Source organism: Dunckerocampus dactyliophorus, chromosome 13 (genome assembly GCF_027744805.1).
Source record: "Dunckerocampus dactyliophorus isolate RoL2022-P2 chromosome 13, RoL_Ddac_1.1, whole genome shotgun sequence".
NCBI lineage: Eukaryota > Metazoa > Chordata > Actinopteri > Syngnathiformes > Syngnathidae > Dunckerocampus > Dunckerocampus dactyliophorus.
In genome coordinates this window covers 13,167,303-13,236,931 of record NC_072831.1, presented here as the reverse complement: position 1 = coordinate 13,236,931, position 69,629 = coordinate 13,167,303, and the positions used below count along the sequence as shown (strand labels likewise).

General features: G+C 41.0%; 7 protein-coding genes across 12 annotated transcripts in view; 2 read left to right on the top strand and 5 right to left on the bottom strand.

The window, feature by feature from the left end:
- Positions 1–5,436, bottom strand: part of LOC129192364 (alcohol dehydrogenase 1-like) — a 12,829-nt gene extending 7,393 nt beyond the window's left edge. Inside the window, exons 1-4 of one of the 2 annotated variants that reach the window (XM_054796318.1) lie at positions 5,325–5,436; positions 2,356–2,457; positions 1,961–2,102; positions 1,280–1,367 (exon numbers count right to left, since the gene is read on the bottom strand). In XM_054796318.1, the coding sequence (XP_054652293.1) occupies positions 1,280–1,367; positions 1,961–2,102; positions 2,356–2,457; positions 5,325–5,342 (350 nt within the window). In that variant the 5' untranslated portion in view covers positions 5,343–5,436. The remainder of the gene's footprint in view (positions 1–1,279; positions 1,368–1,960; positions 2,103–2,355; positions 2,458–5,324) is intronic. The other variant, XM_054796319.1, reaches the window with a different exon arrangement.
- Positions 5,437–10,761: 5,325 nt separating this feature from the next.
- olfm4.1 (olfactomedin 4, tandem duplicate 1) lies at positions 10,762–12,663 on the bottom strand. The gene is made up of 4 exons (XM_054796996.1): positions 12,541–12,663; positions 12,265–12,477; positions 11,691–11,838; positions 10,762–11,615 (listed from the first exon to the last, which is right to left on the bottom strand). Exons 1-4 carry the CDS (start codon positions 12,553–12,555, stop codon positions 10,762–10,764), a joined length of 1,230 nt encoding a protein of 409 aa, XP_054652971.1. The 5' UTR covers positions 12,556–12,663.
- Positions 12,664–14,485: 1,822 nt separating this feature from the next.
- On the bottom strand, positions 14,486–20,730 carry LOC129192706 (leucine-rich repeat-containing protein 74A). The gene is made up of 13 exons (XM_054796995.1): positions 20,625–20,730; positions 19,591–19,763; positions 19,414–19,521; positions 18,567–18,660; positions 18,433–18,482; positions 17,428–17,509; positions 17,251–17,336; positions 16,985–17,179; positions 16,795–16,890; positions 16,540–16,683; positions 16,284–16,388; positions 15,435–15,520; positions 14,486–15,098 (listed from the first exon to the last, which is right to left on the bottom strand). Exons 1-13 carry the CDS (start codon positions 20,728–20,730, stop codon positions 14,486–14,488), a joined length of 1,938 nt encoding a protein of 645 aa, XP_054652970.1.
- Positions 20,731–21,067: 337 nt separating this feature from the next.
- angel1 (angel homolog 1 (Drosophila)) lies at positions 21,068–29,049 on the top strand. Of its 2 annotated transcripts, XM_054796123.1 has the most exons (10): positions 21,068–21,170; positions 22,811–23,503; positions 23,605–23,819; positions 25,052–25,121; positions 25,196–25,638; positions 26,581–26,719; positions 26,806–26,928; positions 27,021–27,054; positions 28,312–28,475; positions 28,569–29,049. In XM_054796123.1, exons 1-10 carry the CDS (start codon positions 21,077–21,079, stop codon positions 28,730–28,732), a joined length of 2,139 nt encoding a protein of 712 aa, XP_054652098.1. In that variant the 5' UTR covers positions 21,068–21,076; the 3' UTR covers positions 28,733–29,049. The 2 variants fall into 2 exon arrangements, with proteins under 2 accessions (XP_054652098.1, XP_054652099.1); XM_054796124.1 differs by lacking the exon at positions 21,068–21,170 and having other exon boundaries at positions 23,402–23,503; positions 23,664–23,819.
- On the bottom strand, positions 28,619–39,952 carry vash1 (vasohibin 1). Its single transcript, XM_054796125.1, has 7 exons — positions 39,144–39,952; positions 35,912–36,000; positions 34,854–34,910; positions 33,631–33,705; positions 33,123–33,504; positions 30,968–31,077; positions 28,619–30,888 (listed from the first exon to the last, which is right to left on the bottom strand). The coding sequence occupies exons 1-7, from the start codon at positions 39,363–39,365 to the stop codon at positions 30,816–30,818; spliced, it is 1,008 nt and encodes a 335-aa protein (XP_054652100.1). The 5' UTR covers positions 39,366–39,952; the 3' UTR covers positions 28,619–30,815.
- Positions 39,953–40,181: 229 nt separating this feature from the next.
- fcf1 (FCF1 rRNA-processing protein) lies at positions 40,182–44,581 on the bottom strand. The gene is made up of 8 exons (XM_054796126.1): positions 44,484–44,581; positions 43,764–43,828; positions 43,590–43,661; positions 43,349–43,497; positions 42,331–42,403; positions 42,154–42,241; positions 41,977–42,071; positions 40,182–41,143 (listed from the first exon to the last, which is right to left on the bottom strand). The coding sequence occupies exons 1-8, from the start codon at positions 44,484–44,486 to the stop codon at positions 41,095–41,097; spliced, it is 594 nt and encodes a 197-aa protein (XP_054652101.1). The 5' UTR covers positions 44,487–44,581; the 3' UTR covers positions 40,182–41,094.
- On the top strand, positions 44,565–67,563 carry arel1 (apoptosis resistant E3 ubiquitin protein ligase 1). 4 transcript variants are annotated; one of them, XM_054796120.1, is made up of 23 exons: positions 44,614–44,656; positions 45,478–45,617; positions 45,738–45,916; positions 46,216–46,384; positions 46,761–46,981; positions 47,151–47,222; positions 48,525–48,751; positions 48,831–49,068; positions 49,141–49,310; positions 49,403–49,583; positions 49,954–50,198; positions 50,279–50,356; positions 51,860–52,001; positions 52,072–52,193; positions 52,267–52,342; positions 52,439–52,548; positions 54,857–55,036; positions 55,310–55,435; positions 59,341–59,470; positions 59,572–59,630; positions 61,263–61,352; positions 61,425–61,600; positions 64,148–67,563. In XM_054796120.1, the coding sequence occupies exons 3-23, from the start codon at positions 45,769–45,771 to the stop codon at positions 64,248–64,250; spliced, it is 3,063 nt and encodes a 1,020-aa protein (XP_054652095.1). In that variant the 5' UTR covers positions 44,614–44,656; positions 45,478–45,617; positions 45,738–45,768; the 3' UTR covers positions 64,251–67,563. The 4 variants fall into 4 exon arrangements, with proteins under 4 accessions (XP_054652094.1, XP_054652096.1, XP_054652095.1 ...); XM_054796119.1 differs by lacking the exon at positions 45,478–45,617 and having other exon boundaries at positions 44,565–44,656; XM_054796121.1 differs by lacking the exons at positions 45,478–45,617; positions 46,216–46,384; positions 46,761–46,981 and having other exon boundaries at positions 44,565–44,656.
- The last annotated feature ends 2,066 nt before the right edge of the window (positions 67,564–69,629 follow it).

Here is a 69,629-nt window from a genome sequence, read left to right as displayed (position 1 = left end):
TACAAGAAGGGTACAAAACTGAACAAAATCTTAAAAATATGTTTTTATTTTAAGGTTATAATGCCCAGGCTTATTTATACACTCCAATGTACATACACACCAAATGTGAAAATAATATTTATATAGTCGTCCCTCGCCACATCGCACTTCAGATTTTGCGGCTTCACTCGATCACAGGTTTTCACAATCCTGTATAGGCCTATATAAATCATTGCTGTATTGTGGTTGACTACAAACTATTAGTCAAAAATCTGCATTTTTAAGCACATTTTACATTTTTTGCCTAAATTAAGCATTTTCAATTGTCAATACTGTATGTGTGGGAATATTTCGGTTTTAAACAGAATCAACAAGGTGAGTGCATGAACACCGGCGAACCGATATGTGGCATTTGTTCGGAAGTAGTGACCAGGGAGCAGGGCAACACGACCAACTAATATGCACCCCTGAAACAGCATCCTTTTCAGTTTTATGGCTCAAAATGGTGTGCACTCACGGACAGTGTCGCTCGCTACATTGCAAAAGAAATGCAACCATTCAATATGGTTGAAAAGCCAACATTTCGGAAAATGTTAGAAATGTTTGACAGAATGTGTATTTTTTTGTGGTTTTTATTGCAGTGTTTTTTTTCTTAACAGAGACAGGGTCTATTATTTATTTTGTGTATGTTGTTTGTTTCTTTAATGTATTGTATTTGAAACCGCTTGACATTCTCATTATAATGTTAAATACTCTTGAGAAATTTTATTGCAAAAATGGCCTCAGAACTTGTGTCAAGCTAAGGTGACTGAGACTCACACAGGTACATTATACTTGACCACCATCTAGTGGTTAAAATATTGCATTACACCTCCTGAGAATTATTAATGAAAAAACTGTATAAAAATTGTTGCGATATTATCGAGTATCGATGACAATTTGTAGCACAATTATTGACCAGCAAAATTTGTTATTGTGACAGGCCTAATGGAGGTGTTATTTCATGTCTACAGTGCTCTAATAATGTTAAAAAGTGTATTTAAAAGCCCGTAAACAGATTTTCTCTGCTATAACTATGGAAATATTCAATTTAGCAATCAGGAACCCTACTTTGTGGAAGTTCAATTATCACGGTCGAGTCTGGAACCGTGATAAATATATTTAGCAGGTGTATCTAATGTGGCTGGCAAGTGAGTGCAATCTGGTATCATGTACTAAAACTCCTTTAAATTAAGTCATCTCCAGCTGAAGGATAAAAAAGCAGGTAGAAGTTTGATGCGTTCACGTAAAAGGCGCTCACCATGCCCTTTCACACTGGTTGGTCTTCGGACTCTTACAGAAGCGACACTCTCTACACTGGGAGATGATCAGGGGGATCACTTTGTCACCTAAAAGAAAGAAGTACAAGACTTTCATTAAGCTCTGTTCGGTGCAAACATACTCAAGCCTTATGTGAAGCATTCACCTCACACATTTTCCCATCCCTGTCCCCCGCTGGCTTTGACTCTACAGCATTTGTATAATTATTCTGTTATTATACTGAGCTGTATGTATTGTGTTGCACATCACACACAAATAGAACACACTAATGCAGGCATGAAAGTAGAGAAGGGGCGATGGCAACAATGACCGTGCCTTGCTCAATGGTAGTCTGGATATAGATTTGCATCTCTCCAACAACTAGTTGCAAATTCTTTTTGTCCACAGTGGGACTTAAACCGGAACCGTCTGGTACTTATGGACGCTTTTGTACGTTGGCCTGTTTACACGTGCCATCGCTTCTTAATAAAACGCTGTATTAAAACCATTATTTTGAGCCATTTTGTTTATTTCTATTGTGCTAGTTGGAGGTTATTATGAATAAATGGTGGCATTAATTATATGACATGTGTGTTGAGTGCATGTGCTTGTGTGAGCAGTCATGGTCCAGGCCCATCTCCTTTCAACGTGCTCAGGTTTGAGTGTGGCCTTTGAAACTGACCTGGTTGAAATTCGGTGACTCCGGGACCAACGCTCTCCACAACGCCTGCTCCCTCATGGCCAAGGACCATTGGGAAGAGCTCTGTATTGTCAGTCTCATACAGGTAGAAGAGGTCAGTGCGGCAGAGACCAGTCGCCACAATCTGCTCCAAAGAAAACGACTGAACAGTTGGCTAAATAGCAATAACGTTTATCTATGTGGAAAATGGTGTACAAAATTCCAGAAAATTGCATTGTAATTATTTCCACCAAGGGTGAAAGGACAAGGTGGAGAGGTCTTTTGACCGCTGTTTGTTTGTGAGCAGAATTTCTGAAAAGCACACATTTGTCCATTTTTATAATAAGCAAATGTATATCAAGAGTACATCGAGTGCAGTATATTTCTCAGTGTCTCACCTTGACGCGGACCTCGTTAGCCTGCGGTGGATCGACTTCAATCTCCTCAATCTCAAGAGGCTTTTTTGGCTCCCAGGCCACTGCTGCCTTGCACTTGATGACCTTGACAACAAAAGATGGTGTTTGAGATGGTGGTCGGGGGGCTTTAGGACATGCAACTGGAGCCCACTGAATGACGGTATTCATGACAATACCACCGAGGTGCTGAGTGAGCTGCTCATCAAACAGGCTAGCATCAGAACTGGAGTCAATGAGAGTGGAAACAGTGATTGCAGCTGCGCGGCGGAGGAATAGACCGTCCGACTTCCTCCCGTACTGATGCGCCCCCCGTTTGCTGGATACTTAAATGTGTAGTACAGCCCACAGTACAGACCACATCTTATGTTCTCTCTGAAGCATCTTTTCTTCAGGTGTTAGGTGGGTGCACCCAACCTGCACTGGTTCAGCTTCCCCGGGTGCTGGGGGAACATAGTTGATAGCTGAAGAACCCAGTGAATGTGTGAAAAGAGCTTGATTCCCCCTGTTGTTGTTCCTGCTTCCTTGCCTGAATACATCTATCTAGACGGAAGTCAGCTTAATGAGGCCTTCTAATGAGGATGTGGAGACTGAAAGACACCAATTCATTAAATCAATTCATTTCATCCATTCAAATAGGTGTCACATTGAGCATCTATGTTCCAATAGCTCAGGCAGGCCATGGTGCGGAATTCATAACATAATTGACAATTGTTCCACACCCTTTGGATAATGAGTATCAATGCTCAGGGATACCGGACCGAAGACCTTGCAAAGTTCCTTGGAAAAGGACTGGTGCGTCTCTCCCACTCCACTGTTCCCCACAGCTGAGCTCTGCCGGACAGATGGTTCATGGTTAAAGCGAAGGTGTATGGATGCAGTCAAAAGAATGGAACAGTTCGTCAAGAAGGATTGCAGTGCTCTGGATTGACTGAGTATCGTTCAGAGACGCTGACTTGTGATTCAGGTACAGCTTCATGAAAAGAAGAAAGACTTGAGGGGGCTAGAGCGTGAATGACTGGGTGCATCTGCATGGCTACCATCTGCTGCGCCAGTGCTGACGTGGGGGCGAATAATGTCACTGAAGGGCCGTCTCAAAGCAACTCCTCAGAGGGGTGTCTGCTGGGTCCATGTCCGGCCAGATCATACTACCTTTGATGGAGGCGAGTGTATTTTTTTAAAGGAAACAGTACGTAGGGGTGTGCTCCAGTGTTCCCAAGAGAGCAAGGTTGGAGTGGATGGTTGCCTTAAGGAAGGCAGAAAATGGGGATGAGAAGAGACAGGGGGAAGTAGCGTCCCAACCTGCGCAAGTTGAAGGGAGGTCGGGAACAAAAACAAGAATACAGGACGGTTTGATTAATCAGGCCGGGAACAGCTAGGCAAGGTATGGCTTCAGAAATCCAAGTCAGGAATAATGCTGTAACGTCTCGAGGGCTCAAAATGATCTGGCAATGAATGAGTGATGCCAGTTGAGAGTCATCAGGCTGATGAGAGTCAAAGCCCCACTCAACAGGGAGTGTACAAGCTGGGGAGACATCCTAAGCAGGATTTGACCTGTGGGGCAATGGCTAATTAATGACTGACGATGCCAGTGTTTGGGGTCCATAGTGGTCGCGGGCCCTAACTAACAGCTTAGGTCACATACAGTACAAATATAGTTGTGCTCACAGTTTAGGTTAGGTTTGGTTTGGTTTAATTTTATTTGAACATGCATGAAGTTACAATGGAATACATCTCATCTCACAGTTCCACATGCCCAAAAAGGAGTAGGAAGAAGCAAAGCTTATTTAATCCTACCCCCCATCCATTCCACATCTTGTGCAGTACACATTATTAACTTCCTGCATTCCATGTAATATTTTTCCATATAATAATCAGTGTAATAATAAATCAATAATACAAATAAAAACAAGCATGACAGAACAATAAGTATAATAATCAAGACTCTTCTGCCTTATATTTAGCAAACATCAGCTGCTTGTATTGTTTTTTGAATTTGCTCATCTCTGTACATTGTTTTTAGTTCCCTGCTCAATCCGTTCCATAATTTAATTCCGCAAACTGAAATGCTGTGGGGTATTCAGCGTTGTTCTCGCATATAAGTGTTTTATGCTTAATTTTCCTCTAAGGTCATATTTCTCCTCTTTTATAGAGACTGTATGATTTTTTTTGGGTAACAAGTTATTGTTCACTTTATGCATTATTTTAGCTGTTTGATCGTCAATAGTTTTTGTGAGAAATTTTGCCAAAAATGACCAAATCTGAGGGCGGCTAATGCCATGGGATGGATTGGGGCACCTTTAAAGTTGTACTTCATAATACTGTGTCCTGCATTTTTAACCAAGATTATCGAGCATTCTAGAAACAAAGAAATAAACACATAAGTGTGTCTGTCTTTGGACTATTGTACTTGCATTGCATGCCTGAAAGATGAGAGGTGGTGATAAATGTCCACTTTAGTTCAAAATAAAGTGAACGTCTGAAGATTTGAAAAACTGAGCTTTCTTGAAGTCATGGCAAACTGATTTGCACTTTAATGGCGGCCAAGATAGGTACCACCTGTTTTTTTACAGTTAGCAAACAAACTGTCAAGCAAATGCTGTAAAGGCTTCAGCATATATGACTGGTTCAAAGGTCAAAACCGAGCAGAGGCAAGGGGAAAGAAATCCAATAAACAAATGAGACAGGGGTTGTCCTTTACATAACAAGCGTATACGTAATACGAATGTACACTGCTAGTGCTGTTTGCGCTAGTGTAGCCTGATGAAGTGCTAAACCCAGCACATAATGGAGACGTATTCCAACTTTAATCACATAACTCAACAAAGTTAAAGCTAATCCACACTCGTTTTATACTGAATATTCATCCCATACATTATCATTAACTACACCGTAGGATATACCTGGGTTTACTGTATGTTCTCAGTGTCAATTTTCATGACTAAACCACTTACCTTACCAGCTGTGGCCATTTTCAGCGAAAAGTTGTTTTCAATAAGGAGAGAGGAGCTGTGAGAAACAAGGCTGCAGCTGCTGTCCAAGAGTGTGGAGGAAATCCTTGACTTTTCTTCATACAAACAGTTGGGCGTAGCTTAAAAAAAAAAAAAGTTACTACTACCAAGCCCCATTGGTTGAAACAGAAATGACATTCTTAAAATACCATGGACAAGCCTCCAAACTACTTTGCGGTTGTTCACAATATAATTGAATTTCAGGACATTTCAGGACATTTTAGGACATGTCTCAATGTCTAAGTACATCTTTGCCAGTGATGAAGTACAAGTAACGTACCGTTAGCACAGTTGGCCTACATTTAGCACAATTTCCAAGTGAATAGATCTTGTTGATCTAAAGTTATTGTCGATTCTCAAGTCTAATGGCTGTTCTCCGCAAAACATGTCAGCATCATTTCACTGTTTGAAGTCATCACATGCATATCAGTCTGTTCAACAGTGAAAATTACTGGAGAATATACTGTAATATCATGGATACTGTATATGAATCACTTGAAACATTGGATAAATTGATTATTTGACAATCAGGTGAAACTAAAACTTGCTGTGATGTGAATGAGAATCTGTGAAAAGAGACAGCCAGTTACACAACGCCAAAGGGACGATGCATTTTGGGGGCACTGACAATTTATATGGGAAAAAAAAATGGTTTGACACATAAGTGAACAGTTTTGAGAGAGAGATATGAGCTTTTTCAGAGGAACCACAGTGTTGTGCTGAACTATCCAAGTTATTTTGCTGAAAGAACCAAGAGTGTTGAGAAAGTCCAGGCTATTGCAGAAAATGAGCCAAAGAAATTGAGAAGGATCTAGGTCTGGAACCAATTAACTGCTATAAACGAGGGACAACTGTACTCATCACAACAAAATATGACAGAATATTATTATTGCGTTATTGTTCTGAATATTTCTCTTTCTTCGCTTTTGCTGTGCGTCCACATGTTCTCTTACATATGTAAGAGAAAAAAAAAGACACCACTTTCAGAGGGTTTTTTTTACATTTTGAAAACGATTCTTTGCATTCAAAATGAATGAAACCATTACCATTCTTACACCTTATATCTTAAGAGATATCCCACCTGAGGTATTTTCCACACAGCACAGTGGAGGGGACACCATGATCTGGGGTGCTTTTTCCTTCATTGGAACAATGGAGCTTCAGGTTGTGCAGGGGCGTCAAACGGCAGATAGCTTTGTGGAGATGGGGGGGCATGCCACATGACTGAAGGCCGTCGTCTGTGTGGTAATGACTGAGTTTTTCGACAGGACAGCGCTGCTTTTCACAATGCCGGCCTAACAAATGACTTCTTCTAGAGGAATAACCACACTCTTTTGGACCATCCTGTGTGTTCCCCTGGTCTAAATCCAGTTGAGAACATTTGGGGATGGATGGCAAGGGAAGTTTACAAAAAACAGACAGCGGATGGCTTCCGTGAAGCCATCTTCACATTCCCACTAGCCTCCTGGAAACACTGGCATCAAGCATGCCCAAACCAATTTTTGGGGTGATTAACAAGAATGGCACAGCTACTCATTACCGAGTCCTTTTTTTGAACATTTTATTTATATTTTAGGGGAGGTTCAGGTTTTTTTGGAACTGTGATTTTTTTTCTTTTTTTTTTCTATTTCAATTGAATGCTTGTTTGCAATAAGTTGGTTACACCCAAAAAATTTGGTCTCACTCACATTTCTTTTTGCATTTTGAAGCTCGACCCAAAACCTCATTAAGAACCAACAGTGCTAAATGTAAATTATTATGATTTTTCAATTGGTCTTAATAGATTGATCAGGAGTGTATGAGGACACTTTGACAGACAAAACGTGTGCCTCTTGTGTGTAGAAGAATATCTGAAGAACTATACAAGTACTATACTATATTGGAAATGGATCCTACTTCATGCACAATATTGAACAGAACAGTCATACAAACATACAGTATCTCATCTAGTTTGTCAAACAGGTTTATTTTTTCCTCTGATCTATTTACGGTTCCAAATGAATAAATAATCCACTGAATGTTTGTTAAAGTAGCTTTGATGAGGCTTGGAAACACGGAAAAGGGGAATTCGATATGCAGCTCCCAGGCACCATGGGATCTCTGGAATGTTTTACTCTGCCTGCCACAAACCATCTCTGAGTAACGCAAATACTGTACACGCACATTTGCTCCTCACTAAGCCATAAATTACAGTACCTTGTTGTGCATAGGCACTGGGGGTGGGGGGGATCAATCCAAATTGCAATACTATTGGATCGCGATACTTGTGTGATGAGATCGATATTTTTCAGTTCTTAGTTCTATGTTTATTTCAGGTTTTTGTTGTGTTGATATTGTTACATTTTGTATATTGTTATATTGTGTATAAAAACTCAGGGAATAAGTCCTTGGACACAGAAGGGCTTTGGGGCAAAAACCCAAACCATTTCAATGAGAGCCAATATTTTGTACTATTGACTTTATTTTGTTCAAAAAATGTAATCAAAAGGAAAAATTATTTTATTTTGTTGATATTGTTACATTGTCTTCTAGTGTTGTATTTATATCTTGTTGAAGGCGCTGCCTGCCTTGATTAGCTACTAACAAAGTTTAGCTACTAACATTAGCTATCATTGAATACATAGCCTACCATAACCCCACAATGACTCCAAATTGTCGGACGCTTCTCTGAGACTGCTTTTGTGCATGTGCACCTGCAATCGACATGTATGTACAGTATACGGGCCAGCGGTGAGCGTATACCATTCAATGCCAATTATTTTATCCGGGTGAAACAACGCAACATTTTTTACAAAGTTTCAACTTTTCAAATTTTGACAAATATAGACATTTATTTGTCTGTGTCTGTTAGTCTTCTTTTATCTGTTCTTTAAAAGGACGTTTGCTAGCCGGTGGTGTTCCTCTCATATTTTTTTGTTTTAAAATGTGTAATGTGGAGCTGAAGAGAAACAGCACCTTTTAAATTGTTCACAAATATGTAAAAAAAAGAAAGAAATGTTTAGGGCTGTCAAGGGGTTAAAAATTGTAATCAGATTAATCACAGTTTTTTTTATTAATTAATCATGATTATTTACCATTAGCAACTATATCTGAAATATGCCCATTTGTACTGTATTTAATGAACAGAAAGATAAATGACAGGACAAGATTACCGATATATATACAGTATTTGTATGTATTAAAAATTTGTTTTCAAAAGTATCAGAATTAGCAATACTGTGTCCTGTATTTACTTATCTTTATATATCATTTATTTATCGATGCGTACCAAAATATGCACCACATATAATTAATAAACACACATTAGAAGTTATTTCCCGTCAGTCCTATTTGTCTATTAGCCTTTATGTGTGTAAAAAAAAAAAAATATCTGCTTCACTTATGGCACTTCTATTACATGAAATATGCAGTACAGGAACACAACAATATACAGTAACCCAACATAACAACCTAGCTAGCATCGGGAGGAAGCAGGAATGGATTCCCACACTGTAACATTCAGCACAGTAACACCTCTGGAATGTATTTGGAAGAGATCTTATTTCCCCCCAACCTTTTGCATCTGGTGGAGCCTCAATTGTCTTTTTGCCAAAGGAATGATGTCAAATAACTTGGACTTTCTAGTCTCATGTTGCTTTGTTCTGCACTGACACCTGGTGGCACACAACGGAAACCATCATTTCCTATAAAATACATCCCCATCCTTCTCCGGATTAATTACAGATTCCCTGACAAATACTTGAGCAATCGTAGTTCCAGTTAGCCTGTGACTGACTAGCGACCAGTCCAGAATATCCCGCTGCTCTTGCCCAAATACAGTTTTGATTGTTGTTCCAGCTCACCTGTGACCCTGCACAGGATAAGCAGTGGAAAACAATTGAATGTAGGAGCAACCTGTAACAGGTGAGCCTTGTCAAGCGTGATGAGGGATTTCTACTTCATGATGTCGTTAGTCTCTCGCCTCAACTCACCAATTGTTGTGCCATCCTCTCCCATTATGCACATCATAGAACTGATCATTTGTTCCACCACAGGAGGAGACACAGATGTGGCCTACACGGCACTGTAGGAATGTGAGCACAGATACGCAATTGGCTCCTAAATGCAGAGAGACAGAGCTCAATGGATCAGCATAAACAATACTGTGTATGTTTATGTAGATCCCTGCTATTTCTGGGGTTAAGGGGGTTAAATGGAACCATGAATTCTGCAATCCTGAAGGAAAATGTCCGCCCATCTGTTTGTGACCTCAAGCTGAAACCAACTTAGGTTCTGCAGCAGTACAATGATCCAAAACACACCAGCAAGTCCACCTGTGACTTTGGAGTGGCCTAGTAAAGTCCTGACCCGAATCCCATTGAGATGCTGTAGCATTACCTTAAAAAGGCTTCATGCTGGAAAACCCTCCAATGTGGCTGAATGACAACAATTCTGCAAAGTTGAGTGGGCCAAAATTCCTCCACAGGGTTTTAAGAGACTCATTGCAAGTTATCACAAACGCTTGATTGCAGTTGTTGCTGCTAAGGGTGGCCCAACCAGTTATTAGGTTTAGGGGGCAATCACGTTTTCACACAGGACCATGTAGATGTGGATTTTTTCTCCCTTAATAATAAAACGATTCATTTCAAAACTGCATTTTGTGTTCAGTTGTGTTGCCATTGACTAATATTTAAATTTCTTTGATGATCGTAAACAAGTGTGACAAACAAGCAAAATATTAAGAAATCAGGAAGGGGCTTTGAAAAACACTTTTGGTATACTTATGAGTAAAAGAATCACAAACAAACTTTTAGAATCACACAACAAAAAGGGGCTGAGGGGTTGCTCTGGTTTCTTATTATGTTCGTCTACAGTATTATCTGAACTCCCAGTAATTGATTCACCTTGCCTCACTTGTCTCTTTTGCATCTCCCTCTGTCCTTTCTCTTTCTTTGTGTATGTGCATTTGTGGTGTCTGTAACACCCACCCCTCACCATCCTGCTCAAAGGGACACTCAAACATCATATCACGGAATTGACCAGCTCTGATCGTTCACTTTAAAGACTCTGCTTTTGTTCGTGACCAACACATCAGTACAGACGACCAAAAATAAAGAGAATAAAACCAAGCTAATGTTAGCCACGTTAAAGAAGAGACAAAATGAGCAGAGGATGAGTGGTGTTTGGGAACATATGACCATCGTTATTCAAAGTTTGGGACTTTTGTGGACGAATTCTGCCGCTTGAAACCAGGCGCACATTTGTTGATCAGGTTTTTGGTGAGAAAGTCAAAGGAGTTGCAGTAATCACCTGATGTATGATATCTTGCACAAGAAGGCACACGGGATTGTTGGATGCATGAGGTCATTTATTAGCAGAAAAGGAATGACTCTGAATTACATCACATCTTCAGATTTGGCTCAGTTTTGTTGAGAGCAAAAGGTGGTTCCGCTGTGGCCTCGGCTGTGTGGTTGAACCACAAATGGTAGTTCACGTAGTAGCCGTCATTGTACATGTAGAGCTTCTGATCAGCTGGATTGTAGTCCAGGTTGGAATACTTATCCTGGAACCGCTCAAAAAGAATACTGATCTGTTTCTCTTGTTTGGTTTTAGTGTCAAACATGAAAAATATTTCCTCATTCTGAATATCAACTGTCCTGACAGCATACAGAACACCACATACCATGAAGACGTTGTTGATGCTTGGTTTATAAAGACTAGTCTGCCATTGCTCCTCAATCCCAAAAGACTCTTCGTTTATTTTGGCAACGACCATCTTGCCATTGGACTCGTCTGTCGCGAAGGTCACCCAGAGGCCAGTTTCATCGGCGGCAAAGTCAAATATCTGATGGCTAAATTTGGCATACGAAAAAGTTTGGCTTGCTGCAGGAATCACCCTGGATTCGTATCTCGCGCTAGTAAAATTGTATTTTGTCAACCCAAGTGGAGAGTAGTTCTGATAATACAGTGTGTTGTCACGCACTATATAATTGCTACCAATACCTCTCCAATCATTTGGTATTGTGTGATGCAGGAAGGGGCGTCTTAGAACCAGATTTTTGTAATTAGTGTAAAACCTAATGTCATTGATGTATGAACCAGAGTCTGCAGAAAACCAGTACATAGACTCCCTATCACGAATAGGCTTTGAATCTTTGCCCCAACCTCCGTATATGTAGCTGGTTGTCAGATGAGCATTAAGTTGACTCACAATGGGCTTGCTGACCTTGATGATACCTGCATGCACACAGGAACCTTCAGCAAGAGAGGTGGACATCTTGTTAGATACTTTCACACGCATAGTGAATGAAAATGTGTTTTAGAGCGTACCGATGTTAGGGTTGAATAGCTCCTGGTGTCGTCTCTCGCACTCCTCTAGCTCCATTTGGATCCTGATGTACTCCCGACGCGTCAGAAGAACCAAATTCTTGTCATGTGTCTTCTCCAGCTGGTCTAGGGTCCCTATCATTACTGTAACCTGTGCAGCAAAGGAGGCACTTTTTTTCACATGTCCTAATACTTCCTAAGTGTCTTAATATCGTATGGGTGACGTGCTTCAGTTAAAATACCCCTTGGAACACATGTAAAACCCCCTCTCGTCAGCCCTCTTCAGAATGGCCAGTTTTAGGGGAATGATCTTGCGCAAATGAGCCACTTCTCGAATAAAATGAATACGCTGTGTTCACATGTCCTCTGTGGCTGTGAGGTGATGTAATGATTGTGCGGCAATCTGTGAACCCAACAACGCTGCAGCTCTGTTGCTTTCGGCTTTGACATGGTAGTGGTTCTTGGTAGTCGCTTGCGAGGAAAGACAATGGCTGATCTTCGCCCAGGCAGCTTCCAAGTCACAGTGACAAAGCTCAGCAATCTGTGTATACAAGTGCATCCACATTTGAGGACTTACCTCTCGGTGAAGAGACTCGAAGACAGCCGTGGAGCTTTTGAGCGAAAGCTGCAGCTCTTTAATCAGAGCCTCCACTTGTTTAATCTTCACCTCCAGGGCCTCCAAGGCAGCGTCATTACTGGCATCAGGTTTCTTCTCCAATATCTCGATTTCCCTTGTCAACTCGATAATCTTTTCTGCATATTGTGTCATTTTACTCTCATAGTCCTCCAGCTGAAATCCAGTAAAATCAGTCGTTACCATTTTTCTGTACATACTTCACTTCTAAGTGATTACCTTTCCCAGTTCCATCTCCAACTTGTGGGAGATCTGCTCAGCTGTCTGCTCCACCACTGCTAGATCTTTTAAAGGGAAGGTAGAACTCGGCAAGAAAGCATCACAGGTGCAGGAGTCTGCACCGCCGCTTCCCGCCATCATCTCAGCACTCAGTTCACTCCACTGGCTCAAACGCTAAAATGAAGAAATTTCGTGTCAAATTATATGTGGATCAAGATGCAAAAATGAATGAATGCAATAATTTAAGTCACACACATACCCCCAGGACCAGCGTGGAGCTCAGCAGAGCAAAGAAATAAAGTGTGTCAGTCATTCTGCAAGTCAGTCAGGTAGTTACACAGGTGGTGGATGCTGATCGGCTTTTATAGCCCTTTTCAACGTCTTGCAGGATGTCGCACCTGTCCTTCTTCACAGCATTGTTAGCTCACGTCAAAATTTAACAACGTTATCTTCAGCAAACAGGAAGTTAATCTACAGATATGCATCGGAATTCAATGTACCAATGGTGTATGGTTGTATGGGTGTATCCAACACCTGCTTGGGTTCCCATTGCATACATCTTTGAAATGTTGATGAAATTAACTCTTAATTAGTTTTTTCCAAATGTGCTGGAAGAACGAGTAGCAGTAGAAGAAGGAATGCGTAGCAGTAAAAGCTTTATTTATTTAAACTTTATTTATCCCTGAAGAGAAATTAGGTTTTCACTAGCCCCTTTCACACAGAGTTCTCGCAAAATAGCAGCATCCTGAGAAGACTGAGGAAATTTGGCATGCCCACCACAATCCTGAGTTGCTTCTACAGATGCACTATCGAAAGTGTCCTTACCGCCTCCATCACTGTTTGGTACGGTAACTGTACAACACGTGATAGGAAGGCACTCCAGCGGGTGATCAAGACCTCACAGAACATTGTTGGGGCAGCCCTCCCCTCACTGCAAGACATTTATAAATCTAGAGTCCTACGAAGAACACACAACCTCATCAAGGACAGCACACATCCACAACACTCATTATTCACACTCCTACCGTCAGGCAGACGCTACAGGAGTTTGAAGTCCAGGGCCACAAGGCTGGCAAACAGCTTTTACCCACAGGCCATCAGGCTTCTCAACGAAGCACTCTCACATGCCGCACGCAACACACGCACACACTCATAGCACTTTATTTATTTATTTATTTGTATTATTTACTTGTATTAATGTCTCTTCTGTTGTTGTTGCTTAATTTATTGGTATATATGTTTATGTTTCTTATGTTCTTATTCTTTCTTGTGTTTTCTTTATTTTCTTGGGAGAATGAACAGAATAAGATTTTCATTGCATGGTATAACTGCTGTTTTACTATGCACATGACAATAAAACTCTCTTGAATCTTGAATCTTGATATTTATTCACCTGTGCCTTTTATACAGAACACAGCAAAACTGCAACATTACCACAACTGTCTGCGTGGTCGCACAGGAACAGATTGCACAATCAGATACATCCGGGTCATAGCACCGATTTAACCAGCCTGGTTCAGCCAGCCCCACGCCCCGCCATGGGCTTGAACCCAGGACCTTCGGAATGAGTGTCAAAAGCGCTAGGCGCTATGCTATGTCATGGCTTAGCCCAGACTGCCAACTCGATGCCTTGCCCAGCTCTTAAGGTTGACATCCGTTAGACATACAGAACAATTTTCATAAAAATGAGCTCTTTGGGTGTCACATTTTATGTTGAGAAAGCCGTCAACCAAGTATGCCAACTTTGGCTGTAAACGGGCACTAAGAAAGGCAATAAGAAGAACTTTTGGACTGGGACTTGATTAGTTGTTTGACATGCATGGATTGGTACCATAAGCAGGACCGACTTAAGAGGGTTCCACTGTAATTGGAAAACTGGTTTGTCCTCATTGGGGAAATACTGGAGAAAATGATGCAAATAATGCTGACATGCGTGTGTTTATGTTCAGGTTTTTTTTTTAACAGTTGTCGGATTCTTTGAGTATTTCACCACAAGCTTCTTTGCTTTTGTTTTCCTCCCTTTTTTACTTGTAGCTTCAAGCCCCATCTGCTTATTGTCAAGAGCTGGTCTAGACCTGGTCAGGTGGGTAAAAGCAGGCTTAAGCATGCTGTGGTGCATCTCTGGGTTGGAGCGTATAGCCTTTGCAGAGATGGACTTGCCTTGCGCAGTGTGAGGGGAGGCAGTCAGCAGGTTGGGTTGGGAGCGGGAGTGCAAACTTGGAGATTTGGTGGAATGGGGAGGCCTTGTGCCTGCTAAAGTGGGCAGGTGGACATGGTCACTGCTGGGGTTGGAGATTGAATACCGACCACTATTGGACATAACAATGTGGTGCCAAGAGCTAAGAGGGGTCGCAGAGAAGTGTTGAGGCCCAGTTGAATCTCTGGGGTCACCTGGAGATATGACCATTGAGCCTTGCGGCGTCACTGCCTCCACAGCGCTTTGGAAGGTCTTCAGGATGCGGTCACTCTTATGCTTTTCTTTCTTCTGACGGGATGCAAACTTGTGTAGCTGTCGACGGTGATTCTTCATCATCTGTTTCCTTGTATCAGCCAGTCCCCTGCACAGGATCCCCAGGCACTGTTTTCACAAACATTCTCTGACTTTTTGCTTCTGAAATTTAGTTTAGGAGTATCCACACATTTAAGGATACATTTACTGTAAGTATCAAATAAGGTACAATAAAGGGTTAAAGGGTGTGGTGTATAGTATGCATCAAGGCAGCCCAGTTTCCTATGATGCATTTAACATGCGTAGATTGACAGCTATATAATAAATAAAACCAATATTTGAGGAATACCATTCATTCAGTGTACTTTTATTTAACAATAAATTCAATGAAGCAACACAAAGGGTGTGTAAGGGAATGCAAACAAACATTATGGGACATAGTCACCTGTAGTCTACCATTCCTGTCCCATCACGAGCCAGCCTCTGAATAAGCTCCTCAATCTGGAATCGATCCAAGGGAACACTTGATTGCTGGAATAGTTTCAAAGGAGATTCAGAGTAAAATCACATGTTTTTAAACCCCTATCAAGGAGGTTATTTTCATTGATTTCATTTGTTTGTTAAAATTAACCAAACAGCGTTGTAACATTTGAAACTAATTGATTTGATTACCCGATAACTGGAAAGCAATAACGACATTAGTAATGCCGAGTTTTTGAGGGGATAAGACCAACTTAAGAACAAGACGTTAAAGAGTTAAGACCGAGTCGAAAACAAGACCAAGGTTGGTCGAGACCAAGTCAATTTTACGACTTTAGGGAGTTGACACCAAGTAAAGACAAACACAGACAGTGTGAGACTGAGTGAAGAACAAGACCAAGGCAGGTCAAGCCTGAGTAAAGATCAAAACTTTGAGGGGTTGAGAGCAGTTCACGACCAAGACAGAGGCAATGTAAAACCAGGGCAAGAACGGACAGAGGCCGATCGAGGCCAAGTAAAGACCAACATTTTGAAGAGTTGAGACCATGTAAAAAACAAGACATTGAGGAGTTGAGACAAGTCAAGACCAAGACTTTGAACAGTTGAGACCAACTCAAGACCAAGGAAGTGTAAGATTGAGTCAAGAACAAGACCAAAACAGGTCAAGCCCAAGTAAAGACCAATGAGACCAATGTCGAGACCTAGACGGACGGATCTTGACTACTAACACTCCGAAGACATACCAGCTATTTTAAAAAGCTTACTGTGTGGTCACACCCGTGCCCTCTACAAAAAGGTCACTCATTGTTCAAACCTGTACTGCGTTCCTGAAATCAGCCACTGGGACTCGCATGGTGGCATCTTTGTCAATGTTTCGGAAGAAATCCCACAGACGTAGCTTGTGTTGATCCAGATAGTCCTTCAGTGAATGTAAGATTAATATGTGTGAGCCCAATCAATGAAGAGACTGGCTGTACAACCAATGACCCACTACTGGATGTGAATTCAAGTGTTTAGTGAAAGATCAGACATGTGAGATATACAAGTTTTCATTTGGAAAGACAACCAACCTGAATGACTTTCATTGGGTCTATGCGTTTTACTGGTTTCTTGGCAATAAACCCTCCCACACCTCCATATTGTACATCCAGACCAGGATGCTCCTCACACGTCACATCCAGTAGATGCAAAAAGTTCTCATTAACTAACACATTCTGTTTGGATGAAAAGGAAACAACCGATAAAGACGGGTAAAGTGAGGAAATCAGAACACAGTCAATTGTTGTATTGTTACGGTCAATGGCCATTACTGATCAGAGACTCACACATATATTGATCTCCTCCAAGGCGGTTTTATGTGTGTTCTTCACCGCATTGACCAGAGCCAGTGCTCCCTCTACTGTTAAGGAATTGTAAGCCAGCTACAGGATCCATTGAATACATGATTTTACATGGAACACATCTGCATACAAGATGGTTGTAACTATGCTAAGAATGTTCATGAAGTTTACCCACCAGCAGAACACGCAGAGTATCATTGTACTCAAGACCCTTGGAGAGCATGCTGACACCCTCGTTGGTGATGCGGTTGTTGCTGAGGTTGAGGTGCACCAGAGTGTTGTTGAATTTCAGAGCTTCGCCCATAGCCAAGGCCCCCTCATTCCCAAAACCGTTCCACGATAGGTCAAGGTGCTTTAACATCATATTCACCTAAATATGAAAAAGACGCACTGAACATGGGTAAGGCAAAAAGTACAATAAGAACGTGTGATGCAAGTCACCTTGAGGCCAGCGCAAAGAGCAACGGCTCCTTTCATTCTGAAGTGATTCCAACAAAGGTTCAGCACCTCCAGACTCTCGTTGTTTGCTGTGAACGTCATTAAATAGACATGGACCTTGTGTTTACTAATGTGCCTATTACCTTTGTTATAGCATTATGTATGTGGCTTTTCCCATACCCAAGAGGAATCCTAGATGCTCCCCTCCTCTTCCACAAAACCTATTATGGCTCAGGTGTAACTCCTTAATTCCCAAATTGATCTAAATGAACAAAATATTAGCAGTAGAAAAATTGTTTTATGAATAGATAAGGACTGATGTTGCACCCATCGGCTTGGGAATGAGGTCCTACCCCAGGTGGAGGAGTTCAAGTATCTCTGGGTCTTGTTCAACAGTGAGGGAAAGTTGGAGCGTAAGAGGCGGATCAGGGCAGTGTCTGCAGTAACGCGGTCACTGTACCTGACCGTCGTGGTGAAGAGAGAGCTGAGCCAGAAGGCAAAACTCTCAATTTATTGGTCGATCTATGTTCCTACCCTCACCTATGGTCTTGAGCTTTGGTTCGTGACCAAAAGAACGAGATTCTGGATATAAGCGGCCGCAATGAGTTTCCTCCGTAGGGTGGCTGGACTCACTCTAAGAGATCGGTCATCCACGAGGGGCTCAGAGTAGAGCTGCTGCTCCTTCACATCGAGAGGAGCCAATTGAGGTGGCTGGAGCATCTAGTCCGGATGCCTCCCGGACGCCTCCCTGGTGAGGCGTTCCGGCGTACCCAACAAGGAGAAGGCCTCTGGGAAGACCTAGGACACGCTGGAGGGATTATGTCTCACAGCTGGCCTGGGAACGCCTTGGTGGCCTCCCAGTGGAAGTGGAAGAGGTGGCCCAGGACTGGGAAGTCTGCACTTCCCTACTGAGGCTGCTGCCCTCGCGACCCGGACGCGGATAAGCGGAAGAAATGGATGGATGGAAATCTTTATTTATTTTCTTTATTTTCTCTTTTTTTATTTGTCTTATGTATTTGTATATGTTGGAATGGTTACATTTAGCACTGTTTAGGCTATTTTATAATAAAAGATTTTTTTAAATTAGTTTTAGTTTTTTGGGGGGGGTTTCAGTTAAAAATAGTGGAATTATGTAAACATACTGACTCGATGAGTTAGGACCTCTTAAGGCTTTTAATAACTTACAGTCAAAGCATCTGCAAAATACTTGGCATCATCATCTGTGAATCCATTTCCTGTTGGATGGAAAAATTTACATAATGACTGAAACATGTTTTCCACCAAAACAGCTTAAGTTTTTGACATATACTGTACATTACCTGACAGTTTGATGGATTTGAGTGAAATGCTGTCTGCCAACATTTTACCCACATACTCAGCTCCAGTAGAATGAAGACGGTTGTTGGATAAGTCCTACATTATATGCATATATACAAACACACACATATTTATGTGTATGGGTGATTCTCCTAAAAGGAGTACCAGCGAGGGTGCCATCACTTTGAGGGTGACACACAGACTAAAGTGATTTGAAGCTATAGTCATATAAAAATATACTGCAAACACACTGGATAAACAGGAGAAACAGCTGCTGTGGTTTACCAAGTATAATACTTCATTGTGCACCAAACGCATTTTGCTGCATCCAAAACATGTACTTTGACTAAACTCTGACAAGACGTTACGCCTTGTTCACGTAAACAGCGGAGTCCGCACACAATGTAATTAAAATTGAAGACTATATGCAAATGAGCTATATGCAAATGAGCTGACGTCTGCATTGACATTCAACTCAGCATTTCTGAGTTATTTCTCTGTTTTTTTTTGTCAAAATTCAAACAATAACAAAAGTGACACACATTCATAATGAGAAATATGGTGTAGTCTCAATGATATGTGTTTTCTAACGATTATTTTTTCTAATCAATATACTTTGGGGAAAAATGTTTTTTTACATCATGTTTCCACAGAAGGTGACGTGTGTTACTCTTATGCTACCGAACAATGCTTTGAAGAACACAGTGTTAAGTCACGCTTGCTGTGTCACGCTGTTGGAGAATGACCCATACATGAGTAGAGATGTGATGAATACAGACATACAGAACATGCCATCTTTTGACAGTTTGCTGGCTGTAAAATTGTATCGTTGTATGTTTTGCTTCATACCAAATATTGGATGGTGAAATTAGCCCTCAGCATCTCTGCCAGGTGCTTGGCTCCCTCTGCTTGTATGTCATTATCGGCCAGTTCAAGAGTGGTGATATGCATGTCGCTCTGAACACAAAAAAACTCATACGTTTCAAATCATACGTTTCAGTGACAAGCTCGCATTTTGCAACTCACCACTAATGCAATACTGAGTGCCTTGCACCCCAGTGGGCCGAGGCTGTGGTGGCTGAGTGTCATGATTGGAGAATCAAGGTTCCGAATGAAATATGAAACTGGCACAACACCCACCAACTTGCAGGCTTGCAGGTAGATGTCAGCGACAGATGTCTTATTTTTCCTGTTTTCTTCTAGAACAGTTTAAAGTTTACGTGTGACTAGACACAGCAAGGAAGGATTTACAGCAAAGCATAACAGAAGGCAGAAGCAGAGGGCAAAAGTAGAAGCAGTGTAATGCAGTGAAAGAACATTTGCATTGAAGGGACTGTATGGAGCGGGTTCACCGGCTGTCTAGAGGGCGCCAACATTCGATGCAAACATTACCCCGTCCACTTCTTGCTTTGAGTATGTAAAGTATGCCCCGCATACACATTCATGCACATTAGTTATGTTAGTTGTCAGCTAATGATAGCGATTTGTCTAAATTTAGCTACTCAAGTTAGTTATCATTGAATGTAAAGCCTATCGCAACAACAACATGAATGTAAATTGTTGGTCACCACTTTTAGACTACTTTTGTGTGTGTGTGTGTGGGTGTGCACGCGTCACAAACATGTACGTGAATACCAACATCAGCTCCGAACGCCAGCTATTCTATTCAGGCCGAACCAAAAATTACAACAATTTTTATGCAGTTTAAATTGTAATTTTGAAAAATAAAATTTTAAACCACTATTGGTAACATACTGTATGCTAGCCCGTGGTGGTGGTGTTATATTTTTTGGTTTAAAAAAAATGTAATTTGGAAAGAGCAGCACACAGTCCCTTTAATGCGTAGCTTAGAGCTGGAGTATTCAAAGTCTTAAGTCGCGAGTTTTAACTCGCTCACAGTAGGAAGTAAAATCTATCTTGCCTTTCACATAACTGGAGGTTTGAAAAATGTGTTTTCCTTTATTATTGTCAAGGTCCTAGTGACTCACTGAGAAAACCTCTGGTTTAGACCACACAGATGACTTTTAAAAGCTGATGCATTAATAAATGAATGCACTTACCATCCACCTCCAAGTCTGTGTCAAGCTCATCTTCCAAGCCATGTTTCAGTGTTGTAGATGGATAATTATCCTCTAAGCAGAGTGATTCAAAAGACAATGTGGACATTTTCCGTCAGCTTTTGTAGCATTAAACACTAAAGTAAAATACTTCACATTCTACTAGTGAACAATTTTCTTCACCGTGTGAGCCAGTGAAATAAATGCCTGCACTGTGCTTCCTAACAGGTACTGTAATTCTATCCTTTAGTAAGGTACAAAATAATTAATGCCTTCTGGAGTTGCGCATGTTCATTGAAAAGATATAATTGGATGAAAATGATTGCTGTAGTGGCTTGGAAACATTTTGACGTTTAATTTAGACAAAATAAAAAGCAAAACAATGTGAGCTGTGGATGTTTATGTCCCGGTATGTCACACTATAGACACTATGGGCAAGTGATCTCACTGCGCGCATGCGCACACTCAAAAACAGCAACATGATTGGCTGCCTGTTATTTTACGCTCTCTACCCGCTATCACGGTTCCTGTTTAATAGAAGACCCTCAGGTAAGAACATTTATAAGTCTGTGTGTCGAAGTTTTGTCCAGTGAGACCACGTACATAATTAACACATACTGACAGCCACGTCAACCGGAGTTGCGAGCGTTAGCAGCCATTGCACTCGGCTGCTGAAATAAAGTGGTTTTGTTGTATCACAAATAATGGCGTGACAAGTTCCCTCGCACAAACTAACGCACGGATGCCTTGTCAGTAAAAGCGATGGCGCAAACAAAACACTATGTTAGCGGTGAGGTATTCAGCAATAGCGCTTTGGAACATGCTAGCTTGTTAATTTGCACCTGTTCTCAGAGCTCTCGGCGTTTCGTGACGTCACAACGCCAGCGCGTGCGAATGTTTTGTTGTGCCTCAGTCAACATAAAGAAAAATAGGTGTGGGATTGATGAATCGTTTTAACGCATGGAAAGTTTTTATACAAAGGTATTTATTTGGTATGTTCGTTATTTGTACTAATTTTTCAGTGTTTCTGGTAATATAAATATGTATTCTTTGGATACTATTGTTATACTTCTGATCACATTGGGCAGCTGTTGTGAGCAATTATCTCTCTCTTGGACTTGCCGTAAATTTTCCCCCATGTGGCGGCCCTGCTGCTGATAAATATTATGTCATTGATTTAATTATTATAATAACCAAATATCCATCCATTCATTTACGTAAGCCTATCCCAGTTGACTTTGAGCGAGAGGTTGGGGGTACACCCTGTAATGGTCACCATCCAATTGCAGGGCACATAGAAAAAAAACCCATTCGCACTCACGTTCACACCTATGGACAATCTCCAATTAGCCCAACATGCATATTTTTGTGATGTGGGAGCACCTGGAGAAAGCCCAAGCACGGGGAGAACATGCAAACTCCACAAAGAGATGTTCCAGCTGATGTTCCAGCTGAGATTTTCCTGACTGTGGCCCTCCTAGCCAAATACCATACCAAAATGTTCCAAACGCCATCATTTTTAGGCTTATTTTTTATTCTTTCCGTCCACCTTTTTCTTTCTTTCATTCTTTCATTTCCTTGATCACGACATAAGCTATTAATCTATTATTCCACATTCTCTATTCTTTTCTCTGCCTATTAGAAAATGGTGACACCTAAACACAGGAAGTGAACAAGGTGTTTTAATGACAAAATATAAACGCATGAATTATTATGTCAACATGTTAAACACAGGGTCTGAATTAAATTTGCTGTTAAATTAAAGATTTTCCAGTGAGTATAGTTTTTCTATAAGCATGTCTCAAACAAATGAACCATACCAACCATACCATACTACACCATACAATGTACTGTACATCTAAAATTATAAGAAAATTACAGCATTTTTCTGTGTGAAAAGTTCCATAGAACATACCTGAAGCAAGTACCTCCGTCAAGACTGAACATTTCAAATTTAGTTCAGCACTATTTAACCAGATATCGCAATTGCGTGTAATTGGTCATTAATTCATGACAGTCATTATAAAGTCCTTAATTTTCCTCACAGGATTAATAAAGTACAGCATATGGATCTATTTAGATCCACACATTAGTCTGCTGTTGTGCTAACTCTGCATTTGAGTAAATAAATACCCACCTATTTGAGGAAATATAGTAAATACGGTTCTTACAAGTGTTTTGTCTTTCAGAGTCCACAAAGAAGAGTCACTCTTCTGCAGTGGTTCATGGCACGACAGCATGTGATGGTGCTGCTGTCCCTATCAGGATGTTCACCCAGTTTCAGAAACACTTGCTGGACCTGTGGCTTAACCAAAGGTGTGGGTCAAAGGGACAAATGGAGGAAAGGATAAGCCAGCAATCTTCCTCAGAGGAAGACAAGACTCCAGATGCGGAACAGCTGCTATCAGTCACGCCGAAAGACATGGTGAACGAGGCCCAGTCTGCAGTGAAGGAGACAGAGGCAACGGTGCAACAGAACAAACTGAAGGCACCCCAACTTCACGGCAGGAAGACACACACTCCACCGAAACAACAATACAGTGAAGAATCTGAAACTATGCAACATGCTGCCCCTCATTCGGAGGAGCCAATGAAGATGCACAGGTTGCAAGGGTCAAGTACAGCTGAGAGCAGCAGACCAGAAACAGAGTGCTGGGATGAATATCTTGCCCCTGCTGCTGATGTGAATCCAAACGGTGGAAGAAATTCTAACATGACGCTGGCGTCCCTTCTCTCTCATGCTCAAATTAATGATCGTGATAAGCAAACAGGATGGCACTTCCCGACAGGACCTGGTTTAATCCATGAAGTCCATCGTCCGCTCTGGCGCTTTCCGTCTGTGAGCTATTATCCTCCATTGGAGCCGACAGAGCCCTTTGAGGGTAATTTTGTGGCATCTTACTTAATTTGACCAGTTTTGAACAACGTTACTGATAGTTAGTATTACAATTAATTACAATACAATCTGTTTGTATTTTTACAGTAATGTGGAGAGTATGGCAGGAGAATAAAGCTGATTATCCCATGATCCCTTTCACAAAGCCTTCCATGGACTTCACTGTCATGTCCTACAACATATTGGCCCAGGACCTGCTGGAAGACAACATGGAGCTGTACAGACACTGCCGCCTGGAGGTACTGGACTGGGACTACCGCTGCAACATTCTTTTGGAGGAAATATGCAGATGGGCGCCAGATGTGAGTCAAATAACACCCAACCTTAATGGGGTATCCTACATTTGCAACTTTTCAGACTTATGTATGGTATATGTTAAAATGTTAAAAATACTTGTTCTACATGATGTGGAAGTGCCGTATCATGAAGTTGGTGTGTTTTTAACGTATGCCTGCTTTCATTTTTTTGCTGCTCCAAAGTCTTGAACGATCGGTTACAAGAATGTTCGTACCGTTTGTCGCTTTTTCTTGAATATGAAATGGCTGCCAGGAAATTTTTTGTTAGGATGTAAGAATTTGTAATGGAAAGATTTTTTGTTTTTGGAGGAGATAAAGACCTAACTCAAGGTCACTGCTCTTCTGGTCTCTCCACTTCACGGGCATTTCGTGAATAAAGCACAGTTCTACGCCGGATTCTCCAGTATTCATCCGGTTATATCCAATTCTTCTATGCTATTTATTGATAACCGTTAGGCTTCCTTCAACCAGTTACATGCTATCTGTATGCAGCTCTGAGCAGTGGCGGGGGTTGGGGTTGGGGTTAGGGGAGCTGGGCCCTTGACCAATTGTAACAGAGTAGGTTTGGTTGGGGGAGCAGTTCTCCTTCCATTCTGTGTGGAAGTGGTACGTTTTTGGCTTCTTACTTTCATCCCAACTCTGTTTGAAACACTTAAGTTTAGAATAAGTAAATTGAAGAGGCTAACTAGTTAGCTTGGTAGCTTGCTATGTTAGCAGCGGCCATCTCTTATGTCCCTGCAGTGATCCCTTAGCCTGTGCATTAGCATTGTGGTGACAGTAGGGGTGATATTTCATGTCTACACCGCTGTAATAATGTTAAAAAACATATTTACAAAGTCAATCTAGTTTTCTATGTTCTATAAAAAATATTCTGTATTAATATTGAATCCTACTGTGTGGAAATTCACTTACCGCAGTAGGGTAAGGATCCAATTAACCACGATAAACGAGGGACAACTGAAAAGCCTTTTCACTAAATTTAAAAAATATGAAAGTGGCTCCCCGCATAGTTTGATTTTTCAGTACGGGGCCCTTGGTGGAAAAAGTTAGGGCACGTCTGATCTACATAAAAAGATTTCCAAAAAATGATTCATAACCACAGAACCGGAAATAGAACCTAAAGTTTTTTTTGGTTTGGTTATATTTTGTGGTGGTGTAAACCAGTGAGTATTAGAAAAGTTAAATGCAGTACTCTGCTGTATAAACAAACCCACTCATGAAGTTGCTGTTTGGTGCAGATTCTTTGTCTCCAAGAGGTTCAGGAGAACCACTATGATACGCAGCTGTACCCAGCCCTAACTCAAATGGGTAAGTGTTCTTGGAGCAGACATGTTTGGGAATATTGAGATACAGACCTGAAGGATCCTATGGTGCTTTTCCAGGCTACAACTGTGCTTACAAGAAGCGCACGGGGAACAAGACAGATGGCTGTGCTACCTGCTATCGCAGCAATTGCTTCTCTGAGGTGTCTGTCACCCTGCTGGAGTTTTTCCGGCCTGAAACTGAACTTCTAGACAGGCACAATGTGGGCATAGTTTTGTTGCTTCGTCCACTTGTCTACCAGGGGTCCAAGGTTAGTGCGAAGGGCTCACTGCTCTGTGTGGCCAACACACACCTGCTCTTCAATCCGAGTAGGGGCGATGTCAAGCTGGCCCAGCTTGCTATAATGTTGGCAGAGATCGACAGCGTGGTCAAGTCATGGAAGGCCAAAGGTGAACACTGTAATGTTATCCTGTGTGGGGACTTCAACTCTGTCCCACACATGCCTCTTTACCAACTCATCACCACTGGGGAGCTCTACTTTCAGGGTATACCCGCATGGATGGTGAGACTGTACTACTTTCTAGCACTATACACATTCAATACAGTATCTGCACTGCCTAATGAGATCCAAATACAAGCGCTGTATCACAAAGATGAGAACGCTCTCTTTTAATTGGTACTGGGGTGTCCCAATATGATATTGACATCAGCAAAATGAGTATCTGATTATATCGGTTTGCATCTAAAAGCTCCGATATCTGTAATCCAATACAAGCGGTCGATTCCAGACTCCACCCCAGCACTTCTATCCAGCAGCGGCCGGGTAGAGCCTCCGCGATCACAGCAACAGCGTGTGCTAGCGTTTAGCAAAGAGTAGGAGTGATGTCGACCGTGTGGCAGTATCTTTTGTTGAGGTTCAAAAGACATTGCAGCTGAGTGCCACACTTGTCATGCATAATTTTTCCCTTGTGGCACAGAACCGGAAAATGTTTTTGAGTGTTTATTTACTGTAGTGATGGACATATAGAGTGCATATTTACACACGTGGGGAGGTTATACACACAATACATAAGACATAGGACAGGTAACAAGAGGAAGGGAGGGTTGTGCGATGTCTACAGATTTGTCACTAAATGAGAAGTGGTCTGTATACTGACAAAAGACCATTTTTAACGTCTGTCTAGGGACAACAGATGAAAAATAGCCTTTTGGCTAATTCTGGTGCATTTTCAGCCATGCTATTTAATGTACACTGTCCCTGTCAAACAAACCAGTAAGTTAAGTTACTGATTTCAGTCCTGGATGATTGGAATCAGCAGCATAAAACCCTGATCAGAGCATCCCCATAGGTGTCAGTAATGACACAAAACATTGATGAGACATGACAGCTCTTGAATTTGATTTCTTTAGATTGTGCATGTGTAACTTTTTTTAATGCTGTGTCTGGGCAGAATATACGGTATCTGCTCGCAGTCACTTTCCCCTTACCTTTCCGACATAACAGGTGTCAGGTCAGAAGAATCTTTCACACAAAACTGATTGCCACAGACTTTTTGCTCCTCTTTGGCCCAGCTCTCTGGGAATCTCAGACAACTGCCAGTATGTCACCGCCAGTGAGGTGGATGAAAGCCACAGTCCAATAGGTCAGTCTTTGAAACGGAAGCATTTGTAGTTAAGCTATTTGTGGCTTATTAATTGTTGTACTTTCCTGCTTGAATACTCACTTAAGTGTGTCCTGGAGGGAAACTTCAGTACAGCCACAACTTCCTCTTGAAACTGCGCTTCTGTTCAGTCTCATGCGTACGTCCAAGTGATTTACAAGTAATCCCAGGCGTCACTGACAACACCCCAGGTATGGTTATACACTCTAGAAATCACACCATGGCCGTAGTTCTTCCACTTTCTATTTTATTTTAATATTTGTTTCTCTGTTATTGTCTGCAGATATGTCAAGCAGGAAGCAGCCATATGTCCAAAGGTTAGTTAACCTGTAGTACATATGCCAGGGGTGTCCAAACTTTTTCCACCGAAGGCCGCATACAGAAAAAGTGAAGAATGCTGGAGGCACTTTGATAGATTTTGTGCATTCAAGATGCTAAAACCAAGCTAGTGTACATCAATATATGGGTTATTCTTCTGAAAGGGGTACCAAAAGTGTACATGGCAAGCAAATTGAAAGTTATTTTTTAACCAATTTGCATACTGAAAAAAGAACATTGTCAGCACTACAGTAACACACTTAACCTTCCGTGAAAGCATGATGTAAAACAAAAAACAGTTCCTCAAAGTGTACTGATTAGAAAAAAGTAGATCAGTAGAAATCCTGAAGGTAACATGTCTCCTGGACATTACTCCATATTTCTAATTTTGAATAAGTGTCACTTTTGTTCTTGTCTGATTTTTGCAAAAAATTGAAAAATAACACCCAAATACACTTTGTGCGTCAAGGCAGAGGTCAGCTCATTTGCATATGGTCTTCCGCAATTCAATTTTAATTATAATAATAATAAGAAGAATAATCGATTGGCTTTATATAACGCCTTCCAAGGTACCCAAAGTGCTTCACAGTGAATCCATTTTTCATTCAGTCCTCAGCCACACACCGGTGGTGATAATCTACTGTACATCTGTAGCCACAGTTGCCCTGGGGTAAAAGGAAACGTGGCTGCCAATCCATGCCTACAGTCTCTCCGACCACCACTAAACGTTCATATTCATACACAAGTGTGGGCAGCGCTGGAGACAAGGTGGGTGAAGTGTCTTGCCCAAGGACACAACAACAGTGACTGGGATGGGGGAAGCACAGATCAAACTACCAACCTTCCGGTTTCAACTCAAGGATGACCTGCTCTACCTCCCAAGCCAGTTACATTGTGTGTATCATCACAATGCCTACACGTTTTGTCGGAGTTTCGTACATGCTTTGGATGCAGCAAAATGTGTTTGGTGCACAGTGTGATGTTGTACTTTGGGAATCACAGCAGCTGAAACGTAAGTTCCACTGTTTTTGTCGTATATATTCCGTCGTCGTTGTGACACACTTTTGCAAGTCACAAAATGAAGTACGAGAGGGCTGAAATTGACATCAGATTGTGCTTAATGCAGCTCTTAATGCCGTTGCCCACGTATGTTTTGTTTTCCTGTTGCCAGTTGGAGACCTCAGCGGTTATTTGCTTTTGCAGACCACACACCGGGTAACTACACTTGACAATGATGATATGTTTGTGGGTCACAGGTTTGGACCCATCATCAGACACCAGTTAGACCTGGAATCCATCTACAACCACACCCTCCTTGACTGCAACCACTCAGAAGTCACAACCCTGCACTGTGAAGGGGGCGCCACTGTGGACTACATCTTCTATTCCCCTGAACGCACCTTAAGTTCAGATCAAGCAGGTACGTATATACAGGCAAATTCCTCATCACTGCAAAGTATTTTCAATATGCCACAATCCTGGTTACAATGTATTTTTTCTTTGCTTTGCTTAGCTGGTGGCAAGTTTGGGAGTGAAGGTCTAAAGTTGGTTGGTTGTCTCTCGCTGCTGTCTGGGGATGCTTTATGGTCCATGGAAGGCCTTCCCAACCACACATTCCCATCTGATCATCTCTGTCTTCTGGCTAAACTCCGCCTGGACCTCAACGCACCGTCATAAAAAAGACTTTGGGTAAAATTTAATTCAAATGACAGTAGCTTGTTTCAAAGGTTTTGTGTTAATTGTGCGATCTTGCTCTGCTTTATTCTGTTATTACACACAGCTTTACTTGTGGTTTAGTTAACGGATCCAGGGGGGGGAAAAAAAAAAGTCCTAATCTTGACTGATGCAGAATGATAACTAATGTGCCAGAAAGGTTGATATTTAATCACTGCACATTTGAGTTTTTTCATTTTTTGTATTTCAATGTTCAAAATTAGGCATATTTTGACATGCTTCAATATTTAATAAGTTTCCATTAAAATATATTTAGTCAAGTTTTTTTTTTTTCTTCTTTTTTTTTTTTACATAGACTTGACGTTTAAGTTATATATTGCATTTCTTTGTCTCTGCAAAGTCTTGTTTGCGGTATGTAGAGGATCAGTTAGTCATCTGGTCTGCATGCTATCACTTTTGTAGCGTTTGGCTGAATGTGAACAGAGGACACGGGTACACGTATACACCATTAAGATTATTAGAAAACACCAGTGAACAGTGATAATAGGGTCAGTACTATTAATCTAAGAAAAATAGGCCTGTGAGGCACAGCGATGTTGGCTAAAACCTGCCAGAGAATACCTTTATGAATGTGTCAGCCAGCTTGTGCCCTTCTGCCTGACCTGAATGCTGCTCGCTCCTCCATCCCATCCTCACTGTCAACTTGTTTCATGCGTGAATGGTTCGTTTCATTCAGTATTCATGCATTATGTGCCTCTTTAAGCACATTCTGGGTTATGTGAAGGAAGTAAAAAGTCTCATGACTTGTTTTTTCCATCAATCAGACACTTCGGTTGTTTAGTGGCTTGTGAGTTAAACCATGTATTATATATTGTGCTTCCATAGCAAGGGAAAGAAAAGTAGGTCAGTAGATTTTTCTTCCTAATAGGGTGCAGTATGTTTGTCTGGATCGTAAACTCTGTTAGTGTTTAACATCTGGAGTCCAGAGGAATGGGGGTTAGAGATTTATTTATCTCAATGTGATTAGTACTCTTTGTCGAGAGTAAAGGCCTATTTGTTGACTGGTTTCCAAAGAAGCAGGCATCCAGCCAGCTTTTACTGTATTGACCTGAATATTTCCCTCAAAATAAGGCGCTTGCAGCCTACATATTCAGACATACTTCTACACGACTTATCCCCAAGCAAGTCGCAGCTTTTCTTCCTGTCGCTCACACAAAGCAATGACGTGGAGACACAGAAGTTGCAAACATGGAGTTTGTGGCAATTTATTGATAACCGTGAGTTATAAAAATGCAGTGGTTTACTGATGGAAAAAAACAGTGAAGTATAAAACAGCAGAATTGTGCATGTGGAGGACTCTTTTTAAGGCAGGTGACAACTGAATTAAGTTGCTACAAATTAAAGTTATTCAAGTTGCAATTTATATACATTAAAGGAACGTACAATTTATCAGTTTGTATCCACAGTGTGCTAAATGCTGCTTTTTTATTTGCATAACTCAATTGACATCCCTCTCTATTTATAGTAAATTACATCATGATAATGCACCACTAAGGTCAATAGCCTGATAAATTGATGTCTGAAACACTTTCATACACAAGTTAAAATGACTATTCTGTGTTCAGCTGGGTGAGGATTGTGATGATTTTTTTTTTTTTTTGATAATTTTTATTATTCATTCTAAATCCAAGGCACAGGGGTAGTTTTAGGTCATCGCCCAAAATACAGTATCTGATTGGATGGGGAAACAACACATACTAACACTAAAATGACACAGACTGATATGATATGTAACATCAATTGCCAATACAGTATTTTCCTAATGCAACCTACAGTACAGTATAGCTATAGTTAGTAAAAATGATGACATGTTATACACAATACTTCATAGTTGAGAACATCTCCAGCACCAATGTTTGTGAAAAAACAAAAAAAAACAAACCCTGATGACAGTGACTGTGAGTGTGTGTGTGTGTGTGTGTGTGTGTGTGTGTGTGTATGTAGCGGTCGCTGGTTCCTTATTTATCTTGTATACAAGACAAGGCAATGAATGAAACCTCAAGACACGTCTGCAAAAAAAGATTATTCACACTCTAATCTGATACACGTTCATGTCTCCGGACGCTTTCTGTTCCAATGCCGCCTTCTCTCCAGAGGGACTGAAACACAACAAACACATTTCAAACCACGGGTATGGTTAAACTTGCATAGAGATGAGGATTCATGGATTAATCCTACCGTCTCTCAACACGGCTGATCCTGCGAATGGGGCTTCCTGGTCCTCTGAGGGGTGAGCCCATGCTATTTCTCCTGTCTTTGGTGGGAGAAGGGGGTGTTGGTTTTCCTATCTGCACAAAAAAAGCGCAGTACGCTTTTAAAATGTAGCCATGATCAAGGAGAGGTTAATGTGATTGCGCTGAGTGCAGGCTGTTGATGGATGGAGCCCGCTGTGCAAGCAGCACAGTGGATGGGATTGTGTGGGTTGAGCCGTCTCATTAGTCTTATTATATACGCAGAGCTCAGCATCAAGAACGCCATCATTTGTTTCTCATGAGTTGATGGGAGTGCATTGTTTGAGTGATAGCAGGTCAACACGGTGTTGACTTATTTGTATTGCATTTGTCTTGACTGAAGGGTTTTATGAGCTCAGCAATAAGTAAGCTTTTCAATAGCAGCGGAGTAAAAACTATGGAGGCTTTTTTGTGTGCCAGACATCAAATATTTATTAATATTAAAAAATGTATTCAAATGTGAACTCATTAAACGGTTCAGTTATGAACTACACTGAAATATCATCTTCAGTAATTATATTGCAATGCAGTATGTGTTTATATATGGAATAAAGACCATTGCTGTATCATCAAATATTTGCAAATGTGAAACGATAATTATGAATGTGATTTAAAAAAAAAAAAAAAAAAAAAAAAGTTACGAAATATGTAAATCAGTCATGAAATAAATTTGTCCTAAAGCGAGCAAGATAAGGTAATAATGTATCATGTTTCAATATTAATAGTTAGGATTTAATTTCATTAAATAATGGACAAAAAATATAATCTATTTTGGTTGCTTTTTATTTATATAAAGTTGTCCCAAAAAGCGCTCCTTCCATTACCAATTAGATAAAATTGAGAAAAACGGCAAGTTGTCTGTGTTGTAATCCACTTACATTGAATTAAAGCTATGGACCTGTCCTTAGCTGCTGAAGGTACAGTATTTCTCTTAATCCAAAAGGCTTCTTCAGTTCTGACAACTTCAAATGCAAACCGAAGAAGCCTAAAATTGCTAAAACTACTAAAATGAGGTTCATAACTGTCTAGGTTCGTAGAAACACTTCCAGGACTCAATGTGAGAAAGACTAAAAGCATATTTGAAAATGTCTGGCTTCACATTGTAAGTGGACACAAAGACAGATGACTGGCCCTGTTTCAATCTACAGTGATAGATTATTACCTCCGCCAAGGAGGTTATGTTTTTGACGGCGTTCATCTGTTTGTTTGTTATTAAGTTCTGAATAGATGTGGATGAAATTTTTCAGGAATTGTTGGAAATGGGATTTGGAAGAACTGCTTACATTTTGAGTCTGATCCGGATCACTGTCTGGATAGTGACTTTTTTTTTTTAAGGATTTTTTAACATTGCGAGATAGGACCATTTTTAGCATTTGTGGATGTAAGTCCACATAAAATGGTCAGAGGATTTGGAAAAAAAAAAATACAGGACAAATTTCCAAGAGGTTCCGCAAAATATCAAAGACTGATCCAGATAATGGAATAATTCCAGGTACTATGATCCAGAATATGACAAAATAGGGGGAGCTTTGGAATTTTCATCATAATAAGCTATAAACCTGCAACAAACACCATTTTATATGTAGCCAAGACACTGTGGAATCTGGAGTGTGCCACCTGATTTGTTGATTTGTCTTCAAAAGCTATGGAGCTAGATCTAGAAGAAAACCACTGTTATGGAATATGCCATTTTTGTGAATAACTACTGAACTAATATTGATATCATTATGAATCCAATTGCTAAGGGTACGTTTTTACGGTCAAGGAATGTAAATATGTAGATAAGATAAATGCAGGCCTAATATTTATGGTGTAAATCCCAATATGCGGGGAACCACAGCACTTGCCGGAGGTCTGCGCTCTCCGAGTGCATTTCTAGTTTCTATTCTTATCAATACTGCAATTCAGTTCCCTCACTGCCACATTCATTATGAGAGACGTTGTGCCAGCCGCAAGGTTGTAAGACCATGCTGAATTATACTTGTGGAAAAGTGGCTATAATAAGGGTCATTTGAGGAAATACAATATGTAGAAAGTTGACGCCTGGAATTATCCAGCTAGTGAGCAGAAGAAAACTAAAATAGTGTCAGATTGCATCCTACCTTGAGCCTCATGTCTCTAGTGTGTCTCTCCAGCTCTTTCCGCAGCTCCTCCTTGCTCAATCTGTCCACATCCAGAACAGAGTGCTTCCACTCTATCTGCTCCACACTGTGAGGGTCATGCGACACATACTGGCCGATCTTCACCTTTTGAAGGGTGTGCCAGTAGCCCCTGTAGGCTCCTTCGAAGTCCTGTACCAGGTCCATAAGCGTCCGATGCTCCAGGGGCTTGAACATGAGGTCCTCCCTCCGACTCATGCCCAGTGCGCCGAAACGCCCCCCGCTGTGGACTCCTAGCACAATGTGGTGGAAGTAGTTCCCTGAGAACTGAGACTTAAAGCTGAGAGGGAAGCGCTCCACGCCTGGCATGCTGTTGGTGAGGTAACTTTGGCGAGGTTGGTCAAGGAAACGGGTGCATAACACACAGATTATTATTATTATTATTATTATTATTATTATTATTAACAATTGGACAAAATCTGGAGCTAGAAGTGAGAAGATGCAAAGATACATCCCCAGGATCACTGCCTCCAGGCATTTGATTGGCAGGGCTTCACGTGTCATCTCCTTGGCGATGTCCATCAGCCTGTGCAGGAAAACGGGACAACATGACCCACGGCCCCAAATCCAAGCACCTTTCTCCTCCAAACATTTGTACAATATGTAGTTTTTTGAACGTAGTGTATACTGTATGAATAAACATGCTTTCATTAGCATGCATGCCTTAATCCAGGGGTATCCTAACTATTTCACAGGGCCGTACTGACAAATGAAAGGATGGAAGGGCCACTAGGATATTATGTCAATCAACACATGTCGATATGCTAAGAAGTCAGATACAGTATGTTAAAAAAGTGCATCCCATGTTTGTGACATGGGTGAAAAAGCATATTTAGTATGAACTTCGGTTTGCCCTTTTTTCCCTAATTTTTAATTTTATTTTTAAAAATTTTCCAAATATTTCAACTTTCTTCTTAAATAATCGTCACAAATGTTCTTTTCGGAATACGATGACTTTAATCCCACAATGCAACTTTTTCCACAACATACTTTTCCAAAATTGACAAGATTAAGACTTGTAAAAAGTGTTTTCTTTAAAATGTCAACTTTATAGTACTAAAATGAATATTACTTTTAATGGTTTTCCCTTAAGTTTCTTGTTAAATTGTGTTTTAGAATGTTCCGGCAATGGGCCATAAGAAACAGCCAGGTGCACTTTGGACACTTGAACTAATACTTTATTGAAGCACATTTTGCTTTATTGACTTTTTCGTTAGGAGTCTATCAAGCATGGCTTGGCAATATTTTGCTAGCAGAAGTGCGAGACTGCGAGGGCATGGCTTGTGAACTGCCCCCTCTTCAGCTCACCCCAACGGTTTTTGACTGCATGTAGGCTGAAGCAGCTTTTTGCTTTAATGGAAAGGATGGTAGCGTTCCGTCTTTTTCCTTCAAGCATGCCACATGCTGACCTGGCAACATATGCCCACTCCTCCTTGCAAGAGCGCTCCAGAGCTATCAGATTGCGAGAGCCTTGAGGTTAACCCACAGATTTTCAAATGGGTTTAGGTCTGGACTCTAGCTGCACCATTCAAAAACTTAATTTTCCTCTGCGGAAGCCATTATTTAGTCATGTATTAGATCTGAGCCACATGTACCGGCCACACACAGATAAACAACATGGCTGCCATAAGAATCTGTAAGACTTGAATGTAATGTACTTGATGTAATGCTTACGCCGTAAGAGGTCGGCTCTTCTTTATTTCAAAAAACTGTGTCCCGGTGTGATTGTACCTGTGGATTACAGTTAAGGCAAGATGAATCACAGAACCCTGCACACACTGGCAAGAAGACATACAATCATATTCGTGGTTGTTACTTAATTACAGTGGAACCCGTTTATGTTGACAACCCGTCTATGTTGACGAACTCGTCAAGTCCCGGTCCAGCGTGTTCTTATCATTACGAAAAAGTGCCCGCGTAAGTTGATGTCGACATATATGGTCGAGCGCTTTTATCTACATTTGAGACCCGAAGGAGTCATTTCTATGAAAAATCGTCGACGTGTTGTAGTATTGAGTTCCCCACATCCAGGATCCACATCCCGCATGTTTGCGAGTCAGCGTTCGCGACCCCGCAAATTAGCAGATTTTTTTAAATCAAACGTTATCCTTTTTATTTGTGGGGAAAATCCTCCATTTTGTGGGTATAATCTCCATAATTAGGCGGTTTACAGTGTTCCCTCGCTACTACGCCGTTCACCTTTCGAGGATTGGCTACCTCACATGTGGTGCAACCAAAAATACAATATGTAACTGTACCACACAGACTATGTGGGTATCGAAATAGACGCTTACATACTGATATACAGGCAAACAATACTGTTTTATACTAATTTATAACCCACAAGGTATGCTGGGAAGCCCATGAGCACACTTCCCCAGCAGGGCCCAGCATCATGGCCGTCTCACTTAATGGTGATTTTTGCCATTCGCGGGTGGTCTGAGCGAGAACAACTCCAGCAAATAGCAGCATTAAAACATGCGCACAATGGCTTCCTGTTTAATGCAAAGCAAGTTTCACAATAAAAGAACAATGCAACATACAATGTGCATGCAATGGCTAGTTTCCGTAACCGGATTCCACTGTATGGATGAATTTCAGTTGTGGTTACAAATTGTCATGTGATTATAGTCATTTTCTTTGCAGGTTTGACCGGTTTTTATCACATGGATCAAGAATTCCAAGCAAAGAAATGTGGAAATGTTAAATATTGTTTTGTTCCCAAAGGATACTGCAATTCCCTGATGTATTTCTGTATGGCTTCCAGGCGCTGTGGGACCGGGGTGGTAGGCTGGTATGTAGGCACACTCGGAATTGGAATCTGTGGGACATAGCATACAAACAGTGGTAGCCATGCTTGACTCATGCTTTATGAGTACGTACATATGAGACGGCAGGAAGGAAGTGAAAGCCATGAACGCCAATCCTCTTACTCGGATAACACAACATTTTAACAGTTTAACTTCAAATTATAGACATGTATTTGTTTAATCTGTTCTTTTAAACCACTGTTGGTTACATATGCTAGCAGATGGTGGTGTTATGTTATTTGGGTGTTGTTTGGAGCCGCAGAGGGACAGCATCTTTGAACAGTTTTAATAACTGAGGAAAACATACTGTATTGTAATTACATAGTATTTTATTTTGTTAGAATAGTGCGTTCTTAACCTTAATAACCAAATGCAAATACACAGTTGTCCTCAACAATGTTTTACCACATCACATGGGTGTAAAATGTGTATGCACTACATGTTCATTTCATTCAACATTTAACTATTCGGGATAGAGTTTGTATATGTTTTGCCAAAAAGGACATTTGCCCACATGAGCACTTTCATTATGTGTGTCTATGCCAGGGGTCAACAACGTGGTGCCCGCGGGCACCAGGTAGCCCCCCACGACCACATGAGGTGCCCGCAAGCCTGCTTTTCATTCAGGTTTTCAGTTAATAATGAAAGAAGAGTAGAAAGAAATGCATTCTGAAATACAAAATGTGAGTTGTGGACACCATATTCGCTTTGTTTGGGTTTAAAATAAGCTCTGAAAGTAAATGTTACAAAAATGAGTAGCTCTAGGCCATTTTCATTTTGTAAAAGTAGCTCTCACAAGGAAAAACGTCGGTGACCCCTGGTCTATGCTGTAACACTGCCTAGGCCGCCACACTCCAAAAACTGATTCAATATCAAGGTATAGTCAAAAATAAAAATAAAAAATGCTACTTTTTTCACACCAGGAACTTTCTGTGTTGGACTAATTTGCTCATTTTAAGTGACATATGCTATATTAAAATCTGAAATATACTGTACTTCTTAAAATAAACAAAACATTTCTGACAATAGAAAAAAAGCACGTCTTGTGCTTACCCGAGGTCGGTTCGTGGGGGCAGCAGCCTCAGCAAAGAAGCCCTTTCCTCTCCCTGACTACTTTGTCCAGTGGATCGCGAGGCGTTCCCAGGCCAGTTGAGAGACATAGTCTCTCTAACTTGTCCTGGGTCTTCCCCGAGGCCTCCTACTGGTCCAACGTGCCTGGGACACCTCCCCAGATGCCCAAGCCACCTCATCTGGCTTCTCTCAATGCAGAGGAGCAGCGGTTCTGCTCGCATAACAGTGCTTCTCACCTTATCTCTAAGGGAGAGCCCTCATTTCGGACACTTGTACCCGCAATCTTGTCCTTCCTGTCACTACCCAAAACTCATGACCATAGGTGAGGGTAGGAACGTAGGTCGACGGTAAATTGAGAGCTCTGCCTTTCAGCTCAGCTCCCTCTTCAACACAAAAGGAGGAAGGGATGCTGAGTCTGCGTCCCACTAGAAGCCGCAACAATTTGCCTGTCGATTTTGCGTTCCATCCTTCCTTCGCTCGTGAACAAGACCCCGAGGTACTTAAACTCCTCCACTTGGGGCAGGATTTCATCTCCGACCCAGAGATGGCACGCCACCCATTTCCATTTCTTCACACTCGGCTGCAAACCGATCCTGTGAGAGTTGAAGATCGCAGCCCGATGAAGCCAGCAAGACCAAGGGGTAAGATTAAATAAACTCTGCTTCTTCCTACTTCTATTCATACATGTTGATTTGTAAGTGTAAACGTGATGTACGTGATGTAGCTTTGTGAAGCATGTTTGAAATAAACTAAACCATGTTGATGTGAACTTTTTGTTTTGTTTGTCAAGGAAATTATTTTGTCTTTAGTGAAAAGCAACTTGCAACTTTTTGATATAAATAAGTATAATTATCGGATCACAAAGTATCGAGCTGATATGAGGAATTATGACGTCATACAAGTACAACTGATAACTAAAGAAAAAAAAAGCTCTAATGAGGCGAGATTACCCGTGCTGTGCTGTAGGTGGGTTAGCATGAGCAAATCAAGCGCGCCTTTTCTGTGACACGCTTCAAACCGCCTGTCAGAACTTCCCCTGAGACTCTGAGCTCACTTGTAAACAAACATGGCATCCATGGTGTAGGACTTGTCACTGTTTCAGAGGAAGACATTTCACCAAATGCTTTGGAAACATTCTGCAATGAGGGGTAAAAAAACATCGGGCTTCAACACATCGTACCTTATCAGCCACCTGAAACGCCAGCATCACTACAACGCCCAGAGCCCGGGACTTGTTCCTATCTCTGCCGTGTTTGAAAAGTGCAAAAACGTTTGCCAGAGACAACCCGAGGGCTGAAGTGTTCTGTGATTTTATCATGGAAATGATGGCGCTGGACGACTAGCGCTTTATCGTCGTTGAAGACACCGACTTTTGTCGGCTAGAAAACCCCTTGGCGCCACCGTTTGTACTTCTGAGCTGCCGCTATTTTTTTCGCTAATAGTAGTGATGTCATGATATTTGGTAAGGACAAATCTACAGGTAGAGTTTGTCAAATCCAACTTTGTGTCATTCTTAACCCCAGATGTGCACAAACTACAGTTAAATTTAAATGTCAACAATGACAGTCTTGAAAAACAAAAAAGTCATCGGTATTGGCTTGAAAAAGTTTTTTACCGTGTATCCCTAAAAATAAATGTAATATTCGTCAATGACAAAATCAATCGCCTAACCAAATACTTTTGCGCCCCTGAAAATGGATCTACGCTGCAGAAAACTGTCATTCCTAAATGTGTCGTCTACTAGAGTTGCACAAACTTTTGACTTGTCTTTATTACCTGCGTGAATGCATTGTGGGCTAAGCAAGCATGTTCTTGACTTGATGCGTTATTGTGTCTTTTTAATCATTTCTATTAAAGTCCCATGAAATTGCAGAAAGAAAAATTTTGTTTACTTTAAAACAAAACCGCATGGTCCTAAAAATGGTGCACGTGAAAAAAATCTCAATCTCAATTCTCAGCAAGAAAATCACGATTCACGTTTTTTGCGGAATCGTGCACCCCCAATATTTGTGGTGTCGTTTAAAGGCAAGGTCATAACACTTCCATTCCGTGTCGTTGTCCAAATAATTATTCAAAGGTTTACCTTGGGCAGGTCAGTGGCAGCACGAATGCCCTTCCCCACAGCATCCCCGTCCGGGTGGATCCGAGCCACATGGCGCCACATCCTCTCCCACGTCTCCTCATCTAATGGGAGGCCACTTCGGTTCACATAGAAAGGCACCCCTCCATCCCTCAACTCCTCATCCCCTTCATCCTCCTGCTCATCATCCCTCTCCTCCACGGAACCCATGGTGGTCCTCAGCATCCTGCCAGCTGAGTTCTAGCGCAAGAAATGTCCAGACTGACGCTTTGGACGGATCACTGGTTCTACTTGCAGGATTCTATACGATCATTCCATTCTCCAGATTATGGCACGAGTAACTCCAAAGGGTTTAAGAGGTATTATGTTTCATAATGAGGCGATCTGCTCTGACTAAAGGTGCACCAGCTATTTCAGTACTGAATATCTCTTGACTTTGCAGGGACTCCACAAATGCAATAGTTTCCATTTACTGGTCACCTTTCCAGTTACATTGATGTGGAAAAGACACGAAAAAAGGTAATTAATAAATACGTCCACGCTTCACTGCACAGCCAACAATAGGATTAAGCCATCAAAGCTTTGTAGATGACGAATTCCCCGTACAGCACAGTAGGATGTCATTCACAGCAAAGATATCCATAAAACGACCTGTTCGACAAGTCCTTTCCCCCTTTCCTGGACGTTCTCTTCATTTTCGTTTTTCAGTATCCAAAAAAGTATTCCCGCGCACCTAAACCGTTTTATTGTTTAAATGCTGCCGGTTCGAGCCAAAATGTGACGCTCTTCATCCGATAAGGCGCCCGACACTCCCTGGCGGACCCTATTGCGCATGCTCAGAGTGAGGAGGATGCGCTCAGACGTGACGAATGGGGCGTTCAAGTACACTCGTAAAATGCCGTACAACACTAGTACTGCGGGGGGACTGTTAATTTAATCCCCTGCTTATTCTGTAAATGTACCCCCTTTCAAAGATATGAACAGTCCATGATTTGTCTGGCACGTTTATTTTAACACACAGAATAGCAACAAAACATGTAACATGTTTTAAATCAATTTGTATTTTATTGAGTGTAATATTTGATACGCAAAACATTTGCTGGCAATCACAGAATTCAGACGTTTCTTGTAGTTGGCCACCCGCATTTGTTAGCATTAATTGGTAGCATAAAACGTTTTGTTTGTCTTGCATTCCAGGAATTTGTAATAGGGGTTAAAGACAAGGAAAAGGGTTGAACATGCAGCATTAATAGAAGAACACTAACACTATTTTCTAAAAGACATTTGGACATGACAAGAAACCAGGATAATTCTGTCCATTTAGTCCAAGTGCCTTTACCCTGCATGTTGCAATGTTTCTACTTTATACACATTAACAATATTCTGTATGGCGTACACCATTGGTTCTCAAACGTTTTACAAGTACCATCTCAGACATGGTTTCGCCTGGCAAGTACCTACCACTGTTTGTCAACAGTTTTTAGGTTTGAAAGTGGCATATGAAACGAATTAAACAATATTTAATTGAAAAAAAACATACAATTTCAGCAAATCTTTACTTCATAAAGTCTAGTATTACTTAACGGACAATTATTTAATACTTGTGTAAATTTCTAAAAGAATTACATTTTTATTTTAAATGATATCTGTTGTTTGAGTACCACTAGATGTAGCCTGTGCACAACCAGTGTTTTTTGACACACTTGGCCGTTAAGTATTCTAATTTTGCACTTTTCTGATGCTGTAAAAATTCAAACCAAAAATGAATACATCTGCAACAATATTAATTGACACTCCATAATAATGGTTTGTGACACTTTTATGAGAGCAACATAATTAAAGGTGATACAATGCAAGGTCAAAAATGCACCATCCTCTGCAGTTCAAACCCTTGAACAATTCTGATGTACATAAAGGAACTAAAATGTATATACAGTGACATTTGTACAAATAATCAAAACCTCGGAGCACCGTAATCATCAGGCATTCTTTCAATGTTGTACCTGTTAAAAAAAATAAATAAAAGATTAGTATAATTGTATTTTGTAAGACATGTACAGAGGAACCTTGGTTAGCGTCATTAATCTGTTTCAGAACATCCGACTCTTACCGAAATGTACGCTAAACAAAACAATTTTTCCCATGAGAAATAATGTAAATCCAATTAATCAGTTCCATAAAGCCAAAAGTGTTAACACAAAACATGTTTTTATAGTTGTACATACAGAAAACAATTCTAAATGCACATAAATGATAAATGAAAGGGATAAATGACAATTTAACATCCCTTTTACCTTGATTGAAGATGTGATTGTTGGCAAAGACGGTGATATGGAAGCGACCTACGACCCACCTCCGGGTTTTTTTTCTTGAATTCAATAGTGTTTCTCACCTCCTTTATCAAATGCTGGCATTTGCTACTTTCATTGCCTCCATGGTGGCTTATTTTACTGCCTTATCAAAAAAAAAGAAAAAAAGCTGAGACTTGTGGCGTAACTGTGTGTGTTAGCAAAAAACGACAGCGTCAACAACTGATGACATTGTAGATCGGTGATGGAACTGACTTCCAGTCCTGGTTTCCTTGTTATTAAGCTAATAGGATGCTAACAAGGATGTTTGGGGTAAAAAAACAAAAACACATTAAGAAATCATGCAGTCTATTAATAACACAACAAGATGCACACCATATTATATGCTAACAGGAAAATGTATGTGAACCAAGGCAAAATTTTGGCGTAAATTTTCGATGTAACCAGAAAAACACACGCTTACCAAGGTTCCACTGTATTACATCCAATAGAGTACACGTCTTGACTTGAAATGTTACTGAAGTTACCTGTGGTTTGAGATGTACATGATGGGCACTCCTGGGATCTTCCTTACCCTTCGCTTTAAATCTCTATCCACAGTAGCCAGGATGTAACACTTGTGCTGTAGAAATATTAGTGCATAGTTTGCATATCTGCAACTGTAGCTACTTCATATTACAGAGCTAATCGTTGGATGACAATACCTGTGTTACCCTTTGGACCAGGCAGTCATCAGCGTATGTTCCTTTGTGTGCGCAAGGTAAGCGCTCAAACCTCGGATCCTTTGCTATCCTGCAACAACAAACAAAAGAGTCACCTGATTAGAAAAGTAAGGACATTTTGGCTGATGCATTGGGAGTGTGAAATTTAGTCACTTGTACCTGAGGGCAACTCTGTACTTCATTCCCAGCTTTTCAATTTCAGCCATCACACAGTCTGTGATATAAGGGATACCTGGATCAAAAGAAATGGAAGGATTGTTGCATGTGCATTCTTGTGTATGTGACAAAGCGCCTCGGCCATCTTGTTTACGTATTTGTTTCACAGCGGAAGAAGATGCAAGTGTCTTCGTCACATACACATGAACGCACAGGCGGCGGTGCGCAGGAATATGGCAGGAGACAAATATAACGCTGAGTGTTTTGTGAGGTCTGATTTTTTTGAGAAGCAATTTTTGTGATGCAAATGTATTCATCTTTTGAAGGCATATCGTTTTGAGAAGCCAAACTCTTTACTTAATTGTCCCCAGCAATTCAGCAGTACTACGTCCTTCATCACAGAAATCTGACCAGAACTGGACTTAGGAGACCAAGTGGGGGGTAAGTCGCTGTTATTGGACTACAATGCTGATGGGGATGTCATACAACTTCATGTCAAAAAACCCAAATTATCACTTTAAATGTTCATTTATCCCTTTCATTCGTCATTTATGTGCATTTAGAATTTTGATTCTAAATCTCTTTTATGCATGTAAAACTATCGTAAAAACGTGTCTTGTATTACCATTTTTGAGACTTGAGGCATAACTCAGCAAGAATTACAGCGTCAACTGCTGATGATGTCATAGACGGCCGACTGAGCTGACTTCATTCCTGTTTCCACGTATTAGCTAGCTAATAGGCTGCCAACAAGGACGTTTTGTGATACATAAAGAACACAGTTGCATTCACACAGTGTATTAACAATACGACAATACGCGCGGCATATTGGACGCTAACCAGAAAATGCAAGCAGACCGAGACAAAATTTGGGCTTAAATTTCCTATTTGCCATCAGACCATTTTTTTATTTATGTTACCATTGAAGATTGTAGAAAAGAAATCTACCAATATGTGGGGACGCCAAAGGATAGGGATCAACTGTCCAACTTTGTAGGGAGGAGTTAAATGTGTTTCTTACATTTGGCATACAGACAGTCCATCATAGACTGAACAATGTCCAGCTTGGCCTTGATTGAGAAGTTGATAAAATTGGTATCAACCAGAATGTGGTATGGTGGACCGAGTTGAGTGTTGTACTGGAAGAACAGGCATGATGGGTACTTGGGCCTGCATAAACACATGGCATAAACAATCAGGTCAAAACAGGAAAAAAAAACCTGACCACTATTTATGGTCCATATTGGTATTTGCCAACCTACACTTCTCTCTCCTTCAGCGCTGAAGGGTCTTTCTTCTTTTTTTCATTTGCTTTGGATCGGTCTTGCTCTTTTCTGCAAATTAAACAAAACAAACAACAACAAAAACAAGTGCATTCCCATGAGAACCAAAACTGATAATATAGTAAAAGCCACTGAATACAAATCAGAACTCACATTCGATGATCTTTCATACTGATCATCCGTTTCATTGCAGCAAATTTCTTTGTTTTCTGTTTTGGCTATATGAGAAAACAATCAGAGCGATTAATCGTGGTAGGCACTTCATATCCACCCTCGAGTGTTCCATTCCACAACATGGGGTATTATGGCAAGGGTACAACATAACAATATTACATCTCCAAAGACAAATGACCAAACATGCCGTTAAAATTAACTGACATACTTTAGATTTGATTTTAAAAAAGGGGAATCAAATAGCTGAACACTTTGGTATTAGGGCTGATTAGAATATATATAAATTCAGACCAAGAAAATATGGGACAATTGGGACAACACACAAATATGGTGTTTATACGCCATAACATTGACTTGTTCACTGTTTGTGAAGCTCATTCTAAACTTTACCACCATCAACAATAGTACTATATTCTAACACAATTTATTCTTGGCAAATTACGACGCTATTATGGTAACATTTGAAATTCAACCTCGTAACCGTTATCATATTATTGTGTGTTGTTTTCTAATTGTCCTTTATTATTAAACAAATCGGCTGTGTACGCATAACTTAAAATAGGCTAGGCTACAGTTAGCTCAACGCTCTCATCTATCTATCGCCTACTATATGACAATTAAAGCATGTAACACTAGCAGACACGATTCCCAATACATTATTCAAGTCAGACAACTGTAGAAAATCTGAAACAGTCATACCATGCTGCAATATGTTGATATATCCCTCTCACTATCTAGTTATCAGCGGTTACTCTTGCCCTCGTGTGTTGTCGACACCGCGTTGACGTAATCAACAGTCGACAGTCTTCTGCGTATATTCCGGCTCTTAAGCGCATACCTACCAGTCCACGGTGATGCGAGAATTACCTGAGGTAAAGGGTTTTTTTTCCATTCACGAGATATCAAATTAAGAAGCTGTGTTATTGATGCTTTTGGTTCACACACGGGATGCGATGTGTGTTGTCTTAAGTGTGACGGAGACTGTTGATGTGTTGGCTAGCTTTGTGCTTACACCTAGCTACGTTGTTAATGTAATGCTTTTGTTAGCATCATAGCTTCTCAGTTTCTGGACTTTTTTTGCATTGCGACTATCCCTTGTTATGTTATGCCTTTCTGGCTATTCCTTAGAATATTGCAGTCGAGTATGTAAACTGACCAGTTATGTTCGGTTGTGTTTTTTTTTTTTTGCTTTGTCTCAATAAAAAGACACGTAGCTAGCATGTCACGAATGCTGGTTTTTGTCATGACATCACAAAGCACCTGTTATGTTGGAATTTGGGGTTTGGTTAGCGTTCACACACTCTGCTATAGAGGTTGTAGGTCATTTTAAGCGGAGCTTTATATATTTTTCATTGTGGTAATGCTATTCTCCCATTTGCTAGTTCGTCCCTGAAATGCTACATCAATATTTATGTTTTCTGACTTAACCAATCAACTGCTTGAGCTTCTACGACAGATTTATAGCTTTAAAGTAAGATGCAAGTCTTCACTGGACCCCACTTCGCATTGTATATTACTTGGGTTGTTTTTCAGGGTGCACTAAAAATCAGTTTACACTAACATGCGATATAATTTCTAAATGTTGATGATTTTTCGATTTTACTTTGTGAGCTGTGTCACAAGCAAATTATGGCATTTTACTCAAGGATTCGGAGCTGCACTGTCATTGACAACATCCGAAACTTCCTCCTAGCTCTCCTCGTCCCCCAGTTTGTCGCGCCACCCAGGGCAAGTTGGCTCCACTGTCCTGTCCTGTCCTGTCCGGCCAGGCTTGCTGTCTATCATTCGTCAACAAAACAGTGTGATTTCTTAAAAAACATGGCCCTGAACATGGTGTGTTTGAGAATCAAAATCTCATTTCCAAGCAAGAAAATTGTGATCATTCACGTTTTCCAAAATCGTGCAGCCCAAAGTTGTTTGTGAGTAGTCACTCTGTCTCTTTCTTTCTGTCAGGAGATTAGATTGTGAGTGTCAAGATGGTCTGATGGACCGGTGCTTCTTCCTGACCTTTCTCATCTGCTCCGCGTCGTGGATCTTCTTCTGGGAAGTGCACTGGAAGAAAGGCAAAGAAGGCCAAATTGAGGAATGGCTACAGGGACACCGTCTTTCTCAGTACAAGCATTTGTTTGAAGGTCAGTTTCAGTTGAGAAAATGGAATCATATCAAGAACAAAACAAGCTCTGTATACACTTCTGCTCAGTGGCTGATTATTAGTTCACTAGAAACATTACTGACTTTAGTTTTAAACAACAGTTAGATTGTATCTTGCAATACACGTGTCAGAAAACACTAAGCTTAAAATACAATTACAAGAAGATCAACAACCACTCATTGCTTGTCCCTCTCGAGGGCACACTTCATTTAATCTGTGAAAATGATTTCCCGGCTGTTTCCTGGCGGATTTCACCTGGGTGGTCTGTCATATAATCAGATGTGCAGACCTTGGAGGAGCTGAGTTTGAGTGTCTTGAGTCGCCTGGAAGAGGTGGTGAAGGAACAGCAGAGCTGGAGGGAAATTGCTGAGGCTCATATCCGGCTTCTTCAAGACTTTGCCTTCCAGGAGTGGCTTTGTTCCCAGAACTTGGAACACTTTTACCATACGTAAGTAGGGAGAGCTTTTTCCACTTCTGTTTGTCTGCATACAGCTGGAAACAGTTGTCCTTTTTCTTGAAATATCCTGGCATCACGCAGATTTTTTTGAACGCATAAATCCGATTGCAAGAAAAAATTTACAATATTTAAGCCCATATATTTGTCAGCAAAGTAAAGTTGTGTCCAATGCATTGTTGCATTGTAGCTGATTGAGATTCAGATTAAATGCAAAGTTGATTGGAAACAAATATATGTGTGAGTGGTTGACAGTCAGATCAGTGGTCTTGATATGCCCGGGCACCAAAGGCAGGATTGTGTGCTAATAAAGTAAGAGCAATCTGATAACGTTCACAGCCTGTTTTTATGCATCAATTTTGCTCTTTAGGCTGAAGACTTTGGGTTATATGAATCTGGATGACCTGTCACAGTTTGACAGTCAGCTGCACCTCTCCCTAGCCGCCTGGGGGTATTACTACGAAGACTACGTCAAGCTATTTACTGGCATCAAGATCCTCCAGACCTCCAGGAGGAGTCGCGACCAGGACTACGAGATCCAGCTTGTGCATAGTCTTGCTGAGAGGCGTCTGAATGAGAAGTGGTCAATTGGTGAGACCGTGAACATGTAGTGATGATAGTTCCAATCATCACAGAGCATTTTTCTATCATGAGCACAGTTGAAAAGAAACAACATCCTTTGTGCAATTTTGAAGTAATCATTCACAAGGATATTAATTAAAAAATTCTTACAATAATTCATAAAAATGTGTCTTTGCAGCGGGAGCGCTCCTATTTGGCTGTACTGTGGCGCTGTGCTTCTTGATAAGGGACCTCATGTTTTACGTGATTGGTGAGAACTGTTTGGTACATACAGTATATGTATGTATATACAGTGGTGTGCAAAAGTGATTGCCCCCTTCCTGATTTCTTTTTTTTTTTTTCATATTTGACACATTGTTTCAGATCATCAAATAAATTCAAATATTCGTCAATGACAACACAACTGAACATAAAATGCAGTTTTTAAATGAAACTTATTAAAGGAGAAAAGCAATCCAAACCTACAAGGCCCTGTGTGGAAAAATTGATTGGTTGTTGTTCGGCCATCTGTCCGTGACCTCAAGCTGAAACCAACTTGGGTTCTGCAGCAGGACAATGATCCAAAACACACCAGCAAGTCCACCTTTGAAAGGCTGAAGAAAAACAAAAAAAACACTTTGCAGTGGCCTTTTCAAAGTCCTGACCTGAATCCCATTGAGATGCTGTGGCATGACCTTAAAAAGGCGCTTCATGCTTGAAATCCATCCAATGTGGCTTCTGCAAAGACGAGTGGGTCAGAATTCCTCCACAGCGCTGTGAGAGACTCATTGCAAGGTATCGCAAATGCTTGATTGGAGTTGTTGCTGCTAAGGTTGACCCAACCTGTTTTTTTTTTCTCCCTTAATAAAAGTTTCATTTAAAAACTGCATTTTGTGTTCAGTTGTGTTGTCGTTGATTAATATTTAAATTAGTTTCATGATCTGCAACATTTAAGTGTGACAATCATTAAAAAAAATAAATCACGAAGGGGGCAAGGGCTGCACGGTGGCCGAGTGGTTAGCATGTTGGCCACACAGTCAGGAGATCGGGAAGATGGGGGTCGAATTGCGCATCTCTGTGTGTGGAGTTTGCATGTTTTGTCCGTGCATGCGTGGGTTTTCTCCGGGTACTCCGGTTTCTTCCCACATTCCAGAAACATGCATGTTAGGTTAACTGGAGACTCTAAATTGTCCATAGGTATGAATGTGAGAGTGAAAAATTTTATGTGTGTTCAATGTTGGCTGGTGAACAGTCCAGGGCGTACCCCGCCTCTTGCCCAAAGTCAGCTGGGATAGGCTCCAGCATACCCCCTTGACCCTAATGAGGATAAGCAGCACAGACAATGACTGGATGGTTGGAGGAAGGAGGCAAACACTTTTTCACACAACTGTATATACTCGTCAATATAGGAGGTTTAATTAATGAAAGTAAAATATATGAAGTTGCACAGCATAATCATATTAACTTGAGTGTTCTTCTCTACTTAAGTAGAATATTAAACATATAAAAACTTGTACATTTTTGCAAACATCTTCCAGTAATCCCTCCTTTGCCTGCTCACTTTCTTTGGTAGGTGGAATTACTGTTTCCATCATTGCATTTGTCTTCACCATCAAGTTCCTCTGTGAGCTTGCAGCCAGAGTTGTTAGCTTTCTGCAAAATGAGGATCCAGGTCGACGTGGGGACCGCAGCATCTATGACTATGTGCGGGGCAACTACCTGGACCCACGCTCCTGCAAGGTGTCCTGGGATTGGAAGGAGCCACAAGAAGTGGGGCAGACGATGAGCTTCAGTGTCCAAGTAACGACCAGGCCTTGTGGATTGGAAAGCGTGACATTCCAGTGCGGTGCTAATCGATAATTGCCTCTCGTCTTCTCAGCTCTTCTATAAAAACGGCCAGCCTTTCCCTGCACATCGGCCCGTGGGCTTAAGGGTCAACATCACCCACATTGAACTGGCTCTGGATATCCCTGTTACGCAGGAGGTCTTGCAAGAACCAGAGTCCAATGTGGTAAAAGTAGCTTTCACCGTGCGCAAGGCCGGCCGCTATGAAGTTGCTGTCAAGCTTGGTGGCCTCAATGTGGCCTACAGCCCGTACTATAAAATCTTTCAGCCAGGTTGGTTTTGATTGAGTCTAATCTGTTTTCAGTGTCTGCTTTTGGTTGATGGCTGTCTTTGCAACACTTCAGGAACAGTTGTCCCATCTAAGACCAAGATAGCCTACCATTTCTCTACGCTGGTGCTAACACACAGCCAGCAGCATACTCTGCAAATTGAGCCCAGGGACGAATATGGAAACCCCACAAGTAACTCTACATCGCTGACAGATGAGGCAAACTACAGCGTCCATGTGCACTCTGTAAGTTATAAAAGTTGAACGCTCCCAACTCTTGTCTTATAATTTTGATCCAATGTGTTTGCTGAGAGGACGTTGTCATGTTTTTGTGGCAGCTGGGCACAGTGGACGATGACAGTATGGAGGGCCAATACAGTAAGACGGTGTCCCTCAACAAGCAGCAGTGTCAGGTTCTGATGAGACTGACCCTGTGGAAGACTGGCTGTTTCAGAGCCCGCATCTCCTATCAGGATCAGCCACTCAGCAACGGGGAGTTTGACATTATTGTTCTCAATGGTGAGCAAATTGTAACGTGCTGGTGTTGAGATTGTGATTTGGGAATGGAAACTTACATACTCTATGGACTCGAATAGAAGATAGCCCTGAATATACTGTAAGATGATCCCTCTTTTACAGGACCTTTTTTTGGGTAGATCTTTTTTGAGAAAAAATAAAATTTCTCCAGGTCACTTCTGTGTGACAGGAAGAAAAGCCCTGACTCGCTCAGTTGTTTGGTTCCACTCATCTTTTTACAACTTTTTCTATGGAATATTTGGTTCAGTTTAATTAAACAATTGTCTATCTTTACTTTAGTCAATCAGTGTGATTTAGTCAACTGCTCATACCTAATATTAAAGCTGAATGACCTTTTCCCCTCGTCTCACAGAGAATGAGAAGGCCTGTGTGGAGAAAAATGTGTCCACGCCAGGCATCAGCATCTATTTCGAGGCGTACCTCTACAGCAGCGGCAACTACAGCAGCTGCTCGTGGCAACTACCGGCCTCCTCTCTGCTGGCTCCCCAGAGGAGGCCGTCCACGGCAGATGAGGAGGACGAGCACGACTCTCCTGTGGAGGGGCAATCTGAAAAGGTCAAGAAACCAAAAAAGGTCTACTGTTACATATCGCCAAAGGCAAGTATATTGACCAAATCATAGCCAATAACTTGACTGTGACAACATGTAGCTTACACAGATTTCTTTTTGTCAAACAGCAACTGTCTGTGAAGGAGTTCTACCTGAAAATTATTCCATGGCGCCTTTTCACCTTTCGAGTATGTCCTGGAACAAAGGTAACAAGCAAAGTCGGTAAACAAAAAGAGTAAAGCTGCAAGCAGCATTGAACGGGGCCTCACATCCCCATGCAACACAGGGTTTATTAAACTTCCTTGCAGGCCGCTAACTCAAAGCAGCTGGGTGGCACTGTAATTTATTAAAGAAAGGATCTCTTCAGGGTGTTGTCTTTATCATACACACCAATTGTTACAGAAGTCTGACCCTTTGCAGCCAAGTTATTCGGGTTTCAGGATTCGAGTCATGAAATGCTCCTTCCACATCATATGGCACAGACTAAAATCCTTCGTAATTTATCATTGCCCAACTGTATAGTATCTGTGATTTTGATTTCGGCTCATTTGGTCACAGTCCCTAGGAAGAGTTTGTCAAAGGACAACCCCTGGGTTTTGCCCATAATGTACTACTTCCTGTTTGTCTTCTGAACGTGGGTTCTTGAGACATTTTTGTGCGGCCTGTCATGATAGATGTCTCCACCAAATTTTGTGACGATCCAAGACACTGGTGTCGGGTGCAAATGTATTTATTACTGAGTGAATTTTTGGGGTTCATGTTCGGGACCACTGAAATAGGAAGTTTTTCACCAGGTCTGATGCATCTGTAAACGGAGTTGTCATTCACATTAAGGTCGTCAAAAATGCAAGGAAATGCGGACAATAATAAACATTGCAGTTTTAGTAGAAATAGAACATCTAGATTTAGCCTGTTGGACTGATTAACTTTGAATTTAATCAATGTTAAAGGGATAGTTTGGATTTTTTTGATATGAAGTTGTATGACATCCCCATTAGCATTGTAGTCCAATAATAGCGACTTACCCCCCACTTGGTCTCCTAAGTTCAGTTCTGGTCAGATTTCTGTGACAAAGAACGCAGTTCCACTTAGTTGCTGGGGACAATTAAGTAAAGAGTTTCGCTTCTCAAAACAGTATGCGTTCAAAAGATTAAAACATTTGCATCACAAAAATGCCTTCTCAAAAACTCAAACCTCACAAAACGCTCTACGTTATATCTGTCTCCCTCCGTATCCCTGCGCACTGTTGCCTGTGCGCTCATGTGAATGTGACGAAACACTTGCATCTTCTTCTGCTGTGGTACACAGACGTAAACAAGATAGCCGCTGCGCTCCGTCGCGGAAGTAGATGCGAGTGTTTTCATCACATACACATGAACGCACAGGCAACAGTGCGTAGAAATACGGCGGGAGACAAATACAACATCAAGCTTTTTGTGAGGTCTGATTTTTTTGAGAAGGCACTTTTGGAACGCAATTGTATTTATCTTTTGAACGAATATTGTTTTGAGAAGCTTAACTCTTTACTTAATTGTCCCCAGCAACTAAGCGGAACTATGTTCTTCATCACGGAAATCTGACTAGAACTGGACTGAGGAGACCAAGTTGGGGGGGGGTAAGTCACTGTTATTGGACTACAATGCTGTCATACAACTTCATGTCAAAAAATCCGAACTATCCCTTTAATTAAATACCTCTTTTCATTTCAGTTTAGCTATCACGGTCCAGACCCTGTTCACAAGTACCTAACCCTTGTGGTGGATGATGGGATCCAGCCGCCGGTGGAGCTTAGCTGCAAAGACAGAAACGTCATGGCTGCCACCTTCATCCGTTTTCTACACAAAAACATTGGTTAGTTATTCAAACTTAATACATTAACTTCTTGCTGTAGCTTGTTGTTACAATAGTAATGTGTGCACAGGTGGCTCTGAGACGTTCCAGGACAAAGTGAACTTCTTTCAACGTGAACTCAGGCACATCCACTCCAAGAGACCTCGCACCAAGACTTGCCTAAAAATCACCCGCCACTTGATTCTCGATTCAGTGAGTAGTTTTGCATCCAGGAATAAACAAGATGGTTTTTCCAGCTCCTCTTGTTAAATTTACCTTCTGTCAGTCCCTAAAGGCAACACGGAACTTCTCGGTGTCAGACTGGAATAAGAACTTTGAGGTTGTTTTTCAGGATGAGGAAGGTAAATAACAGTTCACACCAAATAATGACCACCCTGTAAACAGGTCAACCAGACTCCAATCTAATAATGCAGTAATATTTGAATGTTGATCTGCAGCTCTGGACTGGGGAGGTCCTCGCAGAGAATGGTTTGAGCTCATATGCAAGACCCTCTTTGACACCTCCAACTACTTATTCACTCGCTTCAGCGATAACAACCAGGGCCTGGTGAGATGTTTGCTCATATTCTCCTAAAAGTTGAAAAAATAAATAAATACAAAAGTTTACTCGATGATTTTGACACCCTTCAGATTGGCTGACTCAAGCGGTTGTCAACTTAACCGAAACTCGCCATTGCTTGCATGTTTACTTATAACATCTTTCATTCTTCTGTTTTTATATGATGTTTTATACTCTTAACAGAACGGCTGCTGTAATTTTGTTGTATGTCTTGACTACGATGACAATAACGCTTTCGTACATGCGCACATCTTTCTTCCAGTCCAAAAAAAAATTAAATGGACTGATTTTGTTTTGTGGTAGAGTCCATGATAATACTGCCATGCTTTTTATTTTGAAGCTTACTTTGCACTGAACAGAAAGTCACTGTGCACCTTTTAATGCTGTGTAATCAAACACGTCGACACAAACTGATTTTTCCATAGAAATGACCCCGTTTTGTTGTCAAGCGGTCGACCATGTATGCCGACATCGACTTAAGTGGGAACTTTTTAGTAAAAAGAAGAGTAGGACTTGATGAGTTGGTTGACATAGACGTAAAGGGGGCCAACTTAAACAGGCAGGACTGTATTACATTAAAAATAAAAGTAATTACAACTTTGGCTATGAACACGATGTTATGAGTACCGGTAGATGATTGATGATTGGTTAAATGGATGCACACAGGCATTTCTGTGTGGAGTTTGCATGTTCTCCCCGTGCGTGTGTGGGTTTCCTCCAGGTACTCCATTCCAAAAACATGCATGTTAGGTTAATTGGTGACTCTAAATTGTCCATAGGTATGAATGTGAGTGTGAATGGTTGTTTGTCTATATGTGCCGTGCGATTGGTTGGCCACCAGTCCAGGCTATACTCCACCTCTCACCCGAACTCAGTTGGGATAGGCTCCAGCATACCCCCGCAACACTAGTGAGGATAAGCGGCATAGAAGATGGATGGATGGATGGATGGATGGAATGCATACAGGTCCAATGCAGGGGAGTAAATTCCAGAAATTATGAATTCTGCTGATTGGAATGTAAAAAAATTTAATTTGTATAAATGTGGTTTATACAATGTCCCAAGAACCAGATTTGGCCGCCGAAGACGAGGTGCTCAGGCACCCGCCCTCGAACGCCACCCAAAGCACAATGCACCCGACCCTTATGCTTGCCCCCGCAGATGTTACCAAGGAGTTCAAGTTCATTTCATTTTCTACTAGAGTTGGGCAAAATGGACGATATGTATCACGATGTGACGATATAATTAAAATCAGCGGAGTCTTGTATACAAAGCTACAAACTTTAACCCATATCAATACACTTAATTATAAAGGACATTTATTGATGTATTGGTAACAAACTGTGCAATACAGCAAGTGCATTTAGTGTCTAAATTAAGAGTTTTGTGTGTTTGACTAGGTAAGTGTAGACGTGCTCGCTGACTCCTCACGCTTCATGACACACTCTTCATACTCAACTCTGTGTTTGCGCTTGAGATGGTAGAACAAATTTGTCATGTTCCCACCTTTTGCCGTCACTGTTGCTTTGCAAACTTTGCATATTACGGTCTCTTGCTTCTTTTATTCATTGATGCGATACGTCAATGGACAATTTTGCCCAGTAATTCAAAAATGGATGTAGCCTGGCTAACCTTTCTAATGAGACGTCAGCCTCTGCGCACATTGCTACAAAATCTTCAAAAACTGGAATGCCCGTGCTTATGATTAAGGAAGATGTAGTCACCGATGCAATTCCAACTGCATATGTAAGATATTTTTTATGATAGGCTTATTTTGTTGACACAGTTAGACAACGTGGGGCAAACGGCACTCTAAGGCCGGAAGTGTGTTCTGTGTGTGTTGAGAATGTCTGTAAGACGAGCTGGGTGCAAGAATAAACGTGCTTCTCGTCTTTTTTCACTCAGAACCTGCATGTCGTCATCGGGCATTGTAAAATGCTCCTTACATTAGCAGTAAAACACAATGCGGTGTAAAAATGCTTATCCACTCGTAACCTCGCTTATCACCATTTCATCAACTCTAGGTCATCAACTCTGCTTTTTTCCTTTTTAAATTAACATTTATACCGGTATTAGTCATTTTCTTATCATTGGAAGAATTTATATTGGTATAGAAAAATTATCGGCCAACCCTATTTTCTATACAGCGCCAGATCACAAAATAAATAAATTAAGCATACATTTTGTATAGAACAGATCATTACATTATTAAAAGAATCAAAAGATGTCCTGTGGTTGTCTGTGCTGTGCATATTATGTGTTTTTTAAAAAGATAATTTGCTACGACCTCATTCAGGTGCACCCAAATCCCGAGCGACCGCCACACCTGCGGCTGAAGATGTACGAGTTTGCCGGCCGTATTGTGGGGAAGTGCCTGTATGAGTCTGCGCTGGGCGGGGCTTACAAACAGCTAGTCCGAGCTCGCTTCACACGCTCCTTCCTGGCCCAAATCATTGGCCTAAGGATGAATTACAAGGTACGAAGCACAAGAAAGCTTTGCACCAGTGTTTGTTGTTTATGTGCTGGTTGGCAGCTGGTCTGCATAATCAATCAAACATTGCAAACCAAAGAAACCTCATTTTTATCCCTATTTTATTTATAGTTGTATTCACAGAGAACAAGTCTGCTAATTATTCTGCAATTACCAAACAGACCCATTTGCCACTGGGAATGTTTATTTAAACTCAAATTTCTTGTGTTTTCATTTACCCCTCCATCCCACCACCCCACCCTTTCCATGTGCTTCCAGTACTTTGAGACGGATGACCAAGAGTTCTACAAGACCAAAGTGTGCTTCATCCTGAACAATGACGTGAGCGAAATGGACCTGGTGTTTGCTGAGGAGAAGTATAGCAAGTCGGGACAGCTGGAAAAGGTGACGCAAACACCTCCTCACTCTCTCCCTCCCTTTTTTTTCAGTCCATGACGTCTTTTCACAGGAGATAGAAACCATAAAGCAAATAAAAGATAAACCAAATTGATTTATACTGGCATGAACATTGTTATTCATAAAGTTGAGGCATTGAGGCTTAACATAATTTTGAATTGCATGAGTTTGACATCCCTTGCATGTTATTTGACTCTGTATTTGCATATCATTGCAGCAAAGGGGTATTTATTGCAGGATCACCAATACAGATCAAAATCTTAAGACCAGTTGAAAAATTGCTAGAATTTTCATTTTGCACATTTGGATCTTAATGAGGTTTTAAGTAGAGCTACAATATGCAAAAGCAAGAAGGGGGGGTGAGACAAAAAACATTTGTCACTTGTAATTTAAACCAAAAAAAAATAAATGACATAGGTTGTTTATCACCTGATCAAAAGTTTAAGACCACAGGCTATAAAAGCCAAAATCTGCTCAAAATGTTCATTTTCTGTCAGGCATTCACACTCTCATGCCCCCCTGATGGCTAAAGCTAAGAAGCTGTCTCTTTTTGAACGTGGTCGGATTGTGGAGCTGCATAAGCATGGCCTCTGGCAACGTGCCATTGCTGCTGAGGTTGGGCGCAGTAAGACAGTCATTCAAAATTTTTTGAAAGATCCTGAGCATTATGGAACAAAAAAGTGAAGTGGTAGACCCAAAAAAATCACACTTGCGCTGAGCCGGAGGATCTTATTGGCTGTTCATGAAGACACAGGGCGGTCTTCAACCCAAATTAAGGCCCTTACTGGTGCCAACTGCAGCGCAATAACCATCAGACGGCATCTGTGGGAAAAGGGTTTAAAAAACAAATTCAAAGACCTCGTCTCCTTCAACGCCACAAAAGTGCCCGTTTAGACTTTGCCAGGGAGCATCAAACATGGGACATTGAAAGGTGGAAAAACATTTTATTCTCTGATGAGAAAAAATGTAACCTTGACGGTGCAGATGGCTTCCAACGTTACTGACATGACAAGGAGATCCTACCTGAGATGTTTTCTACCCGGCACAGTGGAGGGGGCTCAATCATCGTCTGCTTTTTCATTCTGTGGAACACTGGAACTTCAGGTGGTGCAGCGTCGTCAAACAGAGGCTGCTTACGTGCAGATGTTGCAGCGGGCATCCCTCATGACTGAGGGCCCTCGTCTGTGTGGTAACAGCTGGGTTTTTCAATAGGACAACGCTGCAGTTCACAATGTTCGCTTGACAGAGGACTTCAGGGAGAATAACATCACTCTTTTGGACCATCCTGCATGTTCCCCTCATTTAAATCCCATTGAGAACATTTGGGGATGGATAGCAAGGGAAGTTTATAAAAATGGCCATCAGTTGCAGACAGTTGATGCCCTTCGTGAAGCCATCTTCACCACTTGGAGCAATGTTCCCACTAGCACTCGCATCAAGCATGCCCAAACCAATTTTTGAGTGATTAACAAGAACAGTGGAGCTACTCATTACTGAGTCCTACTGAGATAATGTTTTGTTCTGGTTTGGAGAGTTTTTTGGAAGTTTTTTAGCGATGGTCTTAAACTTTTGATCAGCTGAGAAACAGCCTATTTCAGTTTAATTGTTGTTTTCAATAAATTACTTTTTCAAAGTGCTTTTTGTCTCACTCCCCCTTCTTGTTTTTGCATATTGTAGCTGTACTTAAAACCTCATTAAGTTCCAAATGTGCAAAATGCAAATTCTAGTCTTAAGATTTTGATTAGGAGTGTATTGTATGTACAGTAATGAGATGGTATTTTTTCCCTAGAAAAAGTCTATAATATAAAGACTGTTCATCTTATATTTGGGGTCTACAGATTTATAAATGCAAAATAGGAAGGTGGTGCCAAACTCCCCAAGTGAGTCAGAGCTTTTCTTCTTGTTGCTTGCGTACACCAGTGACCTAGAGCCTCATTTATAAAGGTTGCTGTGAACAAAAAAACTTGAGTCGGCATGGGTGAAATGTCTGCCACATGTCTGGAACACATTTATTGCAACACACGAGCACAAGTTTTATTTACATGGCTTACTTCTGTGATTATATCTACTGTATTGGGTAATATGAGTGTAAAGGTGACTATATGGCTGTTATTTTCATGTCTAGAGGGCTTTAATAATTTTAAAACCTTTATTTAGGAGCTCGTAAACAGGTTTTCTATGCTCTATGAAAATATTCCATTTATAAATAAGGAATCTTAGTTGGCAGAAATTCACTTATCACGGTCAGCTCAAGAACCAGTTAACCACGATAAACAAGGGATTACTGTATTCCTATACACCCATGCGTGGAGCTCATGCAAATTTGGTGCCACCGTGACATAATGCTCCTACACTCATGAAAAGAAAAACACAGATGAAATATAAAATGTAAAGCACCACTGGGGTTGCCAACTGTCCCTTTATAAACTGAATCCTTCTGTATTTACGAACATAAGTAAGCATCTCGGACCGCACGGTGGCCTAGTGGTTAGCATGCTGGCCACACAGGAGATTGGGAAGATCATGGTTTGAATCTCGGTTGGGCATCTCTGTGGGAGATTGCATGTTCTGCATGGGTTTTCTTCAGGTATGTGAGTATGAATGGTTGTTTATAATCACCCAGCGATTGGCTGGCGACAAGTCCAGGGTGTACCCTGCCTCTCGCCCAAAGTCAGCTGGGCTAGGCTCCGGCATACCCGCGACCCTAGTCAGGATAAGGGGCATAGAAGATCGATGGATGGAAGTAAGTAACTTTAAAAATAAAGTTCACCACAGTGGTAGGGGTGAACGTTTTGTTTTGCACGAGAGGCAAAAAGAGGTGATGACGCAACTGCACACTAAAAGATGTCACTTTTCAAGCAGTTTTGAGTCATAAAAGCGGCCACAAGGTGGCAGAAGTGCATTTGATAAGAGCTCGGCATGGATCTTTTGTATGTAAAAACACACTCGACAGCAAGGAAGAAGTGGAAGAGCATGGAAGAGTGTAGCGGAAATTTTAGCGCTGCACACAGTTCAATTGTATTGCATTGTAAAATTGTATTTTAAAAATTGTAAATAGTTCATGGTGTTATATTTTTAAATAAATTGTTATTTTGATCTAAAACATCCTTTTTTGTAGTTTATGTTGTTGTATAGTTGTGAAAGTTATGCTTGAAATGTATCTTTTTACAAAAAGCTGTTTTTCTTCTTTGTTGGGAACTGATATTTTCCTGAAACTTACCTATGGTCTTCTGCTGATAACTAAAGAACGGAAAAATTTAGTCACAAACTTTTTTTTCTGAGTCTAATCTTTCTGTAGGTTCCATGTTTATATAGCCATAGAACACAATATTATGTGTGCCTTGATAAATTAGTCAAAATCGACTAAAATGGCCGGTACTGAAGGGATTGTCTTTTGAAAAATGGCTGGGATTGAATGAGTTAACATCATCAGCATTGCCAGGGCGGAGCTCTAGTGTGCAAAATTCACTGCAGGTGGTATTTTATAATGAGAAGACTGTGTACAAGTGTGCACCACATGCTTTTATAGATTTTAGTTTTTTCTTGCGCACCTAGATTCTGAGGTTTGTGAGTATGCGATGTTTTTACGCTGCAATCCACGCACACTTTTATAAATGAGGCCCCTGGAGAGATGCAGCCATGACACAGAGACCCACTGGGAAAAAAGTGTCTCTTACGCTGTTAGCAAGTTATTTGCCAAGGTAATGGTGATCAATGAAGCCATCAAATTGCACTGATAATTTAAAAAAAAGGAAATTTTACTTTTTTGCTTCTTTTGTTCTTTGATTCCAACAACGGGTCATCTTAAATTTGGTGTCTTCTTATGTTCTAGTCAATAGGCTGCATCTGCAAGACCATCCAACACTTTTTCCAAATGTTTTTGTCTGCTGCAGGTTGTGGAGCTGATCTCAGGGGGAGCCCACATTGCTGTTACCAATGAAAACAAGATGCATTATCTCAACCTGCTGGCCCAGTACAGGCTGGCCAGTCAGGTGAGAGATGAGGTGGAACATTTCCTGAAAGGTATGGAAAAAAGCGGCCTGCCAGTGTTTGCCTCATGCATCCGGTCTGAGATCATGAGAAATGTGAACGTTATGAGTGTTGTTTTTCCTGATCAATTGCAGGTCTGAATGAACTGGTTCCAGAAAATCTGCTAGCCATATTTGATGAGAACGAGTTGGAGGTATGTGTGACCATTACCCGGAAGTGCTTTTCTTTAAGAGCATACACTAGGCCATTCGTACCTTTATGGACATGAAGCTGATTCTCCCTCACTCTCCTGGCCCCTACTGGCCTTGGCTGACACTGTATTTGAGCCACAACCCATTTGTGACATCACTTCGATTTTGCTGTGTTAGTGCAATTTCTTTGATATTAAATGACATGTCTTTATTATGCACATGAATGTAGTCATGGGTAAGCAAGCGCGCTGTGGGTTTAACTTTCTATTGCAGTAGATACCCTCCAAGACAGGAATAGGGGGCCATCAAGTAACATGTGGAACATATTGTAAGTGAACCACACTGACTATACAGGTATCAAATTAAAGGCTTACACACTAATATACATGCAAAACTGTTGTATAGTAGTAGTATTAGTTTCAATTTACGTGTACAGTCGTCCCTCACGACATTGCAGTTTGAATTTTGCGGCTTCACCCTGTAACAGGTTCTTGAAAATAATCATGCTGTTTCGTGGTTGAATACGGCTTATCATGTGTCAAAAAATCTGCATATATGATATATATGAAGCATTTTCAAGCATAAAAATGGCTAAATGAACTGAAATACAAACACAGTCAAACACTCAAAAGACGCAGTTAAAGATTATCAAATGTACTATTCCACACTGGTAGGAGACAGTAGTGGTCCTGTAATGTTCAGTGAGACACACAGGGATTGCCAGAACAACAGACTTTTATTGCAGGTTTGAATTATCTCACAACAGGCACAATAATCCCTAATAAAAACGTGGGCTACTGTTGCGGCTATTACCCACGCAAAGCTGAACCCCCAACGTCACTCCCTGGCTGCCTCTCAGGTCCCTGAGGGAACACATTTTTAGTAACAAAAACAAGCAAAACAAGTCTTATTTGTGTCTTAAATGGCTTATTTACTCTTATTTTGTGTATCACACTGAGTAATGCGAGTTTAAAGGTGACTATAGGGGTGTTATTTCATGTCCAGACAGCTCTAACTATATTTAGAAGGTCATAAACAGGTTTTCTATACTCTAACTACAAAAATACTCAATTTATAAATAAGGACTCCTACTTCACAGAAATTCACTTATCTGGAACCAGTTAACGGCCTCAAACTATGGACTACTGTATGTTAAGAGTGTAAGCATTTATTTTGATACCCCCATAGTCGGTGAGGTTACTTGTAATATTTTTGATTGCACCCTGCGTGAGCTAAGCCTTTGGGTTGATTGAGTCACGGCATCAACAATTACCACATATTTATAAATTCTCACCAGTTCAGAGTAAATCAGATGGGGTTTCTTCTTCTCTATTATGGAGATTAAAGGCACCTGGAGGTGGGATTTCCCACAAATAAGAAAATTATGTCCTGTTCAAAAATCTCCAAATATGCGAGGTAGCGAATGTATGTTTACATCATGAATTGTGTCTGTTATCTTTAAGAACCTGCATTGAGTGGTCACATTACAGTCATTCGGACTCTGCTACATAGTGCATGTGTGCCTGAATTTGCACCGGTTCAAGACCACCTCTTCCAATCGTGCCAAAGAAGGGGAAGCATGCCCCAGTAAGAGTACGGCCTGAAACTCATACAGATAATGTTTTTGTTTTTAGCTGCTGATGTGTGGCACCGGAGATATAAACGTGCAGGACTTCAAGACCCACGCTGTGATCGTCGGGGGATCGTGGCATTTTAGGGAGAAGGTCTGTCAGGGAAATTGACACTGTTGTCACCTCGGGCATTACTCCTGACAATGTTCACGCTCTCACACGCAGGTGATGAAGTGGTTCTGGGCAGTGGTATCCAGCTTCACTCAGGAGGAGCTGGCTCGCCTCCTGCAGTTCACCACTGGCTCCTCCCAGCTGCCTCCTGGAGGATTCAACACTCTTTGCCCCTCTTTTCAGATCATTGCAGCCCCCACACACAGCACCCTACCCACTGCACATACCTGGTTAGTAGGAAACACACATCAAAATCCATTTGAATTCAATAGTTTTTTTTTCTTTAACTATTTTAGTTTGTAGTCGTCGTAAAGGGACAAGTGACTGTGTTAAAGACGTTACTTTTATTGCAAATGGTTATCCAAAATCAGAGAAGATTGAGGCGTATACGCATAGGAAATAATGTAGTAAAAGCTGATCAATCATAGCCCTTACGGTCCGCGTCCCCGAGACGTAAGTGGGTTTGGAGCAGGAGGAGAGAGCTTGCGTAGCGTACACAGGCGCCTTGACGCAGAAGCATAAACCAGGCTTTAGAGAAGTGCGTGTACAGCATGTATAGCCATGTATATGTATACTGTCCTCTGAAAATAACTCAATGCACAGCCATTATTGTTTGAACTAGAGGTCTCCAACCAGTAGCTTGGAAACCACCCGTGACCGATTACCACAAAATATTGTAGCAGAAAGACAGTCACCTCACAGCTTTTTTCAAATTGTACAATTTGAATGTTGCCAGTCATATAAATAAAAACACAAATCGCTCACGCCTCCTTTTTTTTTCCAGAGTAGTGTTTATAATGATGAAAACACGTGCACTAGAAAAAAATGCATACTGAAATACAAGATGCAAATGCAAAATAGTTTTTTGTTGATGTTTTCATACAAAATTAGATTTATAGATACTAGGGCTGTCTTCGACTAAAGATTTATACAGTCGAATCTGATTCGTTAGATTTTGTCTATAGTAATATTTGAATTTTTTAGTTTGTTTAAGAGCAGAGCTAAAGGTGATCCCAACAAATAAACAGATCTCATTTGCGATTTTTCCCACCTCAAAGAAACAGGCTGAAACACTGAGAAACAAATAAAAATGGTAGGTGTGCAGAGACAGTACCTTCATTTATTTAGTGACACGGAAAGCAAGACGAACACAACCGGAACAGGGTCGCGTTGGCGCACAACAGAAAAGTGCACATACAATAGGAACAACATGGCTTGAAAAACAACAACATGCCAAAACACTCAGTTGGCAGCCTAATTTCTTGTCTTAAAATTCACTGTGGGGATATAATATGAAGTTGCCGTAACAGCCTCACCTGTCTTAAATGATATTCCGTAATGATCCAACGATGTTGGTGGTTGTCATCTTTAACCTTCTTTAGCAATGCGTCTGTGTAGGCTCTCAGTCATACAGGAGTGGTGGTTTGAGGTTTAATTTGGACCCTGTGTTCAGCAGGTTACTGAGACCAAAACCCACAGCTCTTAGTCTTGCAAATGAGGTGAAGCCAGGGCCGAGCCAGAACAATAGATGCTAACGAGCCAGTATCAGAGTCGTTCATACCCAACTCAGGGAGCGACACTTCCCTTTTATCGGAGGTGTTAATAGCAGGAAAGGATTATACCACTACTCCGCCCAGGCTTAGTGTAAGGAACCAATAGGAGGAGGGTGTTGGCACACCAATTCCGCCCACTCTTACTGTATTTAAGGCCTAGGCTACCAGCACTTATTAGTTCGCTGACGAAGCTCTTCGGATGAGGAGCGAAACGTCCGACACATTCTTCACAGAAGTACAGATGACATCTCAAGAAGCCTTTTCCTTAACCTTCTTTAATCATCTTTAACCTTTTCAAAATACTTGCACACTTTGGATGACTTTTTTTAGTGACTTTTGGCTTTTTAGCTAATAAGTCCGTTGATGGCGACGGTCTTCCTAGCATTCAAAGCTAACGCTCAGTGTGGCTCCTTCGATTGTGCCACTGAAGCAGGTGATTTTATTGATGTGTGGCAAGTATAAGTCTTCAGTTAAACACACACGTCATTTTCCAGTTCTTTATTATCACAAATTAGGCTGTTATTGTATCAAAATAGGCTATTTCTAACAAAAACAAAGACATTCTTTGTAAAAAATGCATCCTTAGCAGCAGCTGTGACCCCACCCCAAGTTGTCAGATTGGTACAATCTTGATCACATGACATTTTTATGTGATTCGACGGTGAGATTGTTAGTCGAATCAGACTCCTCCAAATAGAAACGTTGGAATAGTTGACTGTTCTAAGACACCCGTTTGTTCTGGCAAAACAAGCTTTTTCATTTTGTTTGGGTTGAAATAAGCTATGAAAATAAATGTCACGGACAAGTGTAGCTCTTGACCATTTAGATTTTGGAAAAGTAGCTCTCAGAAGACAAAAGGTTGGAGACTCCTGGTCTAAACAGTTGGCAACACAAGATGTATATTGAATATACAATCATCCCGCGCCACATTCACTATCATGTTTTTTCATAAATAAATAAATCATGCTGTTTGTTGGTTGAATCCGGTCTATTAAAAAAAAATGTTGAAGTAAATTGAACATATTTTTTGCCTGAATTAATCATTTTCAAGCATAAAAATGGCTTAATGAACTAAAATACAAATGCAAGGCATTGAGAAGACTCATTTAAATTGTGACTGTAGTATTATACACTGGTCACAAGATGTCAGTAATGTTACTTTAATGGTCAGTGAGACAAGCACCAGACTTGATCACCAGAACTGTGGCCTTCTCTTCTGTCTAGTTTCAACCAGTTGTGCCTCCCCACCTACGACTCGTACGAGGAGCTGCACAAGATGCTGAAGCTGGCCATCAGCGAGGGCAGCGAAGGCTTCGGCATGCTCTGATGGGTGCTGCCTTTACACCACCCATCAGGAGAAGCCAGCCACGCGCAATGCCGTCTTCTTTCCTCTGCATTCATCTGCTTCTAAGATCGCTGGTGGAGAATCATCCATACTCCTTCTGAACTCTTGTTAGGATAAGAAGGGTGTCACATGAGGATGACCGCGCTGGAATCATATGAGCTCATGTATGTACGTATATACTGTAAGTCCCCTTTTTTAAAAAAAAAAAAAAAAAAAGGAAAAGGATCACACAAACTGCAGAAAAGGGTGAGATATGAGTTTCTTTCATTTCTTAATCCTGACGTTAGCTGACTTTTATATACTGTAAGTGAAAGTGAATGACACTAGAGCAAAGGCCTTGAGTATTCTTGCATAACTGAGGAACACTAAAGTGCAGCAGCAGCTCACATGTGATGTCGCTACTGTCTGCATCTCCAGCACTTTGGCCTTAAACCATCAGGGACTGATGTGTGTTTGTAAATATACAATGTCACCCTTTTTTCTTTTTTTTATGTACCTGTACATACTAGTGTACACGAAGGAGCATTAGGGCCAAAAAAAAAATCGAAAATGTACATGTTTTTTTTTTTATATTCTGACTTTATTCTTGCGATGTTACAAGAGAACAAAATTCCATTCCATTCCATTCCATTTTCCTCCGCTTATCCGGGTCCGGGTCGCGGGGGCAGCAGTCTCAGTAGGGAAGCCCAGACTTCCCGGTCCCCGACCACCTCCTCCAGCTCCACCGGGAGGACACCGAGGCGTTCCCAGGCCAGCTGTGAGACATAATCCCTCCAGCGTGTCCTAGGTCTTCCCCGGGGCCTTCTCCCGGCTGGGCATGCCCAAAACACCTCACCAGGGAGGCGTCCGGGAGGCATCCGGACTAGATGCCCGAGCCACCTCAGCTGGCTCCTCTCGATGTGAAGGAGCAGCGGCTCTACTCTGAGCTCCTCTCGGATAACCGAGCTCCTCACCCTGTCTCTTAGGGTGAGTCCCGCTACCCTACGAAGAAAACTCATTTCAGCTGCTTGTATCCGCGATCTCGTTCTTTCGGTCATGACCCATGGTTCTCAGTCGGAAAAGGGTGGATTGCTCCCTCCGGGTTGGGAATGAGGTCCTGCCCCAGGTGGAGGAGTTCAAGTATCTCGGGGTCTTGTTCACGAGTGAGGGAAGGTTGGAGCGTGAGGTCGATAGGCGGATCGGCGCAGCGTCTGCAGTAATGCGGTCGCTGTACCGGACCGTCGTGGTGAAGAGAGAGTTGAGCCGGAAGGCAAAGCTCTCAATTTACCGATCGATCTATGTTCCCACCCTCACCTATGGTCATGAGAACAAAATGTATTATTTAAATAGGAATAGTTTTCCTGTCTTGAGAATAATGTCAAAATATTGAGAGAATAGTCTTAATTTTCTGATTACAAGAATAAAGTGTTAATTTAAGTCGTACAAATAAAGTTTTCATGTTATGAGAATATTTAGTTGTCAAAATACTGCAAGAATGAAGGCATTTTTTCTTTTTTCAAGAAAAATGAAAATAAAACTACATCTTTTTTCCTTGTATTACGTAAAATATATAGATTAATATAGAACATATATTAAAGTTGGAATTTTTGCAGAAAAGAGAAAAGGCATTTGTTCTTATAATACAATATGTTTGTCTTGGAATAGTACGTGCAAAAAAAATACAGCAATAATGATTAATAGTACAAAATTAATAGTACCAAAAGGAAATTAAAATATGGTGACAAATGGGAGAAAACAATCACTATTTTTCTCTTAAAATTCCTTTTTGTTCTCATAATATTACGGCATTTTATTGTCTTAAAAGTGCTTAGCTATAAAAGAATAAACAATATTAGAAGCATGAACTTACATGTAACATTGAGACAACTATTCTCATAAACTAAAAACAACTAGTCTCATAATGCAATATTTTTAATCTAACCTTATTCTTGCTCTATTTACAGTATATACAATGGATACATTTCTACATTTAATCCATTATTCTTCTGACAGTACAACTTTATTCTTGTGATACAGTATAACTTAATTTTTTTGGAACGTTACATATTTAAAAGTTAACAACTTTTTCCGAATATGTCAATTTATTGTCATCAGTGCTGCCCTAATCCTCTTTCGTACTTTAGGTTTTCATTGCGGAGAAGAGATTAGATTACGCTAGATGTTTAATTGGTTGAACGTTATCTTATTTTTTGGGGGTGGGGAGGTTCAGATTTTAAGAATCCATTGTGTTGTTTATACGGTATATGTTTTTAAGTTATTGTGCCGTGAGGAAATGTATGTTTAGCCACTAAGTTGTGAATAAGGAGCAGTTACAAGTTTTGTGTTCTTTTTAAAGCCTGCCTTATTCATGCTTGGCCTCTGATTGTATCCAGACAGGTGCGAAGGCGAGCGGAGCCAACAGCAGTCCATAACAGCTAAGTGGTAGAGCATTTCCTGTTGGCACACGCAAGGCTAACACTGGAAAAGAATCACTTGGTCTACATTCACAGCCTCTGATAGGTTTACCTCAGAAGCTTCCAGGCCGCCTAAGCATCCTCTGACACAGGTGTACAGTGGGTCTGAGCAAACACGCACATACAAGTTCATAGTTGCCTCCCTACCTGTCCCCAATACACAGCCAGCCATTCAGTTGCACTGAAGCATGTTGTCTACACACCCTATTGTCTCGTATTTATTTTGAATATATTCTGAGCCAGCATTACTGTTCTCTTTTGGCTGAGCTGTTCTCTTGTTGAGTTGAAATGTTCCAAATGCTGTTTGTAATCCCATTAGCTGTTTGTAAAGTCAAGCAGCCCTCAAGGCTTACTGAATGTAGTGCTTCAAGTTCTGCCGTGTAACAAGAAAGAGATTTAACACTGGAACTTTTAACGGGGCGTGCTGGCCTTTTTTAAAAGTTTGTGCAATGCAGGTCAATTAAGAACAAATTTAAAGTGCTTAAAATGGAACTTGAGCACTTGTGGTGTGCTGAAAGCATATTTATTGTTAACATTGGTATCTTAGATGAACTTGTAAATCGACGACATTACGTATACAGTATCGAATTAACAAACATGAAGGGGATGTGTGCATCATAGTTTGCATTCTTGTTCTTAGTGATTTCCTCTCACTAACCATCATTTCTAGATTAGATGGCCTCGGTGGCTATTAGCTATAATGTCGATTTTTAATGTCGAGTTGCCTATTACATTTAAAGATGATCTTTTTTTTTTATGGCAAGCCTATGAATGTGTGAGATGTGTGAGATGAATGTGTTAATGGGAATAAAAAAAAACTGATGGACTTAAACCTTGAAAAATACATTGTTCCTGTATCTGTACACAAATATATGGGAATTTACAGAATTAATGGGAATATTCTGGAAAATTGCAGGTTAGTCTGTCTAGTTTAAAAATATGGTGCAGCATAATCGGGTTTAAAAAGAGATTTCATGCAGATTCAGCCCAACGCACACAACACACTACTTACTGCAGGTCGTTTTATTATTATTATTTACATACACTGTACAGCCCTCTATCACAGATCATACAGTATGTAAAGGCATGCTAATACCAATTCATTTTTTTCAGTTTTTTAAATAAAATATTTGTATTAGAATGTGTATTATTTTAAAATTCAAATTCAAAAGAATATCTATTCATCCATTCATCTTCTATGCCGCTGAACCTCACGAGGTTCGCGGGTACACTGGAGCCAATCCCAGCTGACTTCGGGCGAGAGGAGGAGTACACCCTACTGGTTGCCAGCCAATCACAGGGCACATATAGACAATCATTCACACTTACTTTCTTCAACTTACTTTCTCCATCCATGGAGCCTACCCAGCTGACTTAGGGCGACAGGCGGGGTACACCCTGGACTGGTCTCCAGCCAATGGGCACATATAGACAAACAACCATTCACACTCCTATTTAGAGTCGCCAATTAACCTGACATGCATGTTTTTGTCTGAGGAAACCGGAGAAAACCCACCCACGTATAATGCAAACATGCAAACCACACAGAAATGCCCCAAGGGAGAATCGACTAAGGTCTTCCCGATCTCCAGACTGTGACCGTGTGGCCAATATGCTAACCACTAGACCACCGTGCGGCCCTCTAACCATAATTTATAAAAAAAATTTAATGCATATTTTAATTTAATTTCAATTATATGACCCTAATGAGGATAAGCGAAAATGAAAATGGATATATTCAATTTTATTAAATTTGCGGCTCTACTCTGAGTTTCTTCCGGATGACCGAGCTGCTCACCCTATCGCTTAGGGTGAGCAAGTTAAATTGTGCATGTAAATTTCCAGAAATGTATATACATTTACTCTAAAGACCACACCAACGCCAGGTAAATCGTTTTGTCAGCTTTGACCCGAAAATGCACGATTTGTACAGCAGAGGGCAGTGGCTCCCCATTTAAAGAGCCGCGCGTTCTGTAGCTCACCAGCTCATTTCTAGCTTTTCAATGCAAAAAAACAACACACACACTTTATGAATATACAAAAATAACCTCATTCAAACAAGCGTTTCCTGTAAGGATATAATGAAGGTCGTTATCTGTGTGTGGGCTGTTATGGAACCGCACAAAATAATGATGACGAGCAAGAGATTCTTCCCACTTCACCCGATCCTGGACAACAGATCATTACGTTACGATAAGTTTTGTTTCCAGGAGGTGGACATACAAGACCCCCTCAGTGTGGTCCAAACAGGCATGATAGGCATCTTGAAGTACTTGGGAGGGAGCCGTCCTGTTATTACTTGGCATGCATGCACCTGTTGATTTGCATAATGGTCCCTCTCAAATTCCCCCCCAGGAATGCTTGCTAGAGAGGGACCACAAATCAGAGTTATCCTCTGACATTACGTACCATTTTGGAGTACTACCCAGAGGAACCTGTGGGCCACGACCAAACTTACTTAAAATGTTGGAAACTCATCTGATACTACAGAAGATGTTCTGTATTGTCAGCCATAAACATGCCCAGTATCGTCTTCTTGGTTTGTACTTTTGAGCGTAGTTCATCCAATGGGCGTAACTTCTGGACTACATGAAATAATGAAAACTGCAGTGCCTTTTTGAAAGAAATGTCCATCTTGGCTCTTTCCCCCATGAGAAGATGATTGTCCGCAGGCGAGAGATCTTTGTAGGTAACATAACAAATATTCCTATAATTGCTTTCAGCACAACAGGGCAGGAAATGTGAGTCTTTGGTGTTAAACCTCACACCCCGGTTCCGGCAATACCCTTTCCCGTGGTTGCCGTCCCACCTCTGTTGCTATCCTTGAAGCCAAAAAAAATGGTGGATTGACTTAGACGCCTCATTTCATGTTGGTGCTTTTCACACAGTGATCCAAGAATAACATGCG

Excerpts from the sequence above, each read along its gene's own strand:
- arel1 (XM_054796119.1), top strand. The coding sequence starts at position 45,769 with ATGGACCGGTGCTTCTTCCTGACCTTTCTCATCTGCTCCGCGTCGTGG. Across the intron at positions 46,982-47,150 it reads GAATGAGAAGTGGTCAATTG|CGGGAGCGCTCCTATTTGGC; the intron begins GTGAGACCGTGA and ends GTGTCTTTGCAG. Across the intron at positions 61,353-61,424 it reads CGTGGCATTTTAGGGAGAAG|GTGATGAAGTGGTTCTGGGC; the intron begins GTCTGTCAGGGA and ends TCTCACACGCAG.
- vash1 (XM_054796125.1), bottom strand. The coding sequence starts at position 39,365 with ATGCTGAGGACCACCATGGGTTCCGTGGAGGAGAGGGATGATGAGCAG. Across the intron at positions 34,911-35,911 it reads AAATACATCAGGGAATTGCA|GTACAATCACACCGGGACAC; the intron begins GTATCCTTTGGG and ends TGTAATCCACAG. Across the intron at positions 30,889-30,967 it reads ATCAGCCGTGTTGAGAGACG|TCCCTCTGGAGAGAAGGCGG; the intron begins GTAGGATTAATC and ends GTTGTGTTTCAG.
- LOC129192706 (XM_054796995.1), bottom strand. The coding sequence starts at position 20,730 with ATGTCCACATTGTCTTTTGAATCACTCTGCTTAGAGGATAATTATCCA. Across the intron at positions 19,764-20,624 it reads CACAGACTTGGAGGTGGATG|AAGAAAACAGGAAAAATAAG; the intron begins GTAAGTGCATTC and ends AAACTGTTCTAG. Across the intron at positions 19,522-19,590 it reads CACTCAGTATTGCATTAGTG|AGCGACATGCATATCACCAC; the intron begins GTGAGTTGCAAA and ends TTTTGTGTTCAG.
- fcf1 (XM_054796126.1), bottom strand. Across the intron at positions 43,662-43,763 it reads AGTATGAAAGATCATCGAAT|AAAAGAGCAAGACCGATCCA; the intron begins GTGAGTTCTGAT and ends TTTAATTTGCAG. Across the intron at positions 43,498-43,589 it reads GCGCTGAAGGAGAGAGAAGT|GCCCAAGTACCCATCATGCC; the intron begins GTAGGTTGGCAA and ends GTGTTTATGCAG.
- angel1 (XM_054796123.1), top strand. The coding sequence starts at position 21,077 with ATGCGCACACTCAAAAACAGCAACATGATTGGCTGCCTGTTATTTTAC. Across the intron at positions 23,820-25,051 it reads TATGCAGATGGGCGCCAGAT|ATTCTTTGTCTCCAAGAGGT; the intron begins GTGAGTCAAATA and ends TGTTTGGTGCAG. Across the intron at positions 27,055-28,311 it reads AAGCAGCCATATGTCCAAAG|GTTTGGACCCATCATCAGAC; the intron begins GTTAGTTAACCT and ends TGTGGGTCACAG.
- olfm4.1 (XM_054796996.1), bottom strand. Across the intron at positions 11,839-12,264 it reads TCGAGTCTCTTCACCGAGAG|GTTACAGTAATGATAGGGAC; the intron begins GTAAGTCCTCAA and ends TTTGCTGCACAG. Across the intron at positions 11,616-11,690 it reads GCTATTCAACCCTAACATCG|GTTCCTGTGTGCATGCAGGT; the intron begins GTACGCTCTAAA and ends CTCTTGCTGAAG.